This window comes from Solanum dulcamara, chromosome 9 (genome assembly GCF_947179165.1).
Source record: "Solanum dulcamara chromosome 9, daSolDulc1.2, whole genome shotgun sequence".
NCBI classification, from domain to species: Eukaryota; Viridiplantae; Streptophyta; class Magnoliopsida; order Solanales; family Solanaceae; genus Solanum; species Solanum dulcamara.
Genome location: NC_077245.1, coordinates 18020808 through 18092896, shown reverse-complemented (window position 1 = coordinate 18092896; position 72089 = coordinate 18020808). Strand labels below are relative to the sequence as shown.

The following is a 72089-nucleotide window of genomic DNA, read 5'->3' as shown; positions in this document are numbered from 1 at the left end:
CTTTCTTTTATGTTTCATGCTTTAAAACTCTTTTTTATGATATTACCACGTTACTTTACCACCTTATGTATGCTTATGATATGTCAAGAGGCTTGGTTGGAGTCCTTCTGAGTTTTGATCATTGTGTCACATCTAGGGACTAGTCCAGGTCGTGACAAACTTGGTATCAGAGTACATTTCAACATACCGCGTCAAGTAGAGTCTTATTTATAGGTGTGAAGCACGCCACATCCATGAATAGGAGGCTATAAGGCATTGTAGGAAAAACTCGCTTCTTTCATGGTCTATGTGGTGCGATAGAGGATACTCTAAGACTCTCTCTCCCTAACAATTGTTCTTTGCAATTTTTCAAAAAATGCCTCAAGATCAAGTAACAAATGAGGAGTTCCAGGCTACTATTACTATGCTAGACCAAGTTATGGCCAACCAAGGGGTGGCGGCTCCTCATAATGCTCTTACTCAGGCCTCTAGGGTGAGGTACTTTTCAAGGATGAACCCTCCTGAGTTCCATGGTTCTAAGGTTGATTAGGATTCTCAAGTGTTCATTGATGAGGTTTATAAGATAATGAGTATTATGTGGGTGACTTTGGTAGAGAAAGCAGAATTGGAAGCCAACCAACTCAAAAGTGTTGATCAAGTTTGGTATACTCATGAAAGTCCAAGAGAGTTGATAAAGGCCATATTTATGGTGAAGCCTTTAAGCTTGCTTTCCTTGATCGTTTCTTCTCTCTTGAGCTAAAGGAGGCAAAGGTGTTGGAGTTCATCAATACTAGGTTAGGAAACATGGGTATGAGTGACTATCCCCTCAAGTTCACCAAGCTATCCAAGTATGCTCCTTCATTGGTTGCCGATCCATATGTCTGAATGAGCCAATTCATATCGAGGGTGTCTAACTTAGTTGCAAAGGAATGTCGTACCACCATGCTTGTTAAGGAAATAGTCATATCTTGGCTTATGAATTTTGCCGAACAAAATGAAGGAGAGAAACTCAAAGAGATGAGGTTGAGAGACTCTAAGAGGGTCCGATATAAAGGTGGATTCTCAAATGCTAGGACCAGTGGTAGTAATGGTTGTTCTCAATAAGGTCAAGGTTTGAGAAAGAAGTTTGTTGAAGATGGGGTACCATATACTAAGGGTCAAGGCGGAGGTGTGAGTGCTAGTAGCCCTACATTTTCCCAAGTGTGCTAAGTATGGAAAGTATCATGGAGGAAGATGCTTGATAGGAACGGGTGCTTGTTATGGATGTGGCAAGATGGGCCACAAGCAATCCGAGTGCCCTAGTATTGCTAACAAAGGAAGGGAAGGTCCTTCTCAAGGCCAAGTTGCTCAAGGAGGCTAAGTGCAATAAGGTGCCCAAGCTCAACCAAAAGGTGGCCAACGCAACAACCGATTCTATGCTCTTTATGCTAGGCAAGATATTGAGGAGTCTCCCGATATGGTCACGGGTATGTTACGAGTCTTTTACTGTGATATTTATGCATTGCTTGATTCGGGTGCCACTTGTACTTTGTTACTCCTTACCTTGGTACGAGATTTGATGTGTGCCCTGAGGTCTTGTTAGAGACTCTTTTAGTTTATACTCCTATTGGTGATTTGGTGTTAGCCGAGAGAGTTTATAGAAATTGTTCCATGTCGATCTTGCATAAAGTTATCCTTTGTGATCTTGTTGAAATAGACATGACCGATTTTAATATTATTCTTTGTATGGATTGGTTACATGCCTCTTATGCATCTATTGGTTGGAGAACCCGTAAGGTCAAGTTTCAATTTCCTAATGATCCAATTCTTGAATGAAAGGGTAATGATTCGGTGTTTAATGGTTGATTCGTCTCATGTCTTAAGGCCCAAAAAATGATTTTCAAGGGTGTATCTATCATATAGTGCGGGTTAGGGATGTCGATTTCGAAACTCCTACTCTTGATTCGGTCCCTATTGTTAATGAGTTTTCCGATGATTTGTCCGGTGTCCCTCCTGAAAGAGAAATTGAATTTGACATTGATCTCCTTCCCGATATTCAACCTATTTCTATTCCTTCTTACCGTAAGGCCAAGTATTTCACCATGGGTGCTCCCGTGTTGTTTGTTAGGAAGAAGTATAGGTCACTTCGAATGTACATAGATTACCGGCAATTGAATAAGGTCATCATAAAGAATAAGTACCTAATACCAAGGATAGATGATTTTTTTTAACCAATTGCAAGGGCAAGTTACTTCTCTAAGATTGATCTCCGTTGCGGTTATCATCAACTAAGGGTAAACTTGTCAAATGGGCTGATTGTCCCCCTAATCGGCCCATTAAGACCATCCCATTAAGGGCCCAACACGGGGGAGACCAGACCGGTCACCGACCCAACACAAAATTTTTTTGGGTCGGTCCAGTCTATTTTTGGCCTCAGGCCGGTAAGACCGGCTCGGTAAGGGAACCGGTACAGGGCCATCGGTCCGAGATCATCTCAGTTCGCCAATTTGTTTTTTAGGGAGGGGGGATTTGGATTTTGGGCCAAATTCAAAAAGAGTTATTGGCCCAACGGGAAAATCTGAATATATGCCTTTTAAATATATATATATAATTAATCAATTTTTTTTCTAAAAATACTTACAACATTTAATCATTTCTCCCACCAACAATCATCTAATTCTCTCTTAAAGTGATATCAATCTTTTATTAATTTTTGCAATTAGCAATATCAAGTGGAAGTTTTCAACTTTCAAGTGTTCAATATTTCATCATTTTTATAATTCTTTGTTTGATTCTGACAATTTGGTATAATCATTCATTTTCTTGATTTTATTTAGTAAATTAATTCTAGTATATTTAAATATTTAATTTTTGTGTTTATAATTTTTATTAGTTTAATTTCCATAATGGATAGATTAAAAAATATAGGTAAAAGTGTTTAAAAGTTTGTGTCCCGATGGAAGTAGTGGTAGTAAGAAAAAAAGTGCTTCTGATAGAGGTAGTACAAATAGAAATTATTCTCGTATGCCTGAAACACCACCTAGTGAATTTGGAGAAATAGGTGTAGGTGCAATGATATGAATAAAAATGAATATTAAGAAACATACGGTATAGAAGAACCAAATAAGTTTGAAGTAGAAATAGTACAAGATGATAATGATAATGTGGATGTTACACCAACTAGTCCTGATGTAGGTTTAGGTAATGCTCAATCTAGAACTGTTAATCTTCTTCCACGACCTGTAAAAAAAAGAAAAAAAACTAGTTTAGTATGACATTATTTTGAACGCATAGTCGGAATAACTAAAGTTCAATGTAAAGATTATCAAAAACTTTTCGAGCATAAGACAGGGGGTAGTAGAGGTGGAACGGGTCAATTGACTTGATATCTAGACAATGAGCATCCTGGTTGGAAAGAACGAATAGGGGTGCTACTAGTCCAGTGCAAGATAGAATAAACCCACATACTATAAAATTAACAGGGACGTATAATAAAATCAGGGACTGTGACAAAATAACGAAAATGATAGATGTGGGTCTTCTATCTATTTTCATTTGCTTCTTCTGATGCTTTTATTAATTATGTACAATCAATTTATAATCCATGTTTAATGATATCTCTAGAAGTACTCGTAGATTAGATATTTTTAGACTTTATAGATAATATGCATATTATTTACGTTCGCTATTAACAAATCTTTCATGTAGAATTTCACTTATTTCTGCTCTTGGTCGTGTTATAAATAAAAACGATTATTTAACTGTTACTTATCATTCGATAGATAGTGATTTTATTATGCAAAAACGTATTTAGCATTTCAATATGATGAAGACAGAAGGCGCAATGCACAATTTATTTCTGATTCTATATCAATGATTGCAAAATATTATGATCTTGAACACACAGTTTTATGTATTTCTTTTGATAATGCATCTAATAACATCGCTGCTATTAATTCTTTAAAAATTGAGCCCCCCCCCTCATTTAAATGATATTTTCCATGTTAGATGTGATTGTCATATATATAATTTAATTATAAAAGATGGACTTTATTTTTTTGAGCCAACAATTGAAAAAATTAGGCATGCAATTGGTTTTATTCAAGAAAATAATAGAAAAGCTAGCATTAAAGAATTTAAAAGAAAATGCAAGAAAAGTAATCTTAGACCTAGATTAATGCCCGAAAAAATTGAGACTAGGTGGAATTTGACTTATGATTTTTTAAAGACTTGTAATATTTATAAAACCTTTACAACTATAACTTTTTATCAATATGCATATAAATTTTCCGAAGTCGTGTTGAAAGAATCTGATTGGACTAAAATTGATGATGATGCTGATTTGTTGTTAGAAAATTTTTATTTTGCTACTCTTGAATTTTTCGGTGCTTATTATCCTACTATTTCTAATATTTTAGCTTATTTAGCCAAAATTTCTGTATCGCTTATGGAATATAAAAAGAAAGATGATTATAAAGAAGTTGTCGCTAGAATGATAGAAAAATTTTAAAAAATATTTTTTTCCTATTCCTCCTATTTATTTAATTGGTGTTATGTTAAATTCATATATAAAATTTAATACTATGTCTGAATGTGTTCTCCTTATATATACTTCTATAAAAATTGGAAAAAATGAAAATTCTAGTATGTTTAAGGCGATGAGTGATACAAATGATTATATTCAAACATTATATAATCATTATATCAATTTACTTGATAATGCTGCCCCTAGTCATAATGTTCCTCTATCTCATTCTTCTGACGAGCCATTATCTTCTAAAAGGCAAACACGCTTGTCCATGATTTTTCTAATTTATCTATTTGAAATAAAATACAGACTACATCATAACGGAGCATAAATCGGGACGAACTTAATTATTATTTGAGACAGACTGCAGAGACCTATGATAAAAAATGTGTCACTACACTGGAATGGTGGAAGAATAATTAAAAATAATTTTCAGTATTATCAACCGTGGCTAGGGATGTACTAAATGTTCCAAAGTCAACTGTTGCATTATAGAGTGCATTTAGTCAAGGAAGGCTCGGAGACAATCGACACTCTTTGGGGAGCAATGCCATGAATGTTTTAGTTTGCCTCAGAGATTTGATTAGATCATAGCATGGGAATAAAGGAAACAGAAGACGAAGAACTTGAAGAAATAATGTCAATTGGAAATCCTTCGGCACAAGTTAGTCCAAATTACAGATTTGTTAATTTTAAAAATTATGAGTCAATTTCTATTAATGTTAATACAAATGAATTGGAGAAAAAGATTCAAAATATGTAGAAGTTATAATTTATTATATATACAACTAATTATAAGTTTGTAACTTGTAGGTTTTTAATTTTATCAATATATTAATAAAGTCAAAGTCTTTGCATTTCTTAATTTTTTATTTGATTCAATTAAATAATTATTTTTACTTTACATAATCATCTAAGGAAAATTAATTTTGTAGGTTTTTAATTTTATCAATATATTAATAAAGTCAAAGTCTTTGCATTTCTTAATTTTTTATTTGATTCAATTAAATAATTATTTTTACTTTACATAATCATCTAAGGATAATTAAATTTGTAGTCACTATAAGATTTCAATACTTAAAAAAACATTATTATAATAAATAGTATATTATGAGTATATATTTGTTATACATTATAAGTATATATAATATATAATGTAAGTAATAGATATTTTATTATCACTATATTAGATATACATTGTAAGTATATATAATGTAAGTATATCACTATAATAGATAGTCTATTGTGAGTATATTAGATGTACATTGTACGTATATATAGTATAATGTAAGTATATACATACTAATAGATAGTATATTGTGAGTATATTATTATAATATATAGTATATTGTGAGTATATTAGATATACATTGTAGGTATATATAATATATAAGATAAGTAAATTATTATAATAGATAGTATATTGTGAGTATATTAGATATACATTGTAATTAAATATAATGCAAGTATATCACTATAATAAATAATATATTGTGAGTCTAATAGATGTACATTGTATGTATATATATATATATATATATATATATATATATATATATATATATATATATATATATATATAATAGATAGTATATTGGAGTATATTAGATAGACATTGTAAGTATATATAATGTAAGTATATCATTATAATAGATAGTATAATGTTAGTATACTTGATATACATAATATGTATATATAGTATAATGTAAGTATATACATACTAATAGATAGTATATTGTGAGTATATTATTATAATAGATAGTATATTGCGAGTATATTAGATATACATTATAGGTATATATAATATATAAGATAAGTATATTATTATAATAGATAGTATATTGTGATTATATTAGATATACATTGTAAGTATATATAATTTAAGTATATCACTATAATAAATAGTATATTGTGAGTATATTAGATGTACATTGTATATATATATATTATAATATAAGTATATACATACTAATAGATAGTATATTGTGAGTATATAGTGAGTATATTATTATAATAGATAGTATATTGAGAGTATATTAGATATACATTGTAGGTATATATAATATATAAGATAAGTATATTATTATAATAGATAGTATATTGTGATTATATTAGATGTACATTGTAAATATATATATTATAATATGAGTATATACATACTAATAGATAGTATATTGTGAGTATATAATGAGTATATTATTATAATAGATTGTATATTGTGAGTATATTAAATATACATTGTAAGTATATATAATATATAACATAAGTATATTATTATAATAGATAGTATATTGTGATTATATTAGATATATATTGTAATTATATAATGTAAGTATATAACTATAATAGATATTATATTGTGAGTATATTAGATATTCATTGTACGTATATATAGTATAATGTAAGTATATACATATTAATAGATAGAATATTGTGAGTATATTTGATATACTTTGTAAGTATATACATATAATATAGTATAATGTTAGTATATTAGATATAGATTGTAAGTATATATATAATATATTATTAAGTATATCACTATCATACATAGTATATTGTGAGTATATAAAATATTATAATTACTTCTAAATTAAATATATAACGATACACTATATTCATGATTGACTCAACTTTTCAAATATATAAATGCGGCAAAAAAATCCCAATGGGCCCAACCCAGCCCGACCCGTTAAGCCCGAACCCTATACCCTTAATGGGTCATGGGCGGGGTTTTTCATGATTTTTCCATTGTTCAGACCGGACCGGACCGACCCAGTAAGGATCCGATCTGACTCGACCCGGCCTGATACCCGGTGATCCAAATAAAAGATTGGCTGGTCTGACCCGACCTTGCCCACTTAACACCCTTAACTAAGGGTAAGGGAGTGTGATATTTCCAAGACGGCGTTTCAAACAAGGTATGACCATTTTGAATTTTTAATCATGTTATTTGAGTTGCCTAATGCTCCCGCTATCTTCATGGATTTGATGAATCATATTTTCAAGCCATACTTGGACATGTTTGTGGTGGTGTTCATTGATGATATTTTGATTTACTCTTGAAATGAGGAAGATCATATGGGTCACTTGAGAATTGTGTTGACAACATTGAGAGACAAGCAACTCTTTCCCAAGTTTAGTCAGTGCGAATTTTGGCCAAGGAAAGTAGTATTTCTTGGCCATGTACTGTCCGATGATGGGATTAAGGTTGATCCAAAGAAAATGGAGGTAGAGAAGAATTGACCTAGGCTATTGTCTCCTTCGAATATTTGAGGCTTTTTGGGCTTAGCTGGATACTATAGAAGGTTTGTTGAATGGTTCTCCTCTACTGCTTCACCTTTGATTAGGTTGACCCAAAAAAAGGTCAAATTTCAATGGTTGGATTAATGTGAGAAGAGTTTCCAAATATTGAAGGATCGCCTTATGTCGACTCCTATTTTGACATTGCCCGAAGGTTTGGATGGGTTTTTTGTTTATTGTGATGCCTCACGTGTTGGTTTGGGTTTTGTTTTGAAGCAACATGGTAAAGTTATAGCCTATGCCTCTAGACAACTTAATGTGCATGAACGAAACTTCCAACCCACAATCTTGAACTTGTGGCAGTTGTGTTTGCCTTGAAGATTTGACGTCATTATCTTTATGGGGTGCATGTTGATGTATTTACCGACCATAAAAGATTGCAATATGTGTTTAGACAAAGAGATTTGAACCTTAGGCAAAGAAGGTGGCTTGAACTTCTAAAGGACTATGATATAAGTGTATTGCACTATCTGTATAAAGCAAATATTGTAGCCGATGCTCTTAGTCGGTTGTCTATAAATAGTGTTGCTCATTTTAAAGAAGGTAAGAAGGATTTCGTTAAGGGCGTTCATAGATTGGCATGTTTAGGTGTGCGTTTGATTGATTCCAATGATGGGAGTGTTCTTGTAAATAATAGCTCGGAATCATCTTTTGTTGTGGAGGTTAAGGCCAAACAAGATCATGATCCGATTTTGGTTGCATTGAAGAAGTCAGTTGCCGAAAAAGCCATTGAGGCTTTCTCCCAAGAGGGAGATGGAGTACTTCAGTATCAAGGCCGGTTGTGTGTGCCTAATGTTGATGGTTTGAGAGAGTTGATATTGGATGAGGTCCATAGTTCTTGTTATTCAATTTATCCGGGATCCACCAAGATGTATCGTAATTTGAAGGAAATATATTGGTGGAATGGCATGAAAAAGGACATAGCGGAGTTCATGACTAAGTGTCCAAATTATCAACAAGTGAATGTTAAGCCTAAAAAATAGGAGGTTTAGCTCAAGACATTGTGATTTCTACTTGGAAGTGGGAAGAAGTGAACATGGACGTTGTGATGGGTTTGCCTCGTACTAAGAAACAACATAATTGTATTTGGGCTGTTGTGGATCGAATGACTAAGTCGACTCACTTTCTACCGGTTAAGACTTCCTATAGTGCCAAATATTATGCTAAGTTGTATATATTCACGAATTGGTAAAGCTTCATAGTGTTCCTTGTCGATTATATCGGATCAAGGTACTTAATTCACTTCACATTTTTGGAAGTCGTTTCGAAAGGGTTTTGGTACGAAAGTCAAGATAAGTACCACTTTTCATCTTCAAATCGATGGACAAGCCGAAAGAACGATTCGAACTTTAGAAGATATATTGAGGGAGTGTGTCATTGATTTCAAAGGAAGTTGGGATGAGAATCTACCTTTTATTGAGTTTGTCTACAATAATAGTTATCACTCTAGCATTGAAATGACTCATTTTGAAGCTTTGTATGGGAGAAGGTGTAGGTCCCCGGTGGGATAGTTTTAAGTAGGAGAGATGGCATTGATTGGTCCCGATTTTGTGATGGATTCTATAGAGAAGGTGAGACCCATAAGAAAAAGATTGAAGATGGCTCAAAGCCATCATAAGTCGTATTCGGATATAAGAAGAAGAAACCTTGAATTTGAGGTGGATGGTTGGGTGTATTTGAAGGTTTTTTCCATGAATGGCAAAATGCGTTCATAAGAAAGGGAAATTGAGCCCTAGATATGTAGGACCTTATAAGATATTGAAGCATATTGACAAAGTGTCTTATAAGTTAAAATTGCCATTTGAGTTGGTTATGGTTCATCCGGTGTTTCACGTGTTGATGTTGAGGAAGTTTGTGGGTGATCCAAATTCCATTGTGCCATTAAATGATGTAAGTGTTAAAGAGAATTTGACATAAGAGGAAGTTCTAATGGAAATTTTAGACCGGCAAGTAAAGAGGTTAAGGAACAAAGAGATTACATCCATCAAGGTGTTGTGGAGAAATCAACAAGTAGAGAGTGCAATATGGGAAGCGGAAGCGAACATGATAAAGCTTATCCGCATCTCTTTCCTTCCACTCAAGTCTAATGTATTAAGTTGTTCTTATTCAAATAGATTGAACTCCTACATATTCAGTTTTTCCTATGTCATTCATATGCACGCATGTTCATAAAGATTGATTTTAAGTCACGTTTTATGTTAAATTTTAAAATCTCATGTTCTATGTATTTTTAAGGTGTCATTGTATTCATGTTAGGTTGCTAGTCCTATTTTCGTGTCCTTTTCTCTGCTAGCTGAATCTCATTCAAGGATGAATGTTCCTAAGGGGAGATATTATAAGACCCCGGAAGTTGGAAAGTTGGAACAAAAGAAAAATCTCACAAGGTGTGACTTTTTTGAGTCTACAATTCCCCATACGACTTGTAGTAATGCCTACGACTCGCAAGGATGAATCATTGAGGGAGATTTTGAGCCTGTTTAGGACCAAATCTCAGAGAGGTCCTACGACTCAATAGGAAGAGTAGTAGGCCTATTGACAAGTCGTAATATTGATTCGTATAGAAACTTCAGAGACTAAGGAAATATGCATATTTTTAAGGACTATAGGACGACTAACTTCTACGACCCATAAGAATGTTGACGAGTCATAACCACGACTCATAGGAAGGAATTAAAGACTCTGAAATTAGGATCTTCTTAGACCTGCAGGATGAATTAAGATGATGATTCATAAAGGGAGCTACAATTCGTAGGTCCAAAATTTGAATTTATTGAAGGGTAATATTATTTTTTTCCCAAGTTTGGTCTAATGAATCTGGAAATATTTTGGGCCAAGTTCAATCCTATAACTATCTATCCTTTCAAATTCCACTCCTACTCGAATTCATTATCCCAAAATTCTCTAAGGCAAGAGTAAGCAATTCTCTCAAGGTTCTCCTGCAATTTTAGCCTAGGTTTCAAGTTCACAAGGTTCCTCTTCAAATTCTGAGTTGATTTCATAGGTATGTGAGAATTCATCCATAGTCTCTTTCACCCATGGAGTCCCAAGGTTCTTTTCAAGTTATTATTATTATTTTAAATTAATAAGCCCTAATTTTAATGATTATGCATTGGGTTTTTTACTTATGATGAGTTCTATGATATTTGATTAAATTGTACATCTAATTAGTATTATTTTCATGAATTATGTATGGGTTGGTATAAGTACATGATCATGCATGTTTTCAATCTAATCTTCATGGTTTTCAATCAAAGTTACTATGTGCACAAGTTTCTACCCTTATTTCAAGCGTAAGTTATGATTACGAATTTCAATTATGATCAAGATATGAAGTTTATGGAAGTTATGAAAAGATGTGACTTAGGATTCTTAATTGGTGACCTAGGAAACTAATGACATAAATAATACAAGTATGATTTGTGATGTTGAAAGGTTCTTACTCACATTGCAATTATGATATGAAATAGGCTATTCTGCGAGTTTTGATTGTATAAATAAGTTTATGATATATGTTAAAGTATGGCTATTATTTTATGTATTTTATGAGATTTGACTTAGCACCGAATGATTCTTGAGGTGGAGGCTCGACCTATAAGGACCTTATGTAATGTCTCTTGTCTCATTACTACGTGGCACCATAGGATTTATCTTTATGACCTAGCTAGTGGATCCATATATAGCACATGTTCATGACCCACATAGCGGGGTAGAGTCTACCTTGCAAAGTAGATTCCCCTTTCTTCCATTGTATGGGGAGACATTAGAATTCTATGTTATAGCTCACATGGTCTTATTGTCGGTTATGGTTCTATCCCACATACACATACTCTCTTTATGTTCTTTTATGATCTCAACTATGTCTTGTAATGCTCTGATCATTATGTTTTTCTCATAACTTTATTTATACTCTTTTATCCTATATGTTATTTGATCATTGCATCTTATGATTTATATTGCATGGCATGCCCACATACTTAGTACATTCAAACGTACTAACGCATATTTCATTGCCTACATTGTCTCATAATATTATCGTCAAGGATCACAATCCTTCCACATGTTGCTAGTTGAGTTGCTATCATACGAAGATTAGTGAGTCCTCATCTATCGAGGGTGAGTTATGAGCTTGTTTTATTTCAAAGAATTTTGTTATATTAGTGTTGAGGGTGAGCTAAGAACATGTCTTAGTCCCCGCCCATCTTGAGTAGTAAAGGCATTGTTGGACAAAATGATGTAGAGTCTATGTAGTCGAGTTTATACTTTCTTTTATGTTTCATGCTTTAAAACTCTTTCTTATGATATTACTGCTTTACTTTACCACCTTATGTATGCTTATGATATGTCAAGAGGCTTGATTGGAGTCCTTCTGGGTTTTGATCGTTGTGTCACGTCTAGAGACTAGTCCGGATCGTGACAATAAAGCCATGTAAATCTTTTCAAGACATAATACCTAGGTTCACAATAATTGTGAATGAGCTAGTGTCTATTAGGAATAGACTCTACTATAAAGCTGGTGGAAAAGTTCTCAAAACTCTTACAGAAACTTGAAATATAAAGGGTATTATTATAAAAGAAGCCAAGAATATGACAGTCGTGACATAGATGAATTGATTGAAAACTTGAAATTGTACGAAATGAATATGAAAGGCTTCTGTAGATATTAAAAAACTTGTGGGACACTACATGAGTTCAATTTTAGTTAGGATTCTTGGAGGCTACTTAACTCTAAACCCTGGTTTATTCTTATATAAAGGGTAATATACTCCTTTAAGGAGGCATCTCGAATATCCTATAGATTTTTGGGTATTCATAAAGATTAAAATTTCGAATATCCCATAATCTTATGGGTATTCATAGATAGATCAAGACATCACATCTCAAATAACACATAAACTCTTGGGTATTCATAAAGATTACAATCTCGAATATCCCATAAAATCTTGGGTATTCATAAAGATCAAAATCTCAAATATTTCATAAACTCTTAGAATATTCATAAAGAGATGAAGATATGCCAAACTCTTCTTGATAATCAAATACTCTGACAATATTCACAAATCCTTTCATGGAGATCAATGAGTCCAAATCGTCCTAGTTCAACAAATACACCACTAACGACCTTCGAATTGCGGAAAAATCCTAAGAGAGAAGAATCAGTGGATAAACAGATTTGTACCCACAATGTTTATCAATAAGATTATATTTATTTATATTTTTTGTGATTGTAATTTATTTTCTATCACTTTAAAATTTGTTGCAAACAACTTTAAAAAGGAATGTTATTATGTAGTTTTGAGGATTTAACAAATTATGAGAACTGATAAGGGGAATAATCCCATACGAGAGTTTGAATGACCTAAAAGAGACGATCGATAAAAAATACACAGTTGCAGGTCAATAGTGCGTTGGTGCAAATCGTTTTGCAGGATGACAGGCTTCCAACTAATAGTATGTCTCCAACTATTGTGTCAATCATATTTATATGTGTGTTGCTCAATAACACAATAACAGTTTTTGGATCTGATTGTTATACACAATAAAAACTTCATTCTTTGGAAATACAGTCTTGACGAACATAATGACCTCATAGAGCTATCATAGTTCTTAGTTGTTTTTAGAGTCTTTTTCAGTTCTTATTATTGTAGATCTATTGATAATCTATGAAGGAATTAGATCAACTTAATTCTTCTATTAATCTCTATCAATATAACTACGGTTAGCTATGAAGGCATCTTGAAGTCTAAGTCAACTAGGGCTTGTTGATTTAGTGGGAAATAGAGTTATTGCTTTGAATAAGTATGTAACATGGGTGTTATAGTGAGGGGGAAGGGATTGAGAGTTCAATTCCTAGATTTTAAGAGGTTATAATCCTAATCTTGCCTCTTTGGTTAGTGGAGTTGGTTGGTGAAATCCTATGAGACAGGTCGTGGTTTTTCTTATCTTAAGTAAGGAGGTTTTCACATAAAATCTTATGTTGATTTTACTTTCTATTATTTACATTTTCTCTTTTGTTATTCTGTTAAGGGACCTGGTCCTTGACGTATAGTGGATGCATACATTCTATCAATTGGTATCAGAGCTTGGGCTCTCTATTTTGGTTAACACCAAGAGAGAATCCTATAGAAGAATGGATGCTCCACTGAACCTAGAGGAAGGATAATCATCAACTAGGCCACCTCGTTTCAATGGCTAGTTTTATAGTTGGTGGGAGACTCGAATACATGATTATCTTATGGATGAGGACTATGAACTATGGGGTGTGGTGTTGGATGGTCCTTTATTTCCTACTACTGAGCTAAAAAAAGGAGAAATCATAAGGATTATTCCAAAAAATAGAAAACAGCACACTGAAGCTGATAGGAAGAAAATCAAGAAGAGCTACAAGGAAAAGAAGCTTCTGGTGTGTGGAATAGAAGCTGAGAAATAGAACAAAATCTTAGCGTGTGAATCTGCTAAAGAAATATGGAATTTTATAAGAACTGCTTATGAAGGAATTGATCAAGTGAAGAAATAAAAAATAGACATGCTCACTACCTAGTATGAAAATTTCATTATGAAGGAGGGAGAATCAATTCATGATATGTACACTAGGTTCTCATCCATCACTAATGAACTCAGATCCATGGATGAGCCTATTAAGCATAGAAAACAGATCCGAAAGATTATAAGGGTTTTACCAAAATTATGGGAAAGCAAGGTTGATGCCATTACTGAAGCTAAAGACCTGTAAGTTCTGACAATGGATGCTCTTACTGGAAACCTTCAAGCTCATGAGATGAACATAAATCAAGATCCTTCAAATAAGGACAAGTCATTATCTCTAAAAGTGTCTCAAAGTGAAATCCTTGAAGAAGATGAAGATATGACTTATCTCACTCGAAGATTTTAGAAAATTATGAGAAAGCATAGGGGTTTAATGAAAAAAGGTAACACCAGTAGAGTTGCTAATGCCATAGATCTATGTCATAAGTGTAAATTAGGGCGTTTCATTAGAGATTTCCCTATGCACAAGATGGACAATAAGGATTTTTTCAAAGATGGAGGTGACAAAGACAAAAGAAGGGACCAGGTCCTAGGTAAGAAAGGAAGAAAAGTTTGTTGCAAACTATGTGGTGAAGAGAGCTCTTGTTGTTTGGGGAAACTCTTCAAGGACTCAGAAGAATCTGAACACCCTGAAGATGCCTCCATGCTTGCAGTCAAAGATGATGAAGATGTGTTTGATTCAATGTTTGCTTTCATTGTAAAATCAGATGATGAAGAAGTTGAAGAAGAGGTGACCCTTTCTGATTTTAAACAGAATTTGCATGTTTATTCTATTAAAAGGTTTAGAAGTCTAGTAGCTATTCTGATTGACTCAATCATTGAGTTAACCAATGATATGAATTTGATGAATAACAACTTATACATTTTTCAAGATAAAAAGGTTTCTTTGGTCTCTCAAATGTCAAAAATGGAAGAACAAATGATCGTTCTAGAAGTTGAAAATCTAGAACTCAAAGAAAAGTTTAAAAAGTTGAATAATTGTTGTACTAAAGGAAAGGGCAAAACTAACAACTTACAACTCAAGGTTGAAAATAGCTTGAATACTGCTGAAATGAAACTAGCTATGGATTTGGAGAGAAATGATCATTTAGAAAAAGACCTGGTTTGGGTCAAAGAAGAATTGAACAAATAACTCAAATGGATCACTTCTTCAAAATTGCTGGTCAATCTTACTAGTTAGGGTCACAATGGTGGGAAGGGTTTAGAAAGCTTGAAAATAAGTCCTCCTTACAACCTCACAACAAATATTTGTCAGTGTCTGATTGTGTATTCATTGTGGCCGCAATGGTCATCTAAAGGAGTATCTAGCTTGGAAAAGAATTGTAGAAAGTTTCTCAAACTATTTCACACAGAAAGTCAAATAGAATAAGGGAACTGGTCCTAGTTCTGGTTCTTTTCATAGTATGAGAAAAACAAACTTGTCATACTGGACAAGAAATTCTCTTATTATGCCTTTATCTGCTTACTAGATTAAAATGGATTTCCAAATCTAACAACTAATTTGTGTTGCAGGGAAGTGGAGGAAGTAGCAGACAATGTTAGTTTATGGACATCGAATGCTTAAAGAATATGACTGGAAAGATTGAAAACTTCCTCCCACTCAAGGCACTTCAAGGTAGAGGTGTCTCTTTTGGAAATGGCAAGAAGTGGTACATTTTGAGAGTTAGGAGAATTGGAAAATATCTTGATAACTCCATTGAGAATGTCTACTATGTGAATAGATTGAAGTATAGTCTTTTAAGTTTTTTACAAATATGTGATAAAGGTAATGAGGTCAAAATTTTATCAAAAATATGCATTGTTACATATTAGACTTCAAAAGAAGTAATCCTAACTTCAATAAGGTGCAAGAATATGTATGTTGCAGACCTGGATACTGCTCAAGGAGATGATCTTACTTTTCTTAGTGCCCAAATTGAAAATGCTGATTTATGGCATATGTTACTTGGTCATGTGAGATCTTCAGTACTAAACAAACTTGTATCCAGGGACCTGGTCCGTGTATTACCAAATTTAAAATTCACTAATGACAAAGTTTGTGATGCAAGTGTCAAAACAAAATAGGTCAAATCATATTTAAATCAAAAAAACAAGTAAGTACAACAAGACCTCTTGAGTTATTCACATAGATCTGTGTGGTCCGATGAAGATTCAAAATAAAGGTGGAAAGAAATATATACTGGTAATTGTGGATGATTATTCAAGGTACACTTGGACTATGTTTCTAATGTCCAAAGATGAAACATATGACGTGTTGATGATATTTGTCAAAATGATTTAGACGAAGATGAACTACAAAATTACAAGGAACAAGTCTGATTATGGACTGAGTTTGAAAATGCCAAGCTTGATAACTTTTGTACTGAAAATGACATTTATCATAACTTTTCAGCTCCAAAAACACCTCAGCAAAATAGTGTTATTGAAAGAAAGAATAGAACTCTAGTTGATATTGCCAGAACTATACTTATTGATTTAAATCTTTCAAAGAATTTATGGGCTGAAGTAGTTAACATAGCTTGTTATGTGACTAACAGATGTTTGATCAGGTCTATTTTAAATAAAACTCCTTATGACCTTCTCAATAATAGAAAGCTAAATTGAGTTATTTAAGGGCTTTTAAATGCAAATGTTTTGTTCTAAATAATGAAATAAATGATCTTGCAAAAATTGATCCTAGAAGTGATGAAAGAGTGTTTGTGGGATACTCTTCCTGAAGTAAAGCTTATAGAGTTTATAATAAGAGGACACTGTGCATTGAAGAAAGTGTTTATGTGATCTTTGAAGAATTTGGTGATATCAAAGATCTAAAGAACAAGGATAATGAAGAGCTGGAAGAGCTTCTTCAGATTCAGAGAGATATCCTAAATGAAACACAAGCTGAAAGAACTCAAGAGCTAGATACTGTTGAACCAGAACAAGTTGAAGGAGTCAATGAAGATGCTGAACTTGAAGAGGGATATGGTATGTTTGACAACACTGTACCAGAGGATGTTGTTCACCCTGTAAATGAAGATGAAGAAGCAAATCAACCTCAACTCTCGACAACTCGATTAGGGTGGAAACACAGGTCTTCTCATCTGCTTGATAAGCTTATTTCTCCCTTAAAATCTAGAATACAATTTAATTCCAAAACTAGAAATCTAGTTGCATTCTCAACATTTATATCAAGTATTGAGTTCAAAAACATCAAAGAAGCCTTGAAAGATGTTGATTGGGTGAATACTATGCAAGAAAAGTTGCATCAATTTGAACGGAGCAAAGTGTGGCACCTATTCCCCAGGCCCTCTCTAACATAACTATAATAGGGACTAGGTGGGTCTTCAGGAATAAATTGGATGGACATGGTACTATTATAATGAATAATTCAAGATTGGTGGTGCAGGGATATAACTAAGAAGAAGACATTAACTCTGATGAAACCTTTGCTCCTGTGGCAAGGATGAAAGCTATCAAAATTCTTATTTCATTTGTAATCTCATGGAGTTCAAATTATTTCAAATGAATGTGAAAAGTAAATTCTAAATGTCTATCTGAAGGAAGAAGTCTATGTAATGCAACCTCCTGGATTTGAAGATATTGACTATCCAAATCATGTGCTTAAATTGGACAAAACTCTTTATGGACTGAAACAGGCTCCTAGAACTTGGTGTGAATGATTGTCTAAATTTCTTCTAAAAAATGGGTTCAAACGAGAAAAAATTGACAACACTCTCTTTTTAAAATCAAGAGGCAAGGAGATGCTCATTATTCAAGTTTATGTTAATGACATTATTTTTGGAGCAACTTCTGAAGCTTTGTGTGAAGAGTTTGTTGCATTGATGGGGAGTGAATTTGAAATGAGTATGATGGGAGAATTGAGTTTCTTTTTGGGATTAAAAATAAAGCAAACTCCAAATGGTACTTCTATTTGTCAAGAAACGTATATCAAGGAGCTTCTTAAGAAGTTTCACATGATGGATGCAAAGCCTATTGATACTCTTATGGGAATAAATTCAAAACTAAATGCAGATGGACATGATCTTGCTGTAAATAAAACCATGTATAGAGGTATCATTGGTTCATTGTTATATTTAGATGCTAGTAAACCTGATATCGTATTTAGTGTTGGTATATATGCTAGATTTCAGGCCTATCCTATGGAATCACATTTGAAAGCTGCCAAAAGAATCTTTAAATACTTGAAGAAAATAGGGGTCCTAGTCCTATTCTATCCATTAGGTGATTCGTTTGACTTGGTGGGATATGCTGATGCATATTATATAGGATATCAGGTTGATAGAAAGAGAACTTCTAGAGTGGATCAGTTTCTAGGTTCCTCATTCATCTCTTTGGGTACTAAAAACAGAATTCAGTTGCTCTTTCAACTGCTGAGGCAGAGTATGTGGAAACAACATCATGTTTTACACAACTGCTGTGGTTTAAAGAGCAACTAGAAGATTTTAGAGTAGTGACTCACACAACTCCTCTTCAGTGTGATAATACTAGTACACTAAACATGGCAAAGAATCCAGTACAACATAAGAGAACTAAACATATTGATGTCAGACATCACGTTTTGAGAGATAATATTGAAAAGGGAAATATTATTATGCAATTCTACAAAATTAAAGATCAAATTGCTGACATCTTTACCAAGGCTTTAAGAAGGGATAAGTTTGAATAGAACATATTGAAGTTGGGAATGTGGAAGCTTGACTGAGCTAATTTTATTTGAAGCTCGCAACCCTCATTGACTAGCAGGTATCTTTGGTGTTTGTATTGTAATATTTGTTTGGTAAAGTCAGTCTCATACCTATGCAGGTATACACATATAAGGAACAAACTTGAGTAAGGTAAGAACTAGAGGAGCATGGCTAATCACTTCAACTTGAAGAGAGGGACCTTGTCCTATTTCAAAGGTTAGTATTCTTTGCACTACATTTAAATTGCCTATAAGAAACTATTTTTATTGCCACACATCAGTCAACAATCATCTGACCGTTGTCCCATCATTAAAAAATAAAATGTTGTAAATTTTCAAATGGACCTGGCACACATCTTTACTTCCTTATATACTCCCTTATTTCCTAAAAATTCAAAAATCTTATTTCCTTCAAAAAATCTCTTTCTCTCTCTAACTTCGTCTCTTAGATTTTCTCTTCAATCTCATGAACAATGTCGCAACCAATCTCTCACACAAGAGAAATGCTAGAAGCTCTCCATGAAATCAACCCCTTTGCTTTCTCTTCCTTTTCTGATAACCCACTTCCTTTAACCCACATTTCAACCATTTCTTTGATTGAAGACACAGAAACTCCTGTAACTGATGTTATTCCCTCAATCAATGAAAATGCCTTACCAATGTGCTCTCACACTCTATATCTGAATGAACCAAAAAAACTCTTCCCCTAATAGGTCAGTTCAGTCCAAAACCCTTATTGAGCATGAACTACGCCCATCACAACCTGGTCTCTCTTCATCTGTTGTTTCTTAACAACATTTTGAAGAAGACATTCCAAAACTTAAAGGCACATGATCGAACATCTTGGCCGCGAGTGAGGAATTGGTAGTAGAGAATCTTGCAGTAATGAAGGAATATAGTTCCTATACTCTCAAAAGAAGGAATATGTACTCCCAAACTTACCTCTGAGGAATTGCCTCCTAAGTTTGATAAAACCCCTGGAACTATTCCACCCCTATCTGTTACTTTTGATGATGATGATGATGAGGACAATCGTATTTTATAGAAAAATGGTACCTGTTTCAAGTAAAGGAAAGGAGAAAGTTTCTGATTAACAAGCTTTGGAGCTAAAATCCTATCCTATTAGGGCTCTACTAAGAAACTTATTAGTGATGCCATGAAAGAGAACAAATCTTGAATAACTAAAAATGGGAGAAGGATGAGAGTCTGGGTAGAAGAGGATCAAATCCTTATGGAGAATGTCATAGAAGTCTCCAAAGAAGGGAGTGATAATGAAACTAAGTTTGATGATCTTGTGAGTGCTACAGAGCATACTTACAACTAAGCAAAAAAAAGGGTTCTAAATAAGAAGCCCTTTGAATAAGTGAAAGGAAAGGCAAAGCTCTGCAAAAAGGGAAACAAGCACCAAAACTCAGATAAAGAAAAGCTTCCACTCGAAATAAATGTAGCACAAAAGGAAAAGAAAAGAAAAAAAACAGGAGAAGGAGACATCAAAGAGGAAAAAAGAAGTGTCAATTGAAGACACTGATGGGATTTTTGCAGCATCTGAGCCTGAGTTTGAGAAGGGAACAGGTTTACAAAGTATGAAGATGAAGATTGAAAATGAATTAACCCAAGAAGAGAGAGTCAACATTTTAAAGACTCAAAAAGTATTGAATGGTAGAGTTTTTGATTCAGAGATCCTAACTAAGCCAGGAATGTGTGACCTGGTTGATGCAGTCAAGTTGCAAGGATGGACTAATTTATTTGTTGATCATATTCATGTGCTTCATGAAGCAAAAATAAGGGATTTCTACTACAATGCTGTGTTTGAAGAGGATGAGAGTCTTCACTCCAAAATTAGAAGCAAGGAGATTCATTTGGATGAGGATATACTTGTTCCAACAAAGGGGATCAGATCTATTGGAGGAAGGACCTACTCAAAAGGCTTTGTTCAAAAGTGTGGAAAACTCTAGAAATTGAGCACTGTTGTTTTTCCCAAGAAATTTATCAAAAGGGGAGGGGGGAATCAATTCTATTTTGAATTCATAACAAGGTTTTTCTTCCCAGGTCGGAGAAGAGAATAGTTGCATCTGCTACTGACTTGTTTGTTATGGAGGCCTTTATCAAGTTTGATGCCATTAACCCGTCTGCAATCATTTTGGAACACATGCACAAGACTATTTCAATCAAGGATGGAAAGGATGGTATAGGGTATAGTTGCTTCCTCACTCGAGTGTTCGCTCATTTTGATATTTCTCTAGGAGCTGGAGTTAGATGAAATGTGAAGAAATCTTTCTTGATGAATACTCTGGTAGAATATGAGTGTGTGGAAGGGAAAATAATGCAGGTTAGCAAGATGTCAGAACTGCTAAATGAACAGACCCACTTGAAGCACGAGTTGGAAGAAATAACAGCCTTATTGAGTGCCAAAGATGCTGAGATTGTTCTTTTAAAGGGTTAATTGGAAAAAGCACAATTCGAGGGACCTGGTTCTGTTGAACTTCAAGACCTCAAGACTCAGAAGGCAAGTCTTGCTGCACATGTCTCCAGTCTCAAAGGCAAAGTGCTTCAATACCATGAAAGCAGACCAAGACTCTCACTCAAAAAACCCCATCTTCTTGATTTGCTCTATTTTGCAAAGCTTGTTCCCTTTCTATCCCTTTTGTCAGTTATGTCACAATGGTTCTTGTTTGTAGTTTTTATGTACTGTCCTTGATACTACCTTATCTAACCTTTTGGAATGAATTACCCTGTTTCTACCAATCTTTTCTTTAGTTATTTTCTTGTTTATTTATGCTTGTATTGTCCAAAATGACCATGGCTTTTCTGAAAACTTGCTTGTTTTGATCTTAGTTTATTGCTGCCCTTTTTTATGATCTCAAAAAGGGGAATACTGTGTGGCTGTAAGATGTTTCAGTTTAGTTGTAAGGTAGATTGGTGATAGGGGGAATATTGTTGAAAGGGGGAACCACACATATTGGTTTGTCATCATTAAAAAGGAGGAAAATAATATTATGTAGTTTTGATGATTTAACAAATTATGGAAACTAGTAAGGGACCTGATCCTATGGGAGAGTTCGGATTACCTGAAAGAGACAACCAACAAAAAGTACACTGCACACTCTGCCAAAACTGCAAGTCAGTAGTGCGCTAGTGCGAGTCGTTTTGCAGGGTGACGAGCTTCCAACCAATAGCATGGCTCCAGCTATTGTGTCAAGCATATTTATATGTGTCTTTCTCAATAACACAATTACAGTTCTTGCATATGATTGTTTTACACATCAAAAGCTCCATTCTCTAAAAATACAGTCTCGAAGAACATAAGGACCTGATAGAGCTATCACAGTTCTTAGTTGTTTTTAGAGTCTTTGTTTCTGTTCTTATTATTGTAGATCTATTCCTAATTTATAAAGGAATTAGATCAACTTAAGTCTTCTATTATTCTGTGTCAATATAGCTAGGGTGTACTATGAAGGCATGTTGAAGTCTAAGTCGGCTAAAGCTTATTGATTTAGTGGGCAATAGAGTTATTGCTTTGAATATGTATGTAAAATGGGTGTTACAGTGAGGGGGAAGAGATTGAGAGTTCAATTCCTAGATTGCAAGGGGTTGTAATCTGAATCTTGATTCTTTAATTAGTGGAGTTGGTTGGTGAAATCCTGTGAGACATGTCGTGATTTTTCCTCCCTTGAGAAAGGATGTTTTCACGTAAAAGCTTGTGTTGATTTTACTTCCTGATATTTACATTTCTGCTTTATTATTCTGCTAAGGGACCTGGTCCCTGACGTGTAGGAGATGCATACATTTTATCAAGGAACAAGGAAGTAAGGATATAACTCTAGCTCTCAAAGCAACTGAGAGTGAAGGTTCAGACCTTGATGAGGACTTTGATCACCAGAAATTTCAAGAAATGAAATAATTATGGGAAAAAAAGCACTATTGGGAAGGCAATGACCTGTGACAAAACTCAATCGAATGTACGTTCAAGTGTGAGAAAACTAATTATTAGATCATGAAATGTCCCTCGTAGGAAATTGAATGAAGGAAGAAAAGAGTCGAGAAGGAACAGAAAAGAAAGGAGAATGTCCATGACAAGAAGAAAATCTTCATTTATCTGTGTATTAATTAATTACTCCTTAATCCCTACTTTAATGCTCCATTACACGTTCGGATGAGTAATTACGAAGTTTAACAACCCTATTTTAATTCTTTGTGTGTAGTATTAAAAATCAATGTCAAATATGTTATTTTCTCTCTTTTTCTCCTTTTATTCCCCTTATAAATTGAAAGTTAATTTATTTATTGATAGAATAAAGTAGAAAAATGAAGAGTTGTGAGGATAAGTAGTTATGAAAAGCTATAATAATACTTGCCTAATAACTACAATCCCACGTTTAACTATTTATGAAAGTTGAATAATTTTTAACATACTATCATTTATTTTTTCAAGATTAGTTAGATGGGTTAATATAGAATAATGAATTTTTCATTATCTCTTCTTTTATTTCATTATTTATTACATATTAATGAGGAATTTTATCACAAGTCTTAAGATTATAGAACTCTTAACAGAGTTTGCAACACGGGAATGGAGTGCTAGAATCTCACCAAAGGTTGATTGTTTTTTGTTTTTTTTTGAAAATGTTGGCATTTTAGCAAGTTAATTAGCAATTATGATATATTTTTATGTTCTAAGAAATTGTTCCTTTAATGTTTATTTTTAGGCTTTTTAAAATATGTGATTTTTTAATCATGTTTAATTTAGATAACTAACAAAAGGATTCAAAGAGCGTTATCACTGATTACATGTTCAGGACATGTGAGACAAAGACCTTACTACAACTTCTTCTTTTTTTCATTTTTCTTTTATAAATTTATTATGTTTTTTTTCTCATTTGGTGTTCGGAGCCCGTGGAGTCCCAACCAAATTCGAATCGCACACTGCAGAGCTCATTCTGAGGTGGCGCTCCCAATATTTTTTTTTCCATTTTTAGGACTCGAACCCCGAAACCTCTGATTAATATGTTATGTAAGTTAGACTACAATTCTTTTATGTTTGACTCAACGTAAAACCTTAGAAGATCAAATTGTCTATATGAAGACGACATTTTTACCTGTTAAAGATATATTATCCCTTTAGGATTATTGATGGGTAATATAAAAATGCAAGACATTACACAATATGAATGTATCTGAAAACTTTCTGAAATTGGTGGAACTTTTATCATTCCTACTAAACAAATTATGCAACTTATTTTATTCTGAACTGATGAATTCATACAATGTTTAAGTTGAAATCATTTCATAGAAATGCTAATGGTCACAAAGCTCTCCTTGAACGTATTGTTACTACCTTTATTGTGCATTTTCTGTCTCTTAATTGATAGAAAGACATAAGATGGTATTAGTGAAAGCCACCATATAAGGTTTTTATAATTTATCACGAAAAACACGTGCAACATACGTAATTAGAACTAGTATAATATAGATACAAATTGATGTAGAGATACAATTACATAAGGAGATGGTATTCGATCTTGTGACTATAGCCATTCATTCATGAAACTCTTGTTAGAGTTACGTTGGAGATTAATTGACCTGTCTCAATAATTATAATTTTTTTTTTTTGACTTTTATCCTTTGTATAATTTTCTCTATATAGAATATAATATTTGAAGAATGTACAATTGACAATTTATTTTATGGAGCTACGCCACTGTTTGGGTGCATGCATGCATGTCCCTGACATCTTGTTCAATCACGGGTTGTTTAGTAAAATTGGGGTTTTCTCCTCTTTCTTGGTAGAAAATTAAACTCTCACATGTGACCACTATACACATTTTGCTCTATTGGTTCCCCCACTTGTCAAATGTGTCGTTACAAAAATCATGTGGTAACAACCTAACACATTGTTTTGTCAAATTTACAACCATCATTTTCCTTTACATAAGTTGATGGAATAGCACAGGATAAACTTTTATATTATAACTTATAAGACAGTGGTGGAGCTAGATTTTTTATGAAGGATGTGCATAATTTTTAAAAATAATAAACAATTTTTTTTAGTGACTAGGATATATATCCAGCTTGCTCAATCTAGCGAGTTTACTATCAATTCCGTCAATAATTTTTTTTCCACTAAACACAAAACGTCTGGAAAAAAAATATTAATCTCTAATTTTGTATGTTTTAAAAAATACACGATAAATTATATCAACTGAAATAATAATTGTATAATGAATAGGTCAACAATTTACTGAACACATATGAGACAGTCAATTTTTTTATATTAATTTTTACTTATATATAAAGTTATTTTTCAATCTATCGATTTTGCTACTTCTTTATTTCAATAGATGTATGTTAAATTTCTTTTATTTTGATAGAAAATATGTGAAAATTCTAATCAAAGGTTTCAAATCTCCAGATTCACTTACAAAACTATGAAAAAATTAATCCCTTATGAACTATTTTTTCCCCAAACCTTCAATAACCCTATTTAGGAGAAAATGGAAAAATATAATTGCATATAATCTTTTCTTCTAATTCTTTTAATAAAAACTAGTTTGAAAGATTATTTTATATTTGATATAAATATACATCCAAATTAAGGTTTCAGTTAAATTTAATATTTTTCTTGTTTTAATTTATCTAGCACAGTTGATTCAAAATTTTAAATTTAGATCGTGAATTCAGAAATAATAGCTTTTGAAATAAAATTTATATATTTGAAAATTACCTAAACAATAACATAAACCACAAAAAATTAATAATTTAACACATTTCAAAGACATAAAAAATTTGTAAAAAAACTTTGATTGACTCTCATATTTCAACTATGCCATATAAATTGAAATGAAGAAAATAATTATTAAATAAGTAGTACCTAATGACTCATAAAAAAGAAAGAAAAATACAATTTTGGTTTGATAGAGTGACTGTGAGATTAGGCGGACCCACAAAATTTCTTTGGAAAGGATTGTGTGAATAATATAACAGTGAGTTTGACAAACAAAGGAAAAAAATCATAATATGATGAGGATTTGAACTCCTAACCTCATCAACACTTTTGAACACTTTTTTCACTGCGCCAAAGGCACAACTAATGTCAAGGGCGTGCAAAATGAATTATATATTGATATTTAATAAATTTTGTCTAACGTAAACAATGTCATTTTTTGACAATATGCGTTCACTTGCACACCCGTACTAGATTGTAGCTCCATCCCTTTTGTAACATCATAAATGAACGGCATTGCACACATTTTATGGTGGAAAATATATTAATGGCTGAAAGAGTTGTTTTAGTCTTTGTGGGGTCAAACCCAATGGAAGAAAATTTCATGTGCCAATTTGCTTGGTTAGGATTTGAACTTGGAGAGCACGCTTAAATTTGTGGAAGACAAATTTTGTACTTCTTTTTTTTTTTTTTCATTTTGTGCTTAGAGCCCAAGTTTAGTCACCTACAAAAGAATGGCCATTCTTCATTTTTGAATTCATCCAAAAATTCATATTAAAATACATTAGAAGAGTAGAGAGTTGAGAGAGCAATTCTCAAATATGTATTTGGGATCTCTCTCTTTTCTTTGTTAATATACAGACAATTGTTCTCTGGTGGACGTAGGATCATTCTAATTCGAACCACGTTAAATATTATTGTTCTTTCTTTTTCTTTATATATTTCCACATTTTCGCTAACAATTGATATCAGAGTCAAGGTTCTGTCTGAGTATGCTCTGTGGTTGCAGCACAATCTGAACTTCCACATCAGAAAAAAATTATTTTGGCTTCCTATATTTTCAAATACTTTATAATAGAAGAGGAAGAACAAGTAACAATAAGTTCCATGATGTTTGAAATTGATAGATTAACTAAGCAACAACTTCAATATCTGAAAAATCTAGATGATGGTGTTACTGCGGAGAAAAAGTTCAATCCATGCTATTGACAAAAAGTACCCTGATGACACATCGAATTCCGACAAGGAAAAGATTGAAGGAGATATATTAAGTGTAATTCAACCATTTCTTGCACCTAACGTGCTCTGTGAAGTGAGTATAAATACCGAGGGGATGGTCAAGTAGTTATTAGAAAGGCCGAAAGGGACTTACTAGGGACGATCGGTGAAAACAAAAATATTGTTACAACAACATCTTCACACATTTAAAATAAAGTCAGCTACTTTTTTGCAAGACCATCTAGATGCGCTCAATAAACTTGTGATGGACTTATAGACTGTCAGGATTAAAACGGATGAAGAGACACTTTTATGTGCTCTGCTATTTTCATTGACTTCAAAATATCTTGATATTAAAAATTAAATTATGTATATCAAGGAGCCTATCATTCTTGAGCAAGTGTGGCAAGCACTTAACTCTTGTGATATGAGGAGGCATTTTGAAAGAGACAAAAATGACAAAGCTAGTGGGCTCTTTGTGAGAGTCCGTACTAGCCAACAGGAAAGAAGCAAATCAAAGCACAGATCAAAGTCTCGTGTGAAGATGAATAATGGAGAGTGTTGAGGCTATCACAAGAAAGGGCATTTTGAACGAGATTGCCCTATGTCAAAATCTAAGGAAAAGGCGAGTGCATCCATTATTGAGCAGGAACATGATTCTGATGATGAATATGTACTAACAACATCATGAAATAGTGGAGTCTATGACAATAAATGGGTGTTAGACTCTGATTGTATTCTGCATATGATATTCTGTAGAGATTGGTTCATCAACTATGAGACAAGTGAAGGAACCATAGTAATGGGCAATAATACAACTTGTAAAATAATTGATATTAGTTCAGTTCGGGTTCGCTGCCATGATGACATCATGAGGTCTATTACATAAGTCTGTCATATTCCTAATCTAAAGAATAATTTGATCTCCGTAGATACTCTTATAAACAAGACTATAAGTACATGAGCGAAGGAGGTACTATGAAAGTGACTAAAGGGTGTTTAGTCATGCTGAAGGCCAAGCTAGAGGATGGCCTCTACACACAAGCAAGAAGATCCATTGTTGGCTATGTTAGTGCATTTATAGTGCAGCTATTTGATGATGACATGGAAAAATTATGGCACATGAGACTGAACCATATGAGCGCACGGTGACTGGATATGTTGAAAAAATACAACCTTTTAAATAGTGAGAAGATCAGCACACTTAAATTTTATGAGCATTACGTCCTAGGAAAGCAAAAGAAGGTCAGTTTCAATACTGGCAAGCACAAGACGGGAGGGATGCTAGACTGCATCCATTCAGATTTATGGGGTCCCTCTAAGCTTTCATCAAAGAGAGGAAAGAGGTATCTTCTCACATTTATTGATAATTTTTTACGAAAGATTTGGGTGCATTTCTTGAAGGCAAAAAGTGATATTTTTGAAGCATTTAAAAGTGATGTTTTGAAGCATTTAAAGAATGGAAAATTTTGGTTGATAATCAAATGGAGAGAAAAATCAAGTATCTTCGCATAGATAATGGATTGAAGTTTTCAGTGAAGAGTTTAATGATTTCTGCAAGGTTCATAGGATTGCAAGACATAAGACAGTCAAATACACACCACAACAGAATGAAATTTCTGAGAGGATGAACAAAACTCTTGTTGAGAAGGCTTGTTGTATACTCTTACAATTTAAAATATCCAAAGTATTTTGGGCTGAAGCAGTTCACACTGCTTCTCATATTGTCAATCGATATTTAACATCATCGATTGACTTTAAGACTTCGAATGAGGTATGGTCAAGTGCACCCTCTAACCATTCGTACTTGTGAATATTTGAGTTTCCAACATATTATTATGTTAATGAAGAAAAGTTTGAACCAAGGGCTAAGATGGATATATTCGTAGGGTATGTAGATGGAGTAAAATGGTACAAGCTTTGGTATTTTTCCTTACTCAAATTTGTAGTTAGTAGAGATGTTCCCTTTGATGAATCCTCTTATACTAGATCCTTGTAAAGTTTTTGTGAAGTTATCAAGAAATAAAAATAATGAGCAGGTGGAGCTAACAGTGGAGCTTACCAAGGAAAAGAATCAAGAGACTCAAATTGATGAGTTAGAAGATGCAGATCTTGAATATCTTGTTGTCAATGTATCATACATAATTGTAAAATGAAGGGACAAAATAAAGATACGAAAATCAGAACGTCTAATAGAGGAAGCAAATCTGATTGCAAATGCATTTGTAGTTTCAGAAGAAGATATTAAAGATCTTGATCCCTTTTCGTATGTTGAAGAAACTTCTTGCAAGGATGCTGCACAATAGTGGTTATCCATGATGGAAGAGATGGAGTCTCTTCACAAAAATGAGACATGAGTCTTAGTTAAAAGGTCAAAGAAGAAGAGAATAGTTGGATGCAAATGAGTCTACAAGAAATAAAGAAGGTATTCCAAAAGTGGAAGATGTCAGGTTCAAGTCGAGATTGATTGCAAGGGATTTTAGTCAAAAGGAGAGAATTGACTATAATGAGATCTTCTTTCCAGTCGTGAAACATAGCTCAATTTGCATCCTACTAAAATTGGTTGCATAATTTGATTTGGAGCTTCTACAACTTGATGTCAAAATCTCTTTCTTACGTGGTGATCTAAAAGGGACAATCTATATGGATCAACCTGAAGGTTTCCTAGCTGAGGGAAAAAAAGATCATGTATGCCAACTAAAGAAGTCTTTGTATGGTTTGAAGCAATTCCCTAGATAGTGTTACAAGAGGTTTGATGCGTTTATGACTATACATGGATTCTCGAGGAGTGCATTTGATAATTGTGTGTATCACAAGAAGATGTTTGATATAAATATTTTGAAGAAACTATTGAGCAAGGAACTTGACATGAAGGATTTGGGAGCTGCAAAGAAAATTCTTGAAATAGAGATTTTAAGAGAAGATGATGTTGTACATCTTTCTAAGAAGAGGTTCATCGAAAAGGTTCTTGAGATATTCAACATGCGTATGAGCAAGTTTGTAAATACATCATTAGCTTCTAATTTTAAGCTTTCAGAGTTATAAATGCCTCAATTTGAGGATAGGGTGGAGCATATGTTAACGGTTCCTTATGCTAGCGCAGTTGGTAGCATTATGTATGCTATGATGTGCACACGTCCAGATATTGCTCAATCTATAAGTGCAGTAAGCAGGTACATAGACAATCTAGGAAAAAGGCATTGGAAAATTGTCAAGTGGATATTGAGATATCTCAAAGGAGCTTGTGATGTTGGTCTAACCTTTCAAAAAAGTGAAGATCTTTTAGTTCTCGATTATGTGAATTCTTACTATGCAAGGGATCTTGATAAGAAGTCCACAACTGGATACATTTTTACTCTCATTGGCAGTGTCGTTAGTTGGAAATCGACTTTACAGTCGATTGTTGCTTTGTCTACAACAATGACAGAATATATGTCAGCAACAGAGGAAGTGAAATATCTGATTGAAAGGTTTGGTGGAAAAATTGAGTTTGGTTCAGGTGGAATCAACTCTAAGATGTGATATCCAAAGTGCTATTTATTTGATTAAAAATCAAAGATTTCATGAGCGCGCACATTGATGTCAGATTTTATTTCATTTGAGATGTCGTTAAAGAGAGAGATATCAAGATCGAGAAGGTTATCACAGATGATAAAGCTACAGACATGTTAACCAAGATAGTCCCGCTTGTGCACACTGCAAGGACTTGGCGGGAGTATGCATCAACTAATGCAACTCTGGGAGAACAACTGCTAGATGGAGCTAGTGTGTTCAACAAAGGTTTGATTCTTCTTGTTTCTTACAATGAGATTTCCCAGTAAGCTTAGAAGTTTTGGCCGGAATTGTTCATATGCATGCTCAGAATGCAAAACAAGGTGGAGATTGAAGAAGTTGATTTGGTCTTTGTGGTGTCAAACCAATGGAAGAAAATTTCATATGCCAACTTACTTGGCTAGGAATTGAACTTGGAGAGCAAGCTAAAATTTGTGGAGGACAAAATTTGTATTTCATTTTCCTTTTCTCGTTTTATGTTAGGAGCCCCTGTTTGGCCACCTATAAAAGGATGCCCATTCTTCATTGTTGAAATCATTCAAAAATTCATAGTAAAATACATTAGAAGAGTAGAGAGTTGAGAGAGTAATTCTCTTTGATGTATTTGAGATCTCTTCCTTTTCTTTGTTAATACAAAAGCAGTTGTTCTTTGGTGGGGATCATTATGATCTGAACCACATTAAATATTGTTGTTCTTCCTTATTCTTTATATCTTTTCACGTTTCTGTTAACAATAGCTAATATGCATCAAAATAGTACATGATTTTCATCCCACTGAAAATCATTCACTAAGGCTTTCACTTCATGTGGTATAAGGCGTAAGTAAATCAAAAGCAAAATACATCTTAAAGGGGGACATTAAAACCTTGCCTTCTTTTACATCTTAGGAGAGAAATAGGCCTAAGATTAGTATTAAATGCCAAAATGTTTCAAACAAAATAGTTATTTTTTTGCCATATATATAGGTGTATCTGCTTCAAACAAATAATGGAGGAACTGTCCTACATTACCAAAAGCTATTGCCTTCTCTCTTGTTTTCACTAATATGTCGGCTATCCTATTATGCTCCTTAAAGTCGTGGCTAATAGGCTAAGTATAAGTTCCCAACAGAAGCGGATCCAAAATTTGAAGTCTCTAGGTGTCATAGTAGGTCAATCGTCCGTTGTCGATGGAGAAAGCAACAACAACGACGCTAGGCTGAAGCGACTGGCGAGGAAGGTTGATATTTGGAGAATTCGACTCCTCTCCATGTCTTATTCATATAACAATGATGCAAATTTGAAGTAATCAAGTTTCTTAATCATGATTAAAGGATATATACTATCATTTAAATCTATCTAGTTTTAGCCATAAAATAAGGCACAAGTTTTTAGCACCATTATTTAAATCATTTTAGTTATCTATAGTTTTTCCATTCACAAAAAAATATTTCTTCACAGACAAATTTTTGTCAAATCAAAATCAATATTTTAAAAAGTTATTTTACGAAGAGAAAACATTGTAAATTATAAAATAGACTTTATAGCATTTAGATATTAAATAAAAAGTATTAAAATTACTTTGCCATAAAATACAAAGAAAAATAAAGTAATTTTGTGTTAGACAATTTTTTCAAAAATAGATAGATTTTTTTGAAAAAAGAAAATGTCTATAGATCTTGATCGTGACTCAAGTTGTAAAACTATAGTTCTTCATTGTATATGAAAATGTTAATGCTATTTAACTGAAGTAGTTTCATTTGTTCCCAAAATTTTGAAAAATTGATAATTTCTTACCAAAGTTGAAAATTTTAAATAACAAAATCAATTCATTTAGTCATGGTTAATTAGTAAACTTCTTTGATTAAGAAAACTAATTAATATAGATCTTTAATATTTAAGTAACATATTTGTCACACATCTAAATAGAAATTTGCAAAAAATGGATAAAAAAAATGGAGAAGAACCAAATCCATATTTGGAAAAAAAGTAGAGAACAAAACTTTTTAAATTTTTTATCTTTAAGCAAATATTAACTAATAAGAAATAAAGAAAAGCAAAGACTAATAATTTAATTTAGTCAAAAATAATTATTTATTATTATTTAATAAAAGTCAGTTACAATTATAAACAAATAAAAAGCAAGAAAAGATTTGTGTTGTGTTGCTGTCAAATCTTTTTTCTTTTTAAAAAGCCACTAGGATTCAATCCCATGACCTCACATAGAATATATATGACTCTTTGTCACTCGCACTAGAGACTCTATTGGTTCTCTAGTGATACATTTATTATTTATATATATATATTTATATATAACCAATATACATAACGATTTCGTCAAAGTTTATGGGCCTTAATAGATCCACCCCTGGTTCCCAAGCTGCCTCATCATCAACCTGCATTCATATAAAATTGGGTTATAAATTGAACTTCTTTTTCCAAGTAAGTTGATTACCTCCTCGAGTCGATGCATATTTCAAGTGGAACAAAATTATTGTTACGCGCAATGCATATTCCTGCAACAAAGCTAAAAGTTACGATCTTGTGACATGAGTCCAATTGAAGAAATATTAAAGACTTGCGGAAATACTAAAATCTTAAAATAAAAAATAAATCGCTAAATAAAATTTGCAACTAATCAATGATGCTTAAAATTGATGAAGTATAGCCCACATACTTTAAAATAAATATTTTACCGAAAATGATACTTAAAGTTGATAAAATTTATGATCCACTGTTTTCTTTATAGTCAGATTGGGAAAAAATGTATTTCATACTCTTCATTTAATGCTGAATTGACCACTTATTCAAGGTTAAAAAACAAATTTTTGGATTGAACATAAAAAAAAATCAGATTTTAAATATTTAATTTCATTTTAACATCAGTCAAATAAACTTATATCAAAATCCATATATTATAACGAAAACTAGAATCATGTGTTGATACTTTTTATTTTACTCACATCTGGACATACACGGATTAATAATCAAAACATAAATGGATATATACAACATCATGAAATAAGGGAGAGATAATGAAGAGGAAACTTTACAATATTTGATGATTCATTCATTTAATTTTGAAGAATCCATGAAGAGATTCATGTTGGAAGCGATTTCTCAACGCAACTCAACGTATTGTGGGTGAGATGTACTTCATTGTTGTGAAGTTCCTACCTCAGCTGCAATAAGTTCAGTTGCATTGAGAATGAGATGTATTGATAAATCATCATTATTATATATAGGAGAGGCAAGGAGCTAGGTTTTTTTAAGAATTGTTATAAACTTTTTAAAAATCTAATTTACTTCCAATTTTTATACATATATCGAAATTGTGCTCTTTATTTTTTATTTTTTGAAATTATATACACTAATAGTATGGACTTTACTTCCAATTAACTATTTGATTGGATGAATCAATTTAAGAAGAAATATATTAACAAAGAAAAGTCTAAAAAGGAAAAGAATTGCATTTAAAGTACTATATTTACAGATCAACCCCTTAATTTTTTTCACTTGAGATTCCATTTCCTCTTGAAACAAACAAGACAGTCGTCACATAAAATTAAAGATCACTTTGAAAGTTTAAATGTTAAATTTGATATAAATGCTAGCATGCCACAACAATTGACACGAACAAATACAACTAGCATGAGCTTTTGTGATTGAGCATTCAAAGAATAAAGAGGAATCTGTTGAAAACATTTTTGAACTTGGCATAAATTATTAGTTTCGTTCTTGAATTATTGACAACCTTAAGAACACTCCTCTACTTTACTTGACTAACTGAATTTTAAAACACTCCTCTCATGCCATACATATAAATGTGCTATTCACGCGCGTACACATATATTGTATGACATCAGAGGGGTGTTTGAAAATCCAGTTAGTCAAGTAGAAGTGTTTTTAAAATTGTCAATAGTTTGGAGACGAAGCTAATAATTCGCGTCAAGTTCAGGGTTGCTTTCAATATTTCTCTTTAAAAGTTATAGTAGAGGATATAATATAACCGAATTTAATTTCCAAAGCATTCTTTGTTCTATAACGTTAACTTTTACAATGCTTTTCTTGCGCTTTCATCAATTTTTTGTTTTTTGAAAATGCCGTGAACATATGTCACTTGTGCACATTAAAATTTGGATCGATAAAATGGTAAAATGTTTAAAAGAACTTGTTGCCTGCCATGGTATTGTCCATTGGGTCAAAACAAATCTCAATTACGAACCAAAAACTTTGCCAAGTTGAATCCTTTTTAAATCGTTCTTTTTCTTACTGCTACACCATAAATGGACTATTATATACATTTTCTGGTATATTACGATATCAAATTTATACATCCTCTCTCGGTCATTCTTGTAGAATATATAAATTCTACGGACTTCATAGGTTTTCTAATAGTTTTTTTTAAAAAATAACCCGACATGTCGGTTATTTTTCAAGCAAAAATGAGCAATTGTTTTCTTCTATAAGAACACCGACGGAGTTTCTCAGTTATTTTTTAAAGAATTGAGATCACTTGTTATGCCATGTGGCAAGAGAGGGTTGTTTTAAAATTCATTTAGTCAATTAGATGGGTGTTTTCAAGGCTGTTAATAGTTCGGGGATAAAATAATAATTCTCGCCAACTTCAGCGGTGTTTTCAACACTTCTCTCAACTTTTTATTAAGAGCTCCACGCTCCTACAAGGGTTTGAGACTGCTATGTCATGTGTCATATTGGGGTATATTTAAGTCCAGTTAGTCAAATAGCTAGAGGGATGTTTTTAAGGCTGTCAATAGTTTGAGAACGAAACTAATAATTCGTGCTAAGTTCAGAGGTTAATTTTGCCTAATTTTCCCTACTTCTCTAAAAATTAAATGACCAAAAAATTCAATCCTTTATATGCCACAAAAAGCATAGCCTAATGGTACATACATGTATACCAAAATTTTGAAGCCTGTCTACAGAGTCTAACCTCTTCCAAGCTGCAAGCCATAATCTGTGTCTTGGATGAGCTTTTCAATAGAATGTAATCACAAAATATTTGAATTTCAAGAAACTTTATTAAAATGAACAAGGATCAATCTTATCATGATTAAATCTACTGTACGTTACGCTATAAAAGGGTTGAAGTAGGTAATAAATACCCCTTTGAAGACGGATGATGTTTGCAACGTTTATGGTCCAACTAGGATCTAGTCTCTTATCATGTTCTAATTGGAGTTGACTTTGGTGCTGACAAAATCATACTATCAACAACAAAAATTATATTTTTTCTGACAAATTGTCTTTTGTATACTTTTAGCGATTCATATTTTAGAAACGATTTATTAATTAAAAAAATAAATTCATTATAATTTTTTTTATGATGAAGTATAATTTATAAGTGACGAAATTATTTGTCTTTAATAATCGAATTTGTTGTAGCAAATATGTATCCTCACTTCCAACTTGAGCGGGGGTTGGCTATTTATTTTGTGAAGCATATGAGTTGTACTTAGCTTATAGCTGAATTTGTAGTACTCGTATTAGTCAGTAATTTGTTATCATAATCAGTTAACATTCATCAATCTGTTAGATGCCAGCTGGTAGTTTATTAGGAGATTAAGTATTACTATTTTAAAAGATATAGTGAGCATCATCAATTGTGTGTATTTTCAAGCATTCATTACGTAAATAACAAAAAAACGCTAAGATATATAATTATATTAGTAGTATAAGATCATCATCAATTTAACATGCATTCTGGAAAATCTCTAGTATTGTTCTGCACGCAATAATTATAAGTCATTTGGTCAGCCTTCACATCTTCATATTTCTGAATTTGATCTGGTGTAAGACTCGTAATTGTATTCCAATAGTAGTTATTGCTGTAGCAATCTTGAAGGTTTGATTCTTGATATTGACATCCATTAATCGAAAATTCGCGATAATAAGCTCTGAACGGTGCTTGGCTCCAATCCACTTCTCCCAGCCAGTTTGTATCATTCCATATTGTTGCTTCTATGTGCATTTTGTTTGATGGATAATTCACACCATTATTAGTATTGTTTTTGAAAACTCTTATAGGAACATCATCCACAAAGAACCTAATTCACAGAAGTACGCAAAAATGTAATTAACAAATGTGTGTCTACATAAATAATAATTCAAAGACGTACAATATATATATTACTTACACGATATGATACTGGTTCCAAAGAATTCGATACGTATGGAAATCAGCAGTAGGATCAAACTCGAGATTAAACTGTTGTTCCCTACTCCCTCCATCATTTGCAAATATATTTGTACTTAACGTATATTTGTTATCTCCTCCAAGGAACTCAAAATCAACCTCATCATGGGGTATTCCGGGATTTTCATTTACTGGAAGTGATGTTAACTGCAAACGTTCAATCACCAATCGATTAAACAGAGAAAACGATATATATATGCATGTATATATTCGAATAGGCTATTCATCATTAAGATTCATATAAATGTTGTATAACTTTGATAATGAAGTTGGTGTTGTATATCATCACTTGTCTTGTTTTAAGAAAATTAAGGTTGAAGAATATTGTCTTACCTTACTAATTGTATCAATAAAATCAGTAAAAATAAAATAAAATCGTATCGTATGACAATAACGAGATGTATATATATCACAAATGTACGTACGTAAAATGTTGTTATAACTCCTGTAGTGTTCTTGTTTGGTATCTTTAAGTTGATGCTAAAATCTCCAGAACCAAAATTTTGATTTGAGATAAATCCAGAACCTGAATTCAAGAAAATGAGTGATAATTAAATTGTTTTACTTATATGTATGAATTTGATAAAGCTAGAAGATCGATATTTAGGTAGACAGTCACATAACCTGTATATTGGTCAAGCACTAGGCAAACTTCTTTTCCCTGGTCAGTAACAATTAGATGGTCACCTCCATATTTCTGATAATAATTCTGGTAAAAGGAAACCTCATCTGCACTTACATATTGACTAGCAAGAAAGGAAATACTAATGAAAACAAAACTAGATTGAAAGCTAACTATCATCATACACAAATGTACTCGAGCAACAAATTGATAATTGGTTTGGTTGAAGAATGACTAAAATGCAATAAGTTTGGTCATATATTTATAGAAAACCTAAGGTGAAAGAAAACATTTAGTACTCCGTCCTAATTTATATGACAAACATTTCTTTTTAGTTATTCCAAAAAAAATTATTTTTATATTTAATAATAATTTAACTTTAAAATGTTCATATTATTCTTAATGAGATGATTGTTAGCCACACAAATATCTATGACTTATTTTATATCACAAATTTCAAAAGTCTTTCTTTCTTAAACACTATGTATAGTCAAACTACATAATATAAATTGAGACAGAGAGTATTGGATTTATGGGAGAAAATGACTAAAATAGTTTTTAATGTATGGGTAACATTTTATTTTGATCCTTAATATATTTCACTTATTGATTGAAACAGTCTTTAATATATAACAAATGCGTTCATCTTGGTTGTTAATATAGTTCAATTGATTGAAATGGTCCTTAAAGTATAAAAAGGTGTTCATTTTGGTTATTTACCCTAAATCTAACAGATTTTTTTAAATAAAATATGTTAAATTTAACTATGGACCCTACGTGGCTAACAAAATTCACCATTTTTAAGTTAGAGAAAATAAAGACAATGTTGTTACATTTCATGGAGTTTCTCTTTGGAGCTAACGAGAAAAACAACAATGGTGGAATTTGGTAACCACGTAGAGTCTGCTGTTAAATTTACCACTTTTTTTTTGGATAAATTTATTAGGTTAAGGTAAAGGACTAAAATGAATACATTTTTTATACATTAATGACCATTTCAATCAAGTGAAATATATTAAGGATCAAAATGAATACATTTATACATTAGGGACCCTTTTTATCAAGTAAAATATATTAAGGACCAACATAAAACATTACCCAAAGATTATTTTGGTCATTTTCTCGTTTTATGGCAGAGGAAAAATGATATTTTTGGGGAGTAAAATATTTGCATACGAAATGTCCATGTAGGGAAAGTGGCAATGTGTACACCCCTAAAATACCATATACATATCTTTGCTTCTTTAAAAATATATCCACATGATACATATGTAAAAGGTAATTAGACAGATCCTTTTAATTTACTTTTTTATACTCAACGATAACCTACCCACTAAGACTTATAGTTGAGTAGGTAGTATCAATGAAAGTATTTATTTTGCACAATAAGTATTATATTATCACTCTCTTCATTTTCCATAATCTGCATTATAATATAAATCTAAACTTCTAAAGGATACTGACGTAGCTATTCTAAATTCACAACACTAGACAAATCAAACGTTGTACACGGTAGAATTAGGAATGTCAAATGGATAGATTAGATTAAAATTGGGCAACTTAAAATGGATTAGGCTAAAATCAGTTCAAAAAGGACATCTTGACTTGAACTCTACAATATATGAATTATTTTTACGTTTTTAGGCATTATCGTTAAAGTGTAATTTAACTATTGAAGGACATAAAAGTCGATCAATATTTTGAGAATATTTTCGACGATCAATATTTATCGATCGTGGAATATTTATATTTTTATAATATACTAGTCTTTACGAATGTGTGTTGCACGATAATACCATGTTAATTATATTGTACAATTATATATAAGAAAAAATTGTTGTATAGACGCAATTAATATAATAACATTAATGAAAGACATAAGTGTTTTGATACTTAAATTTCAAGCATCAGACGGATAATTACTAACTTAAATGAAATATACATATTAACCAGCAATTTAATTATAGAAAGTTTTGTTCATCCAAATCTTTGTGAAATCAGTTTCTTAGGAATTTACCTCAAAAAGTGTGTGCCCAGCGAAAAAGAAAAGTGTTTGGCCGAAGTAAATTAACGTGTGACCCACTGTGAATTAATGATTTTCGCTCCACGAGAAAAATAAAATCACCATCTCGTTTTTTCGTTTCTTCGATGCCCCCATCTCTTTTTCCCTTTCGGGAACCCCGAAGGTCTTGAGATAGAAAAAAAACTTCACACAATCACACACTTGTTTTATTACATAAATTGCTTTAGTACAAATAGAGAAATATGTTTAGAAGGGGACTGGTGTTTTTATAAAAAGGAAAGGGGAATATATTGGAGGATTTTCTCACACTTAAACTTGGAGCGTCTCTTTCTAAAATTCTGTCTTTCTAACTTACATACTTCTTCTTTATATAGAGGTAGAGATAGTAGAATAAAAGAATTAAAACACCACTATGTGGCCTTCTTCTAGATGGCTGACACTTGTTGATAAGGTTTAATAATGCGCGTTGGGTGCTCATTGAGCCCCATCGTCATATGCATTATCAAACTTTCTTTTTGACCGTCTATTTACAGACGCATGCTTTTGTCAACAGTTTTTCCCTCTTTTGGAGGGTAGTGATAAAGTGACAGCACTCACATAATATTTGTGGGCATACCCACATGGCACACTTATTTTCTTATCTTTATGTCTTTTTCATCTGTCTTTATGTCTCTTTCATCTGGATTATCTGTATTCTCTTTGTCTTTTTCTTCTTGGATGCTTCTGCTCTAAGTATCAAGATTATGAAGGGCAATAGAGTCAAAACTCATGCTTGAGTCATCGTCTTCATATGAATTTTGGGCGTCTTGGTAATTATCGTTCCCATAGCCTTCTTCGGAACTGGGTGTTCTTATTGGGCTTGTATTTGTGTCTTCGTCTGATTGAACTCTTCTGTTTTCCGGATCTGGACTGTCTTTACTAATAACATGCTTATCACATCCCTGATTTCTGAAGAATTGTTCTAAAGTCTGCTTAATTATGGCTTTAATTTTTTTTTCTTTTTATAGCCATGTTTCTTTTAGAACTGTCTTGGTAGAAAGTTTTAGGTAACATTCTTTGTGAGGAAGAAGATTCCTCTTCTTCACTTTTTGGCAAAGTGACAGCCGTTAACGGATTTGATTTGTCTTTACCGGCTATGGTTGCGCTGGACTAGCTATACCCTGATCTGGTATAGTAGATTTCTTAGCATTCAGAGGGGAATGCACACCCTTCTCATCCATTTTTGATTGAGATGGAAAACTCATGTCTTCGGTCTGAGTACCTGTATTTGATTTAGCAACAAACTTACCTTGGAAAGTCTCCAGTTGTTTCATAAGTCTTATATTCTCTTGTATGAGAGCCTCATTTTTTGTATTTAGTCTTTTGAAGGTTTCGATCATGGTAGAACAATGGTCGTAGAATATGATTTTGTCTGTGTCTTTCTGGATGTTGTATTGGGATATTTGGGCTTGGTTTTGTCTAAGGGCTGGAGAGATGTAATAGTTTAGGCCCAGAATACCTCTGGCATAGTCTAAGGCTTCTGTAAAATTATTAAAACCTTTAAAGAGCGGTTTCTTTATCCCATTTATAGAGTCTACTACTTCTAACCAAGTCTGAAAAACACCATTTATTTTTCCATGTATGACTACATAGTATTTGAATTTATTTTCTCTATTTTTGTTTGAGAAGTATTGACATAAAGCGTTATTGGCTGCAATAAAATATTTAGTATCTTGGTTAGTATATGCTATCCATAAGTTGTCTACTAAATATTTTTGAGTCTTATCTATATTACATTCTGGGAGTATTCTAAAAGACAGGTTACATTGAGGATAGGAGATTAAATTAAATTAACCAAAGTAAATTCGTTCCATCATCTCCAATATTCCTTGGGGTCTGAAATTAATCTTACCAAGCAATGTCTGAGCGTATGAGTCTGCTGGGGCTATTCCCTTGCCTTTGTCTGCTGGCTGTTGGTCAGTGGGTCTCATGTTGAAACACAGTTGTTTAATTAGTTTTTAGTTGCAATTTACTCAACTGATCAGCTAGATCATTATCTTTTCCCTTTACATATTCAAAAACTATATTATTGTATATAGATATAACATCTATAAAATTTAGCCATCTTCTTTTACTACTTGCTTTATTATTGATTGTCTGGTGAAACTTTACTATTGCTTCACAATTCGTTCTTACTAATACTTCTGGTTTATTTAATATGTATAATTTAAAACTGTTTAGTCCATATATTATTGCTAAAACTTCTGCGTCTATACTACTCATATTTCCTTTTTCTTTATATTTACCACTTTAATAGGCAGATATTTTTTCTTCATTCTTACTACTATATTTATTTGGTCTAGTTTTTAAAACAACTCTCCATCCTAACTGACTTCCATCAGTTTGTACTATTAAATAATCTGTTTCGAGAGGAATTTGTAAATCTGGTATATGTTTAACCTTTTTTTTTAATTTGCTGAATTAGTTTAATATCTTCTATATTAAAATATTTTTGTCCTTTGCTACCTGTCTTAGCATATAAAGGTCCTGCTATTTTTCCTAAATCTTTAATAAAATTTCTAGCATAATTTACTAATCCTAGAAATTTTTGTAGATCTTTAGTAATATCTAGTTTATCTGGCATGTCTAGCACCTTTTTGACTATGTGTGGTTGTAACTTTATTTTACCTTCTCCTATTGTTACTCCTAAGAAATTAATATGAGTCTTACATAGTTCCATTTTCTTTTTGCTAATTATGATTCCATTTTTAACAAATAAACGGAACACTGTTTGTAAGTGTCCTAAGTGTTCTTGTATGTCTTTACTAAATACTAGTACATCATCTACATAAATTAATACAAAATTTTTATATTATCCGAATATAGTATCCATTTTTCGATGAAAAATAGGTGGTGCAGTCTTCAACCCAAAAGGCATGGCTAGCCATTCGAAATGTCCTTCTGGACAAGTGAATGTTGTCCATTTTATACTTTTTGAGTGCATTTTTACCTGCCAGTATCCTTATTTACAATCAAATTTACTGAAAAACTTTTTACCTTGTATTCTATTTATTAATTTGTTTTTATCTGGTAACTTGTATGTATCTGTTTTAGTGTTATCATTTAATCTTTTATAATTAATTACCATTCTTGCTTTTCCTCTTACCTGCTCACTATGGTTTCTAACAATGAATGCAGCTGATCTATGTTTAGAGGTGGATCGTCTTATTACTTCTAGTTTTAGTAATTCTTGAATTTATTTTTTAAATTCTTCTGTATCTTCGTTATTGACTTCGATAGCAGCTGTTTTTATGATATATTCTGGGTTAATTATTTCTAGTTTACACATAATCTTGTTATTATCCCAATGTACTAGGGGTCTTTCTCCAATTATTTCCATTTCATCTAGTATTAAAATTATTTTGTCTAAATCTTTGGGATTGTTTATTTTTCCTAGTGCATTTATCCCTTTTTGGAAATTATAAAATTCTTTTTCTATATTTATTAAGGTATAATCTTTTTCTATGTCGTCTAAGTATGTATCTTCTAAGTATTCTTCCTGTTCTTCATACAGGTTTTTTGTGGTACAATTATTGCCACTTTTGCAATCTGTACAACAGGCAGCTGTCTCTTCTTTTGGTTGTATTTTTAGTTGAGATCTTCCCTTTGTAAGAAACTTTTCAGTTTGTACTGGGATATAAGTTGTATTTTTAAATAGCATTATTCCGTCTCTGGAAAATAAACAACTTCCATTATTTTGTATGAGAAAATGTAATCCTATTACTAGGTCAGTTTTTATGTCTAAGTCTTTTGCTAGTATTTTATACATATTGTAAGTAGGTTTATAAAATTCATTACAAGTATTAATAAAGCTTATTTGGGCTTTGTCTATGTAATGATTATAAAAATTGTAGGTTCCATCCATTTGTATTGCTGATATAGGTTCTTTAAATGTTTTTAATACTTTTTCAGGCAGTATCTTTTTATTTATAAGACAACTCGTACATCCTATGTCTACTAATGCTAGAGTTTCTATTTCTATATCTTTAATTTTGATTCTAGCTAATACTTTAACCGTTCCAAATTATTTATCTTCATTACAGATAAAGCTAGTATTATTTTCTTCTATATTCATTAATTCTATTTCGATATTATCTAAATGTATTGTTCCTAGCGTTTCTTCATTTTCTTCTTTTTGTTTACCCCTTTTTAAATATATCAGTCTTTGTTCTATTTCATTTATTCTGATTTCTAAGGTTATTAATCTTAAATCTGTTACTGAGTCTTTTGTAATTACTCTATCTTGTTGTTGTTGTTTTTGTTTTCCTATCTTTATTTTTAATTTAGCTTCTATACACGTAATACATGCTTCCATATAACATTTATCACATTTGGCTTTGTTTGCTCTACTGGGGTACCATTTACATATGTTACATTGATTACAGTCTATACCTTTATGTCTCTCAAAATTATGATGACATTATATTTCTACGTTCATCATGGTACTTAACTGTAAGTCTTCTAAATTTATCATTCCTATATCTAATCCTATTTCGTTTACTAAGTTATCTTCTTCTGAATCAGAGGATTCAGATTGGGTTTGTTCTGCTACTTCAACACTTACAATGGAGTATATGCTTTCAGTATCTGACATACATTTTAAAGAGTCTACATTTTAAAGTGTCTCCTGCAGTTCTTCTATTAATTGGGAGTTTCTAGTTCTAATATTATTTCTTTTAGGGCATATGTTGGCTAAATAGTAGCAATTGAATAGGTAATTAGATATGAGATATGAAAATAAATATTTAAATCAAATAAAAGATAATAATAATAAATAAATAAAAGGATATAAATTTCATAATCCTAAAACGAATAAAATAAAAAAATATATAACATAAAACATACAAAAAATTGGAAAAAATATTCAAATGAGAAATATTTCATGACAGAAAATAAATTATCTGAATTGTTGTTGAAAATGTGTATGTAATAACCACCATAAATATAGATGTATCTACCATTGGGTATGCAATAATTGAGAAATATAAAGCCAAGAAAAGTGTGGGGTTTTGGTTATTAGAATTTGGTAGGTTGTAGTTATTTTTATGTGTTAATGCAGCAAAGAAATTGGGGGTTTAAGTTATTAGAATTTGGGGGTTGTAGTTATTTTTGTGTTAATGCAACTAAGAAATGAGGGATTTTGGTTATTGGAATTTAGGGGGTAATTAAGTTAATCAATTATTCCATTTAATGCATTTAGTTTCAACTTTCAGGAAACGTATGCTACTTCATGAAAACAATAATGTCCACTCGTCTCTTTCTAATTCACCATCCTTTACTATAATATTGAGAATAGAAGTTATGAAAATGAAGAGGCGTGAGTTATGGAAATAAAAATAAATAAATAAAAAGATTTGAGAAAATGTAACTAGTTTAGTTCTTTAAAAGGATAAAAATGTCTAACAATTTATTATGGATATTTTCTTTTTTCAATTTTTGATTTAACATCTTCCTACTTTTATAATAATAATAATAATAATCTTCATAATAATAATAATAATAATATGATATAATTATTATTTAATATTTAAGTAATTAGATATTTTTTCAAACTCCACTTTGTGGGATTACACTGAGTATGTTGTTGTTGTAGTGTAGAGATAAATGGTAATCCAACTTTGTACTTTGAATCATCCCTTTTAATAATATATGATATATATTTTAAACCATTGAGTTACGTGTTAATTTTAAGACAAAAGTTATTGTGTTCCCCGTAAGTTTGACTTAGTAAAAATGGTGGAAATTATTGTCCATGAGACACAACTTATTATTAGATAGTCCTTGAGCTAAATCTTGCCTCTAACACAAGAGTTATAGAGCATCTCATAAATTAAGATAGTGTGGTAGTATAGTGTTTTAACCATAGTGGGTAACTTGTCATTTTGAAGTTTTGGTCTAAGTTTTATAGATGCAAGAGTTATAGAGCATCTCATAAGTTAGACATAGTGAAATAACATAAACTATTGCCCATGAGGCATATTCTATTTTTTTAACCCCTAAGCTATGTTCTGCCTCTAAGGCAAAATTTATTGTGTTTCCTATAAATTAAACTCAGTAAAAATGGTGTTAAATATTACTCATGAGGCGCAACTTGTTCTTTGAAGTCTTTATGCTAAGTCTTGCCTCTAAAACAAGAATTATAGAGCACATAATAAATCAATAACATAATGTGGTAGTGTCAAGTCTTACCCATGGAGTTTAACTTGTTGTTTGATAGTCCTTAGACTAACAAGTCTTACCTCTAGGATAATATTTATATAGTATCTCATAAATCAAAACATAATATGATATTGTCAAGTCTTATCCATGGGGCTTAACTTGTTGTTTGGAAGTCATTGGGCTAAGAGGCAAGAGTTATTGTAATGACCCTGAAGGTCATTTTTGGAGATTCTTGGAAAATTATCATTTTACCCCACTCAATAATTGACGCGAGTTATTTGATCAGTTTGTGAAGTTGATTTTGAAATTTTGTCGAAAAGTTGTGATTCTTGGAAGTTTTTAAATTTTGGAGACTTTAAGTTGTTAAAAGTATTTTTTGGTAACAACTATAGCTACAGGCTCGAAATGAAATTTCGTCAGTTCCATCAGCTCTAGAATGCGAAATTTGGTTTAGGGGTGTTTGTCTTTTTCAGTTTCGAAGTCGATATACGGAGTTGAGCCCTTGAGTTGGAAGTTTAAGTGAATTTAGGCTAAAGTTTGACTTTGATCAACATTTGGAGTTCGGATGCTTGAATTGGAATTCTGTCAATTCCATTAGCTCCAAAACATGACTTTTGGGCTATAGGATTATAGGCTCAAGTATTGAGGTATTTAGATAAGTTTTTGAAAGAGTTTTGGTGTTTTGAAAGTTAAAAGCATGAAATAGTTGACCAAAGTCAATATTTGGTGATAGAAAGCTCAGAATAAAATTCCGGGAGTTCCATTAGCTTTGGAATATGGATTTCAGTCGATATAGACTTTTGGTTTGGGTCCCAAAGCTTTTGGTTTGATTTGAGCCATTAGACGAGATGCAAGAAAAGTTAAAGCTAAAGTTTGACTTTAGTCAGCATTTGAGGTTAGAAATGTCATTTTTGAGTTTTGATAATTCCACTAGGTCTAAATGGTGATATTAAGTTTAGTTGAAGTTCCCAAAACTATTGTGTAAGAATCCGGAAGTTGAAAAATCAGAAAATAGAGGTTCAAAGGAAGTTTCTCTGAAAAACTCAACTTTTGGCATTAGGTGGCTCTCCATGAAGCCCTCCAATAGCCATGGAGAGCGCCCGTGAAAACCACTGATGATAGGGGAAAAGCTGGAGGAGGGAACACATATGGCTTCACAACTCGTGGTGAGAATCACGAGTCGTGGTGTGGTCTGTGAAGACCAACTCCTCAGACCCCTCCTGAAGGTGCCTACCATCGAAGGCACCATGAGACGTAGTGAGCACCACGTGCCGTTGTGGCCTTCGTGAAGGTCACCCCTCAAAATCCCCAATTTCCCAAAACTCAAGTCCATCACCACACCCACCACCACAGGTTGTGGTGAGGTTCACGGACCGTAGTGGAGGCCCGTTCAAGTGCCGAATTCAATTTAAGTTGAGGGTAGTTTTGTCATTCCCTATATTTTCATTAATGAATATGGACGGTTTTTGGGAGTTTATTCTAAACTATTAACTACCTTAAGCCTTCCTAACCCTCTCATTCTAACCCTCACACTCTAAATCAAAATCTTTTCTCTAAAAGTGTTCTCTCTAAGTCTCCTTCTTCCTCAAGTGAATTTTAAGGATTTCTTCAAAATCAAGCTTCAATTCTATACAATTTAGGGCTTCTAAAGGTCAAGGTATGTGGGGATTCATCCTTGAGCCCTTTCACCCATGGAATTCCAAAGACTTCTTGTCAATCTCTTATGATTTCTTATTCTAAAAGCCCTAATTTCATGATTTGCATTAAGTCTTCTTAATTATGATATAGTTCAATGATATTAACCTAATTATGCATAATTCACATTACAATGCATGATTTTAAGATAAATTTCAAAGATCTATGTTATATTCTAGTTTCAAGTATGATTTATGAGTTATGATCATGATTTTCAATTTATTTCAATGAAAGCTTTATGAATGATGTTCAAAGATGCTTTACACACAAAGTTTTGAATTATGTTTCAATGGTGCTATAAGCAAAGAAGTTATGGTGCAATAAGGGCAATTCTTGGACAATCATGTTAAAAGAGAGATAAGGACAATTCTCACCAATTCATGGATTCTTTATGAATCAAGCTAGTTAAAGAGCTATTATTATAATATTACTATGATGATGATAGATGAGTTACTCTTATGTTATGTTTGTAAAGATGGATTGATATCTATTATTATTTTTCCTAATGATGTTAATGATTACGTTTTCATAAAAGTTCTATTGGGATAAAGACTTAGCACCGAGAGGACTTTAGGTGGGGTTCGGTCTGGTAGCCATTGTAGCTACCCAAGAGAATCCTAGTAGTAACCTTTAGTCCCTAACTACATTTCCCGCATAGATTTAAAGATGCCAATATGTCTAAGATGGTGGATTCAACATATAGCACAATTAAAAAAAGTACCATGAAGGAGTCTACCCTGTCAAGGTAGCCTCTCCCTTCTCGATGTGGGGATCATCAGATTCTATTTAATATCTTGCATGGTCTTAAGTTCCAGTTAAGGTCCTATCCCACACTAGTTAAAGAAAGAGGTATAAGTTCTCATGATGATGAGTTTTTGATGCATTGACTAATGATTATGATGTTTTAATATTGTCATGGTTTTATTCATACTTTAAGATATTGGTCTTGCATCTCATGATTCATATTGATTATATCCTACATTTATTGTTAATGCATACTTCTCATATACTTAGTGCATTCCATGTGCTAACGCAAATTTTTTGCCTACATTGTATCATAATGTAGGGTCTGATGATCATGGTCATCCTCACGTTCCTGGCTAGAGCTTATTACACTTATACTTGTGGTAAGTCCTCATGTTTCGAGGATGTGACACTTTACTTTCTTATGAGTTTATGACATTCTTTCATCGTTTATATTGGATATGCTAGGATCTTGTCTTATGTGTAATGATCCTAAAGGTCATTTTTGAAATTTTTTGCAAAATGACCATTTTACCCTTCCTAATTGTTGGCCCGAGTGATTTCTGATTTGCGTTGGATGCTGGCTTTAGGAAAATATTTGAAAATATGAGTTTTTGGAAGTTTTTAGGTTTTAAAATGTTCAAAAGTGGTATTTGAGATCAACCAGAGCTACGAGTCTTGGAATTAAATTCCATTGATTCATCTGCTCTGAATGTGGAATTTGTCTAAGAGAGTTGATGAAATTAGATTTGGAATTGTAACAAATATTTGAGGTTCCAAGTTGGAAACTCTTAAAATTTTGAGCATAGGGTTGACTTTGGTCAACATTTGGAGATCTGATGCTCGAAACTAAATTCTGATAACTCCTTTGGGTTTCTAGGATGATTTTAGGTCTAGAGGTGGGCTTGGTTGAATTTTTGGAGGTCCCAAGATCGTATTGGCAATTGGAGGTTCAAAGTTAGTTTAGTTGTGACTTATCGAATTTCGGGTCAAGGAGACCTCAAATTCAAATTTTGATGATTCCATTGAGCTCAGAACGTCGAAATTAGTATGGTAGCATATAAGGTTTTTGTGTATGGGGTTCTAACAAATTTCAAGGGTTGATTTCATAAATTTTGGACTTGTTATGTTTTCTATCATCTAGTGCGAGTATGTACATAGCGTTTACGGACTCCCTTTAACCGCTTCACGAAGAGTCACACTGGTTGACCCTTGTGTTCGCAAAGGGAATGTCGCATCCATGATGTGCAAGGCTTGTTGACCTTCTCATTCCCGAAGGGTCCCTTGACCTTGTCATCGCATTCGTGGGCTTAGTGAGCCGCAATCGTGAAGGGTTAAAAACCCTTGACCAACAGTTAATTCCCAAAGACGGGATATAGGCTATTTCCACCATTTTTAGGATTTTGGGAGCTCGGGGAAAGCGATTTGAATGAGAATATTTGTGAAAAACTATTGGGTAAGTGATTTTATGCTATAATCTTGATTATCCATTGAATATATCTCATTTTTAAAATCAAAATCTGTGTTTTTAATTCTAAAATTAGGGGTTTCTATTCAAGAACTTGATTTTTGTAATTTGATGATTTTTAGTTGAATATAACTCCAATTTTGAAACGGTCTTCACCAATAGATTCCTAATACTTCAAGCAACCTTCCCATGTAAAATTTTCTAAATTTGCCCTTCATATTTGGAATTGGGATTTTGGGTCGGTTTCGGTCCAAATTTCAAAAATTATAATTTTTGTGTTGTTAGTTCTTTAATTTAATTGAGAATTCATATTTGATTAGATTCTTACAATTTGAGAGTCGACGAAAGGGAAAGGATCAGATTTTGGAGTAGTTTGGGGTAAATTCGAGGCAAGTGAAATTCTATACCTTTATAAGCTTTGTAGAACCTTGTATTCTTGATAGGTGCTATGTGTAATGATGTGAACTTGATTATTAGGTTGATTATGAGTTATGAAAACACCTAATATTTATTATCGGGGATATAGAAAGGAAATTTGATCTAATGAATCGAGGTATTAGAACTAATTGACAATGTTGACTCATTATGGAGATTACATTGAGATAATTGTGATATGAATTGCATATGGTATTAGAATTCATTTCTTTCCTATTGATTGCATGAGCATTTTCATATAGATCTGGGTTGAAACTTATCATTGAAGTCCAATTTGATGACTATGCCGATGTAAAATGGTTTCTGCTAAGTTATAATGAAAGAGAAAGACAAAGAAGATTCGTGGAACGTGCCACATATCATGGTTGTTACTTAATTACATGCATTCGAGGGATTTGCCACGTGCCATGGTTGTTATGTTATTGTATTCGAGGGACATGCTACACGCCGTGATTGTTGTTTTTAGCATCTCATTAGGCACTCATGGCATTGCATTGCATTGCATCGGTTTGATTACCTGAGTATTTTCCCTTACTATGTGTAATTATGACTGAGATATATGCAATATCGATGATATCTGGCTGGAATGTTGGAATTTACTTGATCTATGTGCTACGTGAGTTATATATATACACACATTGTTAGGTTAGGCTATTGTGCTTACAGGTTATAGTTATGGTAGTTCGGATGGTGTGTCAAGAGTACTTGTTTCTATTGAGCTTTACCTGTATTTATTGTATTACTTGCCGACTACTGTGTTATTTGGTACTCATCCCTTACTTTCTAAAACTGTGTAGGTTCCGAGCCCAGGCTGTGGTACAGATTCCTGTTTTCTTCATCTGCAGCTTTCGACGATGCTTGAGAGGTAGATGTCGATGCCGGTGATCTCTCTCATTTCGTTTACATGCTTTGTTATGTTTGAGAGACAAACACACTGAGACTTGTACTTAATTTCATTTCTACTATTGTAAAGGCTTGTACATGTGACAACCAATCCTTTTGGGTATTGCAGATAACTAAGACTTCTGCATTTTTATACTCATCTATCTATTTAGACTATTTTCGCTTTAATTCCACTTTTGTTTGAATTTTGGGATGACTTATCTCGGTGTGTTAAGACGAGTGTCATCACAACCGATTCGGGTCATGATATTACACCCCCATGTAGTTAGTAGAGGCATATTGGATGTTTTGAGTCTATGTTGTCTTTATTCCATATTTTGAGACTTATGTTCCTTATTAAGACTTTGCTTCTGTGTCTATGCTTTAGCTTATTTTGCTTATTTACCTTATGTATACTCATGAATGATATGCTAAGAGGCTTGGTTGGAGTCTTTCGGGATTCTAATCACCATGTCGCATCTAGGGACTAGTTTGGTTTGTGAAAAACTTGATATCAGAGGGTAAGGTTTAAAGTATCTTAGGGAGTCTAATATGCCATGTCAAGTAGAGCCTATTTCATCCGTGTGAATCGCTCTACATCTATGAATAGGAGGCTATGAGTAACCTTAGAAAAAACATCACTTCTTTCATGATCTATGTCATGCAATAAAGTGTACTCTAAGTCTTTTTCCTCTAACGATTGTTCCTTATGAATTTAAGAAAATGCCTCTAAGAAGAACTCCAATACAAATAGGGATTTATGCTAATGAGGAACAATCCCTTCAAGCTCCTAATGATCCTCTAGATTATCATGTTACTCATGCCGAATTTTGGACTACCATCTCTATACTAGCCTAAACCATGACTACTCAAGTGAACCAAGGGATAGTGGCTCATCTAAATGTGTCTACACCGACTTCAAGGGTTAGGGACTTTACAAGGATGAACCCTCTCGAGTTTTATGGGTCCAAGGTTGATGAGGATCCCCAAGATTTTATTGATGAGATGTAAAATATTGTTGCTATTATGGGGGTGTCTTTGGAGGAGAAGGCGGAGTTGGAGGCCTACTAACTCAAGGGTTTTGCTCAAGTGTGGTTTAATCAATGGAAGGTTGAAAGGGTTAAAGAGGATCTCATAGGTTGGGAGAACTTCAATGTTACATTCTTTGACCTCTTCTTCCCACTTGAATTGAGGGAGGCAAAAGTGTTATAATTCATTAATCTCAAGCAAGGCAATATGAGTGTGAAGGTATATGCCCTTAAGTTCACAAATTTGTCCAGGTATGCCCCTTCTTTGGTGGCCGACTCCCATGCCCGAATGCGTGAGTTTCTTTCGGGTGTATTGGACTTGGTGATAAAAGAATGTCAAACCGCTATGCTCATTAAAAAGATGGATATTTCTAGGCTCATGACATATGCCAATCAAATAAAAGGGAAAAGCTTAATGAGAGATAGGAGAGGGAGTCTAAGAGGGCTCACTTCGAAGTTGGGTTTTCTCAATCCAAATTCGATAGTGGTAATGGCTGTTTTCAACAAGGCTAAGGTTCTTCACAAGTTTCAAGCCAAAGATATGAGAAAGATAAGGTGTCCAACCCTAAGGCCTAAAGTGACGGTGTTAGTAGGTCTACTCTTAAGTGTACTAAGTATGGGAAAACCATAGGAGAGAGTACCTAGCGAGATTGGATGTATGCTACAAGTTTGGAAAGCCAGGTCATCATGCAAAAGAGTGTAGAAGCTGTGCTAGATCCTAGACTTAGTCTAAGACTACTAGTCATCTGAATCAGCGTGCTACTACTTCGAGTGGCGATCAACACCAAAATAGATTTTATGCCCTTCAGACTCTTTAGGAGTTGGAGGATTCCATTGATATTGTGACTGGTATGTTAAAAGTCTTTGACTTTGATATTGATGCATTGTTAGATCCTGGTGCTACTCTATAATGTTTTACTCCCAATCTTGCTATAAGATTAATTGTTAGTCCCGAGATCTTGTTAGAGCTTTTTTCGATCTATACTTATGTTGGTGATTCAGTTGTGGATAAAAGAGTCTATATAAATTGCCCCATTTAAGTTTTTCATAAAATCACCTCAGTTGATCTTGTAGAACTTGATATGGTCGATTTTGATGTTATTCTCGATATAGATTGGGTTCTTGCATGTTATGCCTCTATATGCTGTAGAACCCATATGGTCAAGTTTTAGTTTTCACATGAGCCAGTCCTAGAATGGAAGGGTATTAATTCCGTGTTTAATAGTCAATTCATTTCATTCTTTAAAACTTGGAAAATGATTTTAAAAGGTTGCACCTATCATCTAGTCCGGGTTAGAGATACTAATTCCAAAACTCCTACTCTTGAGAACTTGATATGGTCGATTTTGATGCTATTCTCGATATAGATTGGCTTCTTACATGTTATGCCTCTATATGCTGTAGAACTCATATGGTCAAATTTTAGTTTTCACATGAGCCAGTCCTAGAATAGAAAGGTATTAATTCCGTGTTTAATGGTCAATTCATTTCATTCTTTAAAGCTCGAAAAATGATTTTCAAAGGTTGCACCTATCATCTAGTCCGGGTTAGAGATACTAATTCCAAAACTCCTACTCTTGAATCAGTTTTAGTTGTTAATGAGTTTTCAAAAGTTTTCCCTGAAGACCTCTAAAGCATTCCTCCTGAAATGTAAATAGATTTTGGTATTGATCTTCTCCCAAATACCCAACTTATTTCTATTCCTCCTTATCAAATGGCCCTAACAGAGTTGAAAGAGTTAAAGGATCGGTTGAAGGATTTATTGGATAAGGGTTTTATAAGACTGAGTATCTCTCTTGGGGTGCTCTAGTTCTCTTTTTTAGGAAGAAAGATGGTTCTCTCCATATGTGTATTGACTACCGGTAATTGAATAAGGTCACAATTAAGAATAAGTATCTCATTCTAAGGATTGATGATTTATTTGATTAACTTCAAGGAGCAAGCTATTTTTCAAAGATTGATCTTCAATCGGCGTTATCATCAACTTTGAGTAAGAGAATGTGACACTCCAAAGACATCTTCCAAAACTCAATATGGTCACTTTGAATTCTTAGTTTTGTATTTTGGACTAACAAATGCTCCTACAGCTTTTATGGATTTGATGAACTAGTGTTCAAGCAATACTTGGATATGTTCGTTATTGTGTTCATTGATGATATTTTGATCTATTATTAGAGTGAGGAAGAGCATACCAATCATTTGAGGATTGTATTGCAAATTCTCAAGGATCGTCAGTTGTTTGCTAACTTTAGCAAATGTGAAATTTAGTTGAGGTCAGTTGCTTTCCTTGGTTATATCATCTCTGGTGAAGGTATTATGGTTGATTCAAAGAAGAGTGAAGAGGTTAAGAATTTGTCTAGACCATTGTCCTCTTTCGATATTTGGAGTTTCTTAGGCTTAACAGGTTATTATAGATTGTTTGTGGAAGGTTTATCTTCCATTGCATCACCCTTGACTACTTTGACTCAAAAGAAGGCAAAATTTAAATGGTCCGAGGCATGTGAGAAGTATTTTCAAGAGTTGAAGGATAGGCTTACTTCCGCGCTGGTGTTGACTTTGCCGGAAGGTTCTGATGGGTTCGTTGTCTATTGTGAGGCTTCACGAGTTGGTCTTGGTTATGTGCTAATTCAGAATGGTAAAGTGATAGTTTATGCTTCTAAGCAGCTCAAGGTTCATGAAAGGAACTACCCTACCTATGACTTAGAGTTAGCGACTGTGATATTTGATTTGAAATCATGGAGATAATATTTGTATGGTGTCCACGTGGATGTGTTCACAAAAGTTTGCAATATATATTTACTCAAAAAGATTTGAATCTTCAACAAAGGAGATGACTTGAATTGTTTAAGGATTATGAAATGAGTGTGCTATATCATCCGGAAAATATGGTTGATGTCACTCTTAGTAGATTGTCTATAAATAATGTTGCCCATATTGAGGATGAGAAGAAAAAGCTAGTTCAGGATGTTCATAGATTGGCCTATTTGGGTGTTCGATTTATTGACTCCAAGGATGGTGATGTTATTATTCAAGATGGCTTTGAATCATATCTTATGGCGGATGTTAAGACAAAATAAGATAGTGATCCTACTCTAGTTGAGTTGAAGAAGGCGGTAGCCAAAAAATCCATTGTGTCTTTCTCCTAAGGGAGAGATGGTGTTTTGAGATATCAAGGTCGATTATGGGTTCCTAATATTTATGGCTTGAGGGAAATGATATTGTTCGAGGCACATAATTTGTGGTATTCTATTCATCCGAGTTCCACAAAGATTTATTGTGATTTGAGGGAGATGTATTGGTGGAATGGTATGAAAAGGGACATTGATGAGTTTTTTGCTAAATGCCCAAATTGTCAATAAATGAAAGTCGAGCATCAAAAATTGAGAGGTTTTGTTCAAGACATTGAGATTCCTACTTGGAAGTGGAAAGACTTGAATATGAACTTCATTATTGGTTTTCCTCGTACTGGTAGACAATATGATTCAATTTGGGTGGTTGTCGACTTAATGACTAAGTCAACATATTTTCTTCTTGTTAAGACTTCATATTCAACTGAAGATTATGCTAAGTTTTATATCCAGGAGTTGGTTAAGATTCATGGTACTCCATTTTCTATTATTTCAGACTGAGGTACTCAGTTTACATCTCAATTTTGGAGATCTTTTCAAAAGGGTCTTGGTACTCAAGTGAAACTTAGTACAACTTTTCATCCTCAGACAGATGGACAAGCCGAGCGTACCATTTAGGCCTTAAAGGAAATGTTGAGAGCATGTGTTATGAATTTTAAAGGAAATTGAGATGACCATTTTCCATTAACAGAGTTTGCCTATAATAACAATTATCATTCCAGCAATCAGAGGGTTCTATTTGAGGCCTTCCTTACATGGTAGGAGGTGTAGGTGTCCTATCGATTGGTTTGATGTTGGTGAAGTTTCTTTGATAGGACCCTAATTTGTATTTGAGGCTATGGAAAAGGTGAGGTTGATTAGAGAAAGCTTTATGAAAGATGTTCAAAGATGCCTTAAGCAAGAAGTTATGAATTATGTTTCAATAATAGCAAAAAAGCTATGGTACAATAAGGACAATTCTTGCACAATCATGTTAAAAGAGGTGATAAGGATAATTCTCACCAATTCATGAATTCTTTAGAATCACGCTAGCTAATGAGATATTCTTATGATTCTTCCTATGATGATGATAGATGAGTTACTCTTATGTTATATTTATAAAGATGGATTGATATCTATTATATCTTTCCTAATGATATTAATGATTATGTTATCATGAAAGTTTTGTTGGAATAAAGACTTAGCACCAAATGCACTTTAAGGTGGGGTTTGGTCCGGTAGCCATTGTAGCTACCCAAAAGAATCCTAGTAGCAATCTTTAGTCCCTAACTACGTTGCCTGCGTAGGTTTAAAGATGCCAATATAGTGAAGCTAGTGGTTCCACTTATTATATAGTTAAAGAAAGTACCATGAAAGAGTCTATCCTAGAAAAGTAGCCTCTCCCTTCTTGATGTGAGGATCATCGAATTCCATATAATAGGTTGTGTGGTCTCAAGTGTCGATTAAGATCCTATCTCACACCATTTAAAGAAAGAGGTATAAGTTCTCATGATGATGAGGTTTTGATGCATTGACAAATGATTATGATGTTTTCATGATCTTACTCATGTTTTAAGATATTGGTCTTGCATCCCATGATTCATATTGATTATGCCCTATATTTATTGTTCATGCATACTTCGCATATACTTAGTGCATTTCATGTACAAATGCATACATTTTGCCTATATTATATCATAGTGTGGGGTCCAACAATCACACTTATCTTCTCATTCGTGGATAGAGCTTATTTCACAAGTACTTATGATGAGTCCTCATGTTCCAAGGACGTGACACTTTTACTTTTCTATAATTTTATGGCATTCTTTCATTTTTTATGTTGGGTGAGCTAGGAGCTTATCTTAGGCCCCATCTAGTTAGTAGAGGCATGTTAATGTTTCGATTCTATGTTGTCTTTCATTCCATATGTTGAGACTTATGTTCCTTATATAGACTATGCTTCCGTTCCATGCTTGTAGCTTATTTTGCTTATTTACCTTATGTATACTTATGAATGATATGCTAAGAGGCTTGGTTGGGGTCCCTCGATATTTTAATCATCGTGTCGTACCTAGGGACTAGTTTGAATCGTGACATATTTGATGAGTTTCATTTCATTATTTGAAAATTTTGAGATTCTTAATTTAAAATAAATTAGGTCAACATCAGATTAAAATGACCTCATTTTGGTGTTTTTGTAATTTTTTTGAGATTGAAATATCATTTTCAAGCTAGTAGCATATTTAATTGTGTTCGAGAGGTTGTGAATGAATTTTGGGTGAGTTTCTAAGCTTTTTTGGGGTGTTTTGATACTATTTCAGTAAATTGTGTCAACTAAAAGGTTCATTATTAGTTTTAATGATCGAAAAATTATTCTGAAAGAAAGTTTGAGCATGAATTATAGAACTAATCTGAAAAGTTTGGTGCATTTTTGCTAAGCCGAGATTAGACTTTTATCGCAAAATATTAAATAATTATTTACCAGGAAAAAAATAATATTTGAATGCAAACAAGCAAGAAATTGAGTTTTAATTGAACAAGCAGGTCCATACCATTCTTTAAGAGAATTAGGAAAAAGAATCTACTCATTTGTCTACCGTATGAGGAAGTTACGACTCTTCTAGTGAAAAATTAAGTTGTAGGTTTATGGTGCAAAAATATTGTTGTACAGGTATATGAATATTAGATTGTGTTTATTTGGTATTTTGAGTATATCGAAAGTTCTAGAGTTCAGAATGGAGTGATTCTTGCGGATTTCTTCTTAATTTAATATGAAGGTTTGTATCCAATCCTCAATTTTATATTTTTTTTCATAATATTTTCATCTCGTTTTCTTTCTATATCAATGAATTTCTTGAGAAAAATTGGGATTTTATCGTTTTGGACTTTATTTTTTGATGAAAAAGGTATATGTAGGATCCTTATGTTATGGGTAACCTGATTTTTGTATTAACTTGTTGATTCATCAATGATTTTGATCATATTAAAGTCGTATAATTTGGAGTTTTTCCGGTTAAGTTAAAGTTTGATAAACTAAAGATTTAAAGGTCGATTTTAACTTTATTTTTGATGAAATTTCATGTTTGAACTTTCCTAAGCATTGGTAAGAATATTTCAGATTTGAGTCACGATTTTGGATCCGGATATTGGGGGTTTTCTCAAGACCATACATTTTAGTAAAATTGATGATTATAGACCGATTTCAACTCCATTTTTGAAATAATTTTTACCGTTGATTTCCAAATGCTTTGGATAGTATTTATGCATTCATTTTCAAATTTACCTTTTATTTTTGAAATTAGATTTTTGGGTCAATTTGACCCTATTTTCTAAAATATTGATATGGGTATTGATAGTTTCGAATTCTTACTGTGATTCCATTATTGAATAGACCTTTTTGATTCGGAGACCCGATAAGAGGGAAGACCCAAGTTTTGGAGTGATTGTGTGCTTGAATTAAGGCAAGTGAATTTCTAAACCTTTGTTAAGCATGTTGAATCTTGTTCTTCTTGTTGTGTGTGTTAGGTAGTAATGGGATTTGGTTTTGGGGTTACTTGTGATGTTGGATAATCCTAAAGATAACTAGAGGGGTATTAAAAAGGCAATTTGATAACTTTCATTGATGTGTTTGACATGATTAATGATATTGATTCACTTGCGGAAATGTAGTTATAGGTTTAACTTGTGTATATTGGATGATTCTAATGATGATAAAAAAGGGTAATAAGAAGTAACTTAATGATATGATGATGTGTAATGTGTTGTGAACAGTTTAGAGTGAAATGATTGATTCATTATTAATGATGTATCGTGAATTCATTGATATGAATTGTGTTTTGAAATGGATATTCTCATCTTTTATATGTATGAACATGCTTATTTCCATCGGTTCTGTGATACAACAGTGATTCCTACCCATATCCGAGTCTACCATCTGGAGTTATTGAGGTAGTTGTTGCATCCTTTCAGGTGGACACCTCTTATTCTTACTATGTTTTAGTGCTGTTTTAGTGACAAAGACATTTGAGACTGCATATGTTTCTGCATCTTTGTATTACGTTAGTGGTTTGTATATGTGACAACCAATCTTGCAGTATTTTGAGTGTAGTTTCCTGTGTATTATCTTATTTACTTCCATATTTACTTATCGTTAGGTTTTAGGCTCATTCGTCTTGGTGGGTTAAGATGAGTGCCATCATACCTGTTTTTGAATTGTGACAAAATATTATTAGATTCCAGGTTCATAAGTCTCATGTGTGTACATGTCTAGTCTAATAAAGTATTAAAGATCGGTCTGGAGATGTCTTTTACTAATCTTTTAGAGGATATGGTGAATTTTAGAAAAAATCTTCAATTTTTGTTTCTCTATCGTGCGTTTTTGGTTAGATTTAATTTCTATTGCTTCACTCCATTCTCTCACTTATAGTGATGGATCATGTTTAGTACTTTATGTGTGCAGTTGAGATGTCATCATGGGGTTTTGAAGTTAGATCTGGTACTAACGCGAAAGTGATAGACTTATAGAAAGGAGGTGTGGTCAGACTTGAAATGTTCTACGCTTCAAAGAGATTAAGTAAGTTAATGGTTCAACGATGCATCTTGAGGATATGCATATGATAAGGATGAATAATGGTTTGAGGGACCTTATGAATGTCTTGTCTTCTAGTTAGCGAGTCAGCGGTGGGAATAGTGCTTGTATGACTTATACGATAGCTGAAGTGGTTTGATAATTGGGAATGGTATAATTAAGGGAATGACTATGTAATGTGCACTGTAAATTTGGAGACTACATTTAGTAAAGTTATCCTAACAAGAATAGGTTGCTTAGTGTATGATGTAACATTCCAAAAATTTCTATGCTAAGACCCGAACCATTCTTTGTAAGTGTATTGGCCTGAATCCAATTAATTTTAATTGTAATGTAATTGTTATGACTGATTATTTAGTTCTTGAAGTGTGTTTGAAGTGAATTAGGGTCACAATAATCCTCTAGCACAAAGTTGAGTTGAAAGTTTTCTTATCGATTGAGTTTCGATATAAGATTTTATTTGAGTCAACTTCAAACGATGATATTTCCTAGAATCTAAAGTTTTAGGTGGCCCATGACCTATCACATTAAAGGTCTTCGAGTCTTATTTTCAAGGCCCCAAATTTTCTTCATTTAGAGTTCGTAGTAAAAAGATATGACCGTTTTACTAGAGAATGTCAGAACATCTATAGTTACGGTTCAACATTACAACCTGTATAGATTTGTACAGGTCCTAGAAATGACCCGTAAAACATTGAAACACTTGGTAAATTTTCAACCTTTGGGGTGTTTTCTATGATTCATGATTATGACTTGTAGGAATTCTTACGGATCGTAAAAAGGACCTATAGAACCTCCAAAACACTTAGAAAATTTCCCAAAGCAAAGTCATTCCTATGAGTGATGATGATGACTCATCAAAAAGTCTATGAGTCATTGAAAGGACTCATAGGAGATATTTAAAAACTCAATTTTTAGATTTTGACAGTATGCATAAGTCCTACGACCCATCAAATTTTCGACGAGCCGTAGAAACGACACGTATATGGCCAAAGTCAGATTTTTATGAAGGATAGTTTGGTCTTTTCCCACCCTTTTCCAATCAAAACCTTGATGTTTTGGGACTATTTTTAGCCCCTTAACAGTATCCTATATGCCTAAGACTTCATTAACACTTAGTTTATTTTGAGAGCAAGGATTGGAGAAGAGAAAGAAGTTAGGGTTCAAGCGTTCACTCCCATCTTCCAAATTTTTTATTGTTCTTCGAATTACAAGTATTTAAGGCTAACTAAAGCATGGTTTAAGTTCTTCCATGTTCCCTAAGTATAAGATTGGTTGAGTAATAAGTGATATAAGTCTCCTACGAATGAATCTTTGAAAGATCTCTTAAATCCTAGTATATTTTGGCATAACTTTGCATGATTGATAATTTTCATGAATTAAACACTTAATATAGATGATTTTGTTTCTCCCTACATAAACCCTATTTGAGTATTAAATCTCAATGTATTACATAATGATTGAGCCTAACAGTTTGATTAGTGAATGTTGAATAAGTATGAGTCAAACTTGAGTTGGATAGTAAAAGTCTAAATGATTATTGATTTGGAGTTCAGATGGGTCATTAATCTTTAAATGAATGTCTAATTGAAAAAAGTGATGATTGAGATGATGGTTGAGTTTATTAGAGTCCAATGCGACTAGATGGACTAACTTGTATAAACTGACTAATTTGAGTCTTATGAGCATATTGAGTCTTGGGAGGAGTTTTAAGCATCGAGTTGGGTAAAGAGTGTAGTTAGAACTCAATCCCCATGAACTGTATCACTAGCGTAGGATGGATGTCCCTCTTAAGTCCCAAAATGATGGACTTCTATTGATTGTGGATTCAATGATAGTGATTCATCCTTTACTCTGGCAAGGTATTAGATGAGTGTGGCAACGATACCGCTTCGTTGTACATCACCAGCTTATAATTGATGGTTGTTGGTTAGAGAAACTCCCAATTAGGATATGATCTTGCATGATAGGATTGTTAGATTGAGATTGTAGATGATTGAGTCGATTTGAGAAACATTTGCTAAATTCTAAATATTTGCATATCTTTTGAGTTGATTAATGAGATTGAGGTTAGTGTTTGTTGATTACTTCTCTTTCCTTCCATATTACTTACTCGTACATTCCATAAACTGGCGCTATTTTGCCTGCATCATTTCATGATGCTGAGATAGGTGTTAGAGTCCCTCAATAGGCGCATCATTGATGATCACTTCTACTCTCAGATTTGGTGAGTCCTCCTTGCATCCGGAGGCACTTTGGATTAGTTATCTTTTCTTTGAAGTACTTTTTTTTGGTTAGCCATGGACTTATCATTAGAACCTTTTGAATAGTATTAGAGGCTTTATAGACATATAGATGATAGTGTCGATTAGATGTTTTGGTTTCTAAAACTATCCTTATGATATGGAGTTGATTTGAGATTTGTTTTAAATACATTATTCTTATTAAAATGTTGATTTGGTTAGCCCTCTTGAATGTCTTTTAAATTGATGTTGAGTCTTTTGCTGAGTGGTTGAATGTGTGGTTCTCTTTGGGACCAATAATCATCTTTGAGTGTCGGCCATGCCTAGGGTACCCTCTCGAGGCCTAACAAACTTGGTATCAGAGCATAGAGTTCAAGAGTCCTAGGAAGTCTATGAAGTCGTGTCTATTAGAGTCTTGCTTATGGGTGTGTTGTGCACCACACTTATAATCAGGAAGTTATAGGACATTAGGAATTGTTTTACTTCTTGATATTCTGAGTTCGTACAAAAGAGTTTAACTCTAAAAGTCCCTTCCTAATCTGTGTATTACGTATTTGCAGATAATGCTTCCAAAATATACCACCAGTTAGAGGAACACCACAAGCACCGAGATCCCTCAATATGAGATGCCCCCACATCCTAGAATGAGAACTAGGGGTTGACCTTCCTGATCTGCGGAGGAAACCCAAGTGCCTACTACTCATCCTGCACCGACTTCAGAGGCCAAAGAGGAGCGATTTCTATGCTCACTCAATTGGTAGCTGCCCGAAATGGTAGCCAGAGTTCACTAGCTCATAGCTCTAGTTCTAAAGAGCCATCTACTACCACGAGAATTCGAGACTTCTTGAGAATGAACCCATCAATTTTCATGGGTTCTAAGGCTGAGGAGGACCCTAGAACTTTATCGATGAGATGTAGAAAATATTGAAAGCAATGCATGCTACTAAGATTGAGGGGGTTGAGTTAGTTTCTTATTAGGTTAATGATGTTGCTACTGTCTAGTATAACCAGTCAGAGGAGAGTCGTGGTGATGATACTGAGCCTGCTACTTGGGATGAGTTTGAGGGAGCATTCCTTGATCACTTCTTTCCTAGAGAATTGAGGGAAGCAAAAGTAGAAGAGTTTGTGAATTTGAAATAAGAGGGTATGACAGTTAAGGAGTATAGTATGAAATTTATCCAGCTGTCCAAATATACTCCGGAGATGATCCTAGATATGAGATCAAAGATGAGGAAATTTGTCTTCAGCCTAGAGAAGCACGTGAAGAAAAAGTGTAAGACATCATTACTGATTTCTGATATGGATATTTCTAGGTTGATGGTGTATGCCCAACAGGTTGAGGATGATAAGAAGAAAGACAGAGAAGAGCACTTGAGCAAGAAGGCCAAATCAGCTGGGCATGAGAATGAGCAGAGATAAGGTAAGGGCAACAAGTACTTCTTCTAGAAGAAGTCTTCTAACTATGCTCAATCAACAGCAAGTGTACCTTCCCCCAGCCACAGGTATGATTAGAAGGCATATAGCCACTAGAACTTCAGAGATAAGTGTTCTCAATCCTAACCTAGTGTGGCTCCAAGTTTGATAGGGAACCCACCTTATAGTAAATATGGCAAACTCCACTTGGTAGAATGCCGAGATAAAAGTAATGGTTGCTACAAATGATGTAAGATAGGCCATTTTTAATGGTAGTGTCTGATGTTGGGAGATAGAGCTCAATTTTCTATTGTAGCACCCTTAACTCAAAGTAATCAAAGAGGTACCACTACAGGTACGAGCGGAGGTTCAAACCGCCTATATGCTATGGCTAATCCCCAATATCTAAAGAATTCAACGGATGTTGTCACTGTATGTTTTGAGTCTTCTGTTTCAATTATTATGCTTTGATTGACCTGGGGGCTACCTTGTCATCCGTGACCCTTATGTGGCTAATAAGTTTGATAGAATTCTTGAGTGCCTTCTTCAACCTTTCAGTGTTCCTACCCATATTGGTGAATCTACCTTAGCTGAGAGGGTCTATAGAGATTATATTGTGTCAATCTATCATAAGGATACCATGGCTGACTTAGTTGAGTTGGACATAGTTGATTTTGATATGATTCTTGGCATGGACTAGCTTTATGCCTACTATGCTTCTGTTGATTATAGGACTCGGATTGTTAAGTTCTAATTCCCAAATGAACCTATATTAAAATGGAAGGGTAGTCTTGTGGTGTCTAAGACTAATTTTATCTCCTACCTTAGGGCCAAAAAGCTGATCTTTAAGGGATGTATCTATCACATCATTAGAATCAAAGATGATAATGTTGAGTCCCCTTCTCTCGATTTAGTCTCGATTGTAAATGAGTTTCCTGAAGATCTACCCGGAGTCCCTCCTAATAGAGAGATTGACTTTGGGATTGATGTCTTTCCTTATACACAACTTATCTCTATTCTGCCATATAGATGTCTCCTAATGAGTTGAAAGAATTGAAAGAACAACTAAAAGAAATCCTAGATAAGAGATTCATTAGGCCGAGTGTCTCACCTTGGGGTGCTCTTATCTTTTTTATGCGAAAGAAGGATAGATCATTGAGAATGTGCATTGACTATCGTCAGATGATTTATCTGACCAGCTTTAGGGTGCCACTTGCTTCTCAAAGATATACCTCAGATTAGTCTACCAACAATTAAAAGTTAGAGAGTGTGACATCCCAAAGACCATATTTCAAACCCAGTATGGTCATTTCGAGTTTTTTGTTATGTCTTTTGGTTTAACTAACGCTTCTGTAATATTTATGGACTTGATAAATTGAGTGTTCAAATAATACTTGGATATGTTGATGATTGTGTTCATCGATGATATACTGGTCTACTCCAGAAATGAGGAGGATCATGCCAAGAATCTCAGAATTGTTCTTCAGACTCTAAAATAAATGGAGTTGTGTGCTAAATTTTCAAAATGTGAATTTTGGCTTGATTCTTTGGCATTCTTAGGCCATGTTTTATCCGATGAGGGTATATCAGTTGATTTGCACAAGATTGAAGTGGTAAAGAACAGCCCATGCCCATATCCTTAATTGACATAAAAAGTTTCTTGGGTTTGGCTGGTTACTACCGAAGGTTTGTTGAAGGTTTTTCATCTATATCATCTCATTGACTAAGCTGACTCAGAAGAAGGCTATGTTCCAATGGTCAAAAGCTTGCGAGAAAAGTTTTCAAGAGATAAAAACAAGGTTTACTACTGCTCCAGTTTTATCCCTACCTTAAGGGACAAATGGATTTGTTATCTATTCTGATGCGCTAGAGTTGGATTGGATTGTGTATTAATGCAGAAGGGTAAGGTTATTACCTACGCTTCTAGTCAACTTAAAATCCATGAGAAGAACTACCCAACTCAAGACCTTGAGTTGGCATCCGTAGTATTCACTCTCAAGTTTTGGCGTCATTATCTCTATGGCGTGCATGTTAATATGTTAACAGACCATAAGAGCCTACATTATATGTTTACTCAAAAAAAGCTGAACCTGAGGCAGAAGAGATCTCTTAAGTTGCTCAAGGACTATAATATGAGCATTCTTTATCACCCAGGTAAAGCTAATATTGTTGTTGATGCTCTTAGCAGGTTGTCTATGGGTAGAACTGCGGAAGAGAAAAAAAAAGAGTTGGCTAAATAAGTGCATAGTCTTGCACATTTGGGAGTTCAACTTATTGATGTTAGTGATGGTGGTACCATTGTTCGAAATAGGGAAGAATCATATTTAGTTGCATAGGTAAAAGAAAAGTAAGATCAAGATCTCATTCTCCTCCAATTGAATTATAGTATCCACAAGAAGAAGGTAATGGCTTTTACCAAAGGGGGAGATGGAGTGTTAAGGTATCAAGGGAGGTTGTGTGTTCCAAGTGTTGATATCATTTGAGAAAGAATTATGGCAAAGTCCTATAGCTCCAGTATTCCATCCATCCAGGTTCTACAAAGATGTACCACAACTTAAGAGAAGTATATTGGTGGAGTGGAATGAAGAGGGATATAGAAGAGTTTGTTTCCAAGTGCCGAAACTACCAACAAGTCAATGTTGAGAACCAAAGGCCTTGTGGGGTGGCTTAAAACATTGATATTCCAGAATTGAAGTGAAAGATGATAAATATGGACTTCATTATATATTTACTGCAACCCCACATACAACATGACTCTATTTGGGTGATTGTTGACATGATGAACAATCAGTCTATTTCTTACCTGTTAAGACTACGGACACCGTAGAGGACAATGCTCGATTGTACCTTTGAGAAATTGTCAGACTTCATGGGGTTTCCTTGTCTATCTTCTCGGATAGAGGAGCTCAATTCACTACTCAGTTCTGGAAGTCATTCCAGAGAGGTTTGGGTTCGAAGGTGAATCTTAGTACTGCTTTCCATACTCAAATAGATGGTCAGGCAGAGCGTACTATTCATACCCTTAGGTATATGTTGAGAGATTTTGTTATTGACTTCAAAGGTAATTGGGATGACCACTTGTCACTTATTGAGTTTGCTTCTAATAATAACTTCCATTCGAGCATTCAAATGGTTCAATATGAAGCTTTTTATGGGAGGAGGTTTAGATCAACAATTGGTTGGTTTGAGGTTGGAAAAGCTGGGTTGATTGGACCAGATTTGGTTCATCAAGCTATGAAAAAAGTAAAGATTATCCAAGAAAGGTTAAAGACTATACTGATGTTAGGAGGAGAAACTTGGAGTTTGAGGTAAATGATTGGGTATACCTTAAAGTTTTGCCTTTGAAGGGAGTTATGAGATTTGGGAGGAAGGAAAAATTGAGTCCCAGATACATTTGGTCCTTATCAGATTATAAGAAGAGTTAGCAATGTCGCCTATGAGTTAGATCTTCCACCAGAGTTAGATGTCATTCATCCAGTCTTCCATATTTCTATGCTTAAGAAATTCCTAGGAGATCATTTACTCATTATTCCTATAGAAAACATTGGAGTGAAAGATAGTTTATCCTATGAGGAGATTCCCATCCAAATTCTTGATCGACGGGTTCATAAATTGAGGACCAAAGAAGTTTCTTCAGTTAAAGTTCTATGGAGAAATCAATTCATTGACAAAGCTACATGGTAAGCCGAGGAGGATATGAAAGCCAAGTACCTGCACTTATTTGTTTCTCCTAGTGTCGATGTTGAAGGTACTATTCATACTCTTCTCTTTCAATTAACCCCTTTCTGATTGAGGAATTGAGTGAGTTAATTTTGGATTAGAATCTTTTGAGTTCTTATGATGTATTCGTGCCTTGGGTAAATCCTTATCTTGGTCATCATTCAAGGACGAATGATCCCAAGGGAGAGATATTGTAATACCCTGAAAATTTCTATGATAAGACCCGAACCATTCTTTGTATGCGTATTGGCCCAAATCCAATGAATTTTAATTGTAATGTAATTGTTATGGCTGATTCTTTAGTGCTTGAAGTGTGTTTGAAGTGAATTAAGGTCACAATAACCCTCTAGTACAAAGTTGAGTTAAAAGATTTCTTATCGATTGAGTTTCAATTTAAGATTTTACTTGGTTCAACTTAAAACGATGATATCTTCTAGAATATAATGATTTAGGTGGCCCGTGAACTATCAAATTAACGTTCTTTGAGTCTTCTTTCCAACACCACCAAATTTGTGTCCTATTGAGTTTTGAGTAAAACGATATGACTATTTTATTAGAGGCTATCAGATCATCTGTAGTTACGGGTCAACATTACGACCCATAGAGATTTGTATGGATCCTAAAAATGACCCATAGAACGTTGAAAGAACCTATAAATTTTCAATATTTGGGGTTTTTTCTACGAGCATAAAAAGGACCTGTAGAACCTCCAAAACACTTAGAAAATTTCCAAAAGAAAAGACATTCCTACGAGTGATGATGAAGACTCGCCAAAAAGTCTAAAAGTCATTAAAATGACTCATAAGAGAGATTCATAGACTCATTTTTTAGAGTTTGACAAGACGAGTATGTCTTATGAACTGTCAAAGTTTCAACGAGCCATACAAATGACCCGTATATGGCCAAAGTCAAATTTTTATGAAGGATAATTCGGTCTTTTCCCACCCTTTTCCAATCAAAACCTCTACTTTTGGGGACTATTTTGAGCCCCTTAACAATACCATATATGCCTAAGACCTCATTAACACTAAGTTTATTTTAAGAGCAAGGGTTGGAGAATAGAAAGAAACTAGGGTTCAAGCGTTCACTCCATCTTCCAAATTTTTTATTATTCTTCGAGTTAAAGGTATGTAAGGCTAACTAAATCATGGTTTAAGTTCTTCCATGTGTAGTAAGTATACGATTGGTTGAGTAATGAGTGATATAAGTCTCCTACGAATGAATCTTTGAAAGATCTCTTAAATCCTAGTATATTTTGGCATAACTTTGCATGATTGATAGTTTTCATGAATTAAACACTTAATATAGATGATTATTTTCTCCCTACATGAACCCTATTTGAGTATTTAATTTTAATATAGTACACAATGATTGAGTCTAACAGTTTGATTAATGAATGTTGAATGAGTATGAGTCAAACTTGAGTTGGATAGTAGAAGTCTAAATGATTGTTGATTTGGAGTTCTGATGGGTCATGAAAGAGTCTTGAAAAAAATGTCTAATTGAAAGAAGTTATGATTGAGATAATGATTGAGTTGATTAGAATCCAATGCGACTAGATGGACTACTTGTATAAACTGATTAATTTGAGTCTTATCAGCATATTGAGTCTTGGGAGGAGTATTAAGTATCAAATTGGGTAAAGAGTATAGATACAACTCAATCCCCATGAACTACATCATCAGTGTAGGATAGATGGTTAAACCTCTTAAGTCCCAAAATAATGGACTTTGATTAATTATTGATCCAATGATAGTAATTCATTCTTTACTCTAGCAAGGTATTGGATAAGTGTGTCAACGACACCGATTTATTATGCATCACCGATTTATAGGTGATGGTTGTCCATTAAAGACACTCCCAATTAGGATATGATCTTGAATGATAGGACTGTTAGATTGAGATTATAGATGATTGATTTGATTTGAGAAATATTTTCTAAATTCTAAATTTTTGCATATCCTTTGAGTTGATTGATGAGCATGAGGTTAGTAATTTTTGACTGCTTCTCTTTCCTGTCATTTTACATACTCTACATTCCATGAAGTGACGATATTTGGCATGCATCATTTTATGATGTTGATACAGGTGTTAGAGATCCTCAACATGCGCATCATTGACGATCACTTCTATTCTTAGATTTGGTGAGTCCTCCTTGCATCCAGAGGCACTCTGGATTAGTTATCTTTTCTTTGAAGTAATTTTTTGGGTAGCCATGGACTTGTCATTGGTACCTTCTGAATAGTATAAGAGGCTTCATAGACAGGTAGATGATAATGTCGAGTAGATGTTTTGGTTTCCAAAACTATCCTTATGATATGGACTTGATTTGAGATTTGCCCTCTTGAATGTCTCTTAAATTCACGATGTGGTACGAGTGATATATGAATGCGGAGACATCGGTTGTCAGGTACGAATACTAGCTACTTAAGAAATCACTTGTTTCACCTACTATGGTAATGAAGTTTGATATTGCATTCACATTTAAAAAACTAACTGGTTGTTATTACGGACACTTGAGTTAGGCATAGTTTATAAGGAAAATTATAGTGGTGAATCTTTGGTAAGGTATTAATGCATTTAGATGGTGAAGTGTATTTGGAGGATCTAATTAGGAACCGGTGATTTCATTATGAGCCAAAAGGAGTGGATTGATATTGAGATGATAAACTTATGGATAAAGAAAGTCCCAACAAGTATACTTGTGTGAAAGAAATTAAGAATGTTAGTAAGAAAGTACATAGTTTGGATTGTAAAGCTTTTTATTGTTAAAGGGTCTAATGAAGTGTTTCACTTGAAGATTTTGATTTAGAGAATGAGGTAAAATATCAAGGGGCTTTGGTCAAAGGATACAAATAAATGCGTTAACGAAAAGAACAAGAGTCTTGAACATTGAAGAGTTCAAATTATTTAGAATTGTGTCAATAAGTGCAATTTAATAAATGTGAAGAAATAAGACTTCACATATAGATCATTGGTTCAAAGTTGGAGATTGTATGGATTTTCTTCTTTGAGTTTAGAAATTAGCAATAGATGGGTTGGTTCGACATAGACTTATAAAGGATTTATCAATGACTTTTCTAAAGATTTGAATTTGATTTGGGTGACAATATAGTGATGTATGAGAGATTCTGCATTTTTATGTTGGGTTGAGTTGTTCAAGTTATGGTAGGTGACTTATGGGTGCGCTATAGAAAGGACTTGCAGTTTTACATGGTTATTGAGGATTTTGAGTTGGATTGATGATACTTTGCTTATGGAAAATCTACAGACTAGTATGATAAGTTACACAGACACTTGGTAGGGAGTAATGGTTATGTGCTTATGGTATACAAAATTCTTGGAGTGATCAAGGGTTTCTCTAAGATTTGGCATTAGGACACAATTGTTTAAATGGTGGTTCAGGCATGTCATGTGAAGGGTTGCATGTAGTTGATATTGGATTCTAATTCAATATTTTTAGCTCAATGGAAAAGCACTATTAGATTTGAAATTAGTGTTATCAACCTTGGGTAGGATCAATTTCCAATATGGAATACTTAGAGTAGGCTTGGGATGGATAGAAATCTTTCCATCGAGAATAGAGAGAAATCATAATTCGGAGTTACGGAGAGTGACAACGTGTTTTCTAAAGAATTTTGGTACTAATAACGGTTTTGGAATTCTGAGTAGAGGATTAGTAAGGTCATGATATTTCATTGGCATCAAATTTTTTATTTCAGTTGTCAGATTATGGTGAATATGTTAGGTTTTGATGAGTCTAGTAGGTTTCGAGTTGTGTTAGTGATTAATCAGATGTCATATTAGAGAGAAGTAAAATAGGTGGGAATCAGATAATTGGAGAAGTTTTAACTGTGTATACCATCAAAGGGAGTATTTTTAGTAAGACAAATGAGAATATTTTTTAGCAGTTAAGGTATACTAGTGGCACTGTATTTGCGAACCTTGTTGAAAGTGTTTGTATGAGATCTATCTTGGGGAATTACAGTTTCTCGATAGTCTTAGTATTTATCTTATCGTTGAGGAAATGCTTCAACTATATATGATAGACTTTGAGGGCCATTGGTTCTAGTTCATCCATTTTCAGGAGTTATCTACAATCACAACTATTGTTCCAGCATCCCCACAGTGTTAGTAGAGGTTCTGTATGCTAGGGTGTATTGTTCACCATGTAGTTACTTAAACATCTCCTTTTTTGGGTTAGATAAGTTGAAATCTCCCTTGATGAGTACACATTGTCTGAGGATCGGGTTTTTACAGCTTAAGCTCATGGGAGGATTATGTTAAGAGAGTGGAATTTTGCTAAGATTTGTGATTATTTGTGCATTATGAGTGTTTGGTGATTGGTTCATGTTCATTCCTGGTTTTATTAGGTATTGGTTCAGAATTCTCTCGTGGTTATGTAAGAAATAATCAGTTTTGGTGATTGTGTTGTGGTTTAGAGGGTTTTGGTTCAGGTTGGGTTCATGGGTTAGTTTGTGGCTTGATAATCACTCCTGATTTACATATCTTTCAATTTTTTTGTTCGAAAGTTCAGTTCTAGTGGGTACTAATGGTATGGTCCTGATAATGAGTTTCTATAGAGAGACAATTACTAACTTTGGAAATTATACCTCAGGTTCTTGGTAACGAGTATGTTTCCTTCTTCTTTATGTTCGAGGACGAACATGGTTTTTAGTCGTAGATAATGTAATGATCCTAAAAGTCATTTTCGGAGATTCTTAAAAAATTACAATTTTACTCCTCCCAATAGTTGCCTCGAGTAATGTTTGATTAGTTTGCGATGTTTATTTTGAAATTTTATCAAAAATTTGTGATTCTTGGAAGTTTTTAAGTTTTGGAGACTTTAAGTTGTTAAAAGTATTTTTTGGGAATAATCGGGGCTACGAGACTCGAATAGAATTTTGTTAGTTCCATCAACTCCAGAATGTAGAATTTGATTTAAAAGTGTTGTTGTTTTCAGTTTAGAGTCAATGTGTGGAGTTGAGCCCTTGAGTTGGAAGTTTAAGTGAATGTAGGTTAAAGTATGACTTTGGTCAATATTCAGAATTCAAATGCTTGAATTGGAATTTTGTCATTTCCATCAACTCCAAAACGTGACTTCTGGGTTAATAGGACTATAGGTTCAGGTCTTGAGGTATTTAGATGAGTTTTGAAAGAGTTTTGATGTTTTGAAAGTTGAAAGCATAAGATTGTTGACCAAAGTTCATATTTGATGATA

General features: G+C 33.4%; 2 protein-coding genes across 2 annotated transcripts; one reads left to right on the top strand and one right to left on the bottom strand.

The window, feature by feature from the left end:
- The first annotated feature begins 30000 nt into the window (after positions 1 to 30000).
- Positions 30001 to 30776, top strand: LOC129903579 (secreted RxLR effector protein 161-like). Its single transcript, XM_055979131.1, has 2 exons — positions 30001 to 30454; positions 30571 to 30776. The coding sequence occupies exons 1-2, from the start codon at positions 30001 to 30003 to the stop codon at positions 30774 to 30776; spliced, it is 660 nt and encodes a 219-aa protein (XP_055835106.1).
- Positions 30777 to 36192: 5416 nt separating this feature from the next.
- Positions 36193 to 37504, bottom strand: LOC129903578 (xyloglucan endotransglucosylase/hydrolase protein 2-like). Its single transcript, XM_055979130.1, has 4 exons — positions 37327 to 37504; positions 37128 to 37228; positions 36644 to 36849; positions 36193 to 36553 (listed from the first exon to the last, which is right to left on the bottom strand). Exons 1-4 carry the CDS (start codon positions 37502 to 37504, stop codon positions 36193 to 36195), a joined length of 846 nt encoding a protein of 281 aa, XP_055835105.1.
- Positions 37505 to 72089: the final 34585 nt, after the last annotated feature.

Coding starts and splice junctions, on each gene's coding strand:
- LOC129903579 (XM_055979131.1), top strand. CDS start 30,001: ATGCCTCAATTTGAGGATAGGGTGGAGCATATGTTAACGGTTCCTTAT. Junction 30,455..30,570: donor AAAAATTGAGTTTGGTTCAG/GTGGAATCAACT, acceptor ATGTCGTTAAAG/AGAGAGATATCAAGATCGAG.
- LOC129903578 (XM_055979130.1), bottom strand. CDS start 37,504: ATGATAGTTAGCTTTCAATCTAGTTTTGTTTTCATTAGTATTTCCTTT. Junction 37,229..37,326: donor AGTGCTTGACCAATATACAG/GTTATGTGACTG, acceptor TCTTGAATTCAG/GTTCTGGATTTATCTCAAAT. Junction 36,554..36,643: donor TGGAACCAGTATCATATCGT/GTAAGTAATATA, acceptor TCTGTGAATTAG/GTTCTTTGTGGATGATGTTC.